General features: G+C 47.0%; 1 protein-coding gene across 1 annotated transcript; it reads right to left on the bottom strand.

Moving 5' to 3' along the window:
* Positions 1 to 14,007: 14,007 nt before the first annotated feature.
* On the bottom strand, positions 14,008 to 71,875 carry LOC138641610 (gastrula zinc finger protein XlCGF57.1-like). The gene is made up of 3 exons (XM_069729126.1): positions 71,736 to 71,875; positions 52,549 to 52,643; positions 14,008 to 15,690 (listed from the first exon to the last, which is right to left on the bottom strand). Exons 2-3 carry the CDS (start codon positions 52,595 to 52,597, stop codon positions 14,603 to 14,605), a joined length of 1,137 nt encoding a protein of 378 aa, XP_069585227.1. The 5' UTR covers positions 52,598 to 52,643; positions 71,736 to 71,875; the 3' UTR covers positions 14,008 to 14,602.
* Positions 71,876 to 72,089: the final 214 nt, after the last annotated feature.

The following is a 72,089-nucleotide window of genomic DNA, read 5'->3' as shown; positions in this document are numbered from 1 at the left end:
CAGTATGGGCCTCCTGTCCTGGCAGTTCTGTCTGAGACTCATCCTCTAATCTCTGGGCCTGAGTCTGAGCCGCAGCCTGACTCCGGGTCACAGCTGCCACATAATTACAGTCCTGTGCATTGGGACATTTTCCTTCCTCGCACGGGATCTCAGGTGGGTCTCTTTCTTCCACCTTCTCTGCATCTTTTACTTGCAAGGGAGGAACATAGTTGGACACCATCCTCCCCAGGTCCGTGCCTAGCAACACATTGGTGGGAATAGCCTCTGATACTCCCACTTCTCTCAGTCCTTTCCCTGCTCCCCAGTCCAGGTACACACGGGCCATGGGACCGGCAGGGCTGACCCCTCCAATCCCGGTTATAGACATAGTCTTTCCTGGTATGATATCGGCAGGGGTTATCATGGCTGGACGCACCAGGGTCACCTCTGCCCCAGTGTCTCGGAGACCAATGGTGACTTTATTGCCAACAGTGACAGATTGACAGTTCTCATTTGCCCTCGCATCAGAGCCGGCTACAAAGAGGACAGACGGTGGGGGCCCAGTTGGCTTTGTGATGGTAGTTGGGCATTTTTCTCTATCAGGGCAGACAGCGCTAACATGTCCCACTTTGTTGCAGGAGAAGCACCGGCGTGCATCACCTAGAGAATGTCTATTCCCTGGGGCCCCATAGAAGGTGGGCTTGGACAGCACTGGTGATCGGCTGGCAGGGGGAGAAGGGTCCCCGTTTGGCTTACCTCCCCTCCAGCTGAATCCCGATGGCTTCCGCACCTCAGGCATCCTGTTAGCCACATAGCAGTCCGCAATCCTTGCAGCCTGATCCGCAGTTTGTGGCTTCCGATCACACACAAATTGCCGTACATCCGTGGGGCACATGTCAATTGATCCTTGACCATAAGATCCGTTAAGTCCTCAAAACTGTTAACAGAAAGTCCCCTAATCCATTGGTGGAACGTGGTCCTCAAGGTGCTCACAACATCCACATAGCTGTCAGTGGATCCACGTTGTAGGATCCGGAACGTTCTACGATACACTTCTGGTGTCAGGTTGTATTTCCTGATCAGGGCCTCATTTATGGCCTCATAGTTCGCATCTAGCTCTGGTGGGAGGCCAGCAAAAACTTCCAGGGCTTTGCTTTTCAACCCTGGGGTTAGATACTGTGCCCACTGCTCACGTGGTAGATGGTACTGCCTGCAGGTTTTTTCAAATCCCCGCAGGAAAGTATCTAAGTCCGTATCCTTCTCCATCACAGGGAAGTTTTCAAGACGTGGCCTCCTTGGATTTATGTCCTGGGAGAGGGTTATCTGAGGACTGATACCCCGCTCTAGTTGAGCCATCTGAAGCTGGAAAGCTCTCTCCTCCCGGCGTTCTGCAGCAGCAGCCTGTCGGTACTGTAGAATTAGCTGCATGCGCAGATTGGGATCACTTGTTCCCAGCCGTTGTAAGTCCATTTGCAAAGTACAGTCCATAGGCTCCTCAGCACTGGCATTGCTGACATTTCCAACAGGCATCTCCGGTGCAAGAGCTGGCATTGCTGGGTCTCTCTGAGGTGGGCTCTCTCCTTGCCCAGATGTTCCAGCACTTTTTTTTTTTTAAATCAGATATTTTTATTAAACCATAAATATTGTACATAGACAATAAAAAGGAATACTTTGTTATCAGCAATATACAGATGTACAATACTTTTTTTTAATAAAACTTATTTAATCCCAAACCAAACTCCCACCCCCCTTCCCCCCACCCTCTAGAGACCTGTCAAGAGTCGCCCCCCCTACTACATCATATATAAAAGTACAAGAAAAGGAAGATGAGTTGTCAATAATACTCCCAGTGGGGCAAAAGGCCTTTAGATCACATTGATTCAAGCCACGGGTTCCACAACCTGTCAAAGAGGTCCATCTTGTTCCTCCTAGCGTAGATACTCCTCTCCAAAGCAATAATATGGTTCACTTGCTTCATAAAGTCTCTCCTTGTTGGTGGCTCTTCCCTAATCCAGAATTTGGCAATCAACTTTCGCACAATAAATAACAGTCTAGCAATAACCATTTTATACAACTTATCAGTTATAATCTCCTCCACATAGCCCAAAACACATACCAAAGGATCCCGCGGCACAGTGCAACTGTATGCCAGTCCCACTTTACTCAGCACCACCACCCAGAAGGAGGACAACCTGGGGCACTGCCACAACATATGAAGGATGCCCGCCTCGGACTGCGAGCATCTAGGGCATTCTGAATTAGGTCTCAATCCGGCTTTGAATAACATGTCCGGGGTTCTATAAGCCCTATGAATAACAAATAATTGTGACAGCCTCCCAGGCTCGCTCATTGATATCTTGGGCACATAGTCTAGTACTGATTCCCAGTGGTCATTATCAATCGCCCCCAGGTCAGCCTCCCATTTCGCCCTTGCTCTAATAGGGTGCTCCTCCAAAAAAGAGAATAGAAGGAATTCATATATTCCCCTTCGTGCCTCCCCCTACAAGGATAAAATCCAGCATAAGATCCACCTGGATCTCCACGGGTCCTCTCCTACACTGTGCTCGGTATGCGTGAGAAAGACGGCGGTATTGAAACATCTCAGAGTTCGGGAGTAAAAACTCTTCCTGCAAGGTCTCAAAGTTTCTAATTCTGCCCTGGTGTAAAATCTGGCCCATCCGCGAGATGCCTGCCTCCTTCCAAATATGAAATCCCTCCATCAGTCTAAACTCTTGTAGGAAACAGTTATTCCAAATGGGTGAGAATCTAGTAAGTGCCCGCACTCCCCTAATTCCCTTAACCTTGTCCCAAACCTTGTGAATAAGCCTAATAGTAAAAAATTTAGAACCTTTCTCACGGAAGTGCCCCCCTCCAGGCCGTCACTGAGTACCTTCATCCCAATCAATGATCTCAGGCTACAGGGTGCCCGCATCCCACCTGACACATCACCCCATCCCTTGAAATGCTGACACTGTGAAGCCAAAAAATACAACCACGGATTAGGCAATGCCACCCCTCCCTCCGTCTTTGGCCTTTGTAGAGTTTCCTGTTTAAATCTGGGGCTCTTTCCACCCAAATCAACTCGCCAAACAAAGATCTAATCCTCCGAAATCTATTCTGCGATATCCATATAGGGGAGTTGTGCAGCACATAAAGTAGCTGCGGCATCACAATCATCTTTATCAGGTTTATCCTGCCGATTACTGATAAATGTAACTTTTTCCACGCCTGGACCTTAGTACGTATCTTACGCAGAAGAGGTGCCAAATTCAGTTCCTCAAAACTAGTCAAAGGGAGAGCGATCTGGATCCCCAAGTATTTAAATTTATCAACTAACCTCAACCTTGTGAAAGAGTCCCCACCTCCATCGACACCGCAACTCCCATCTATCAACATCATATTCGATTTGTCCCAATTGATCCTTAGGCCCGAGTAACTCCCGAATTCCTCAATAATGGCTTCCGTCTTAACCAGGGTCCCCTCAGAATCCTCCAAGAAAAGCAGAATATCATCAGCGTATAACGCTACTTTTTCTTCTGCCTCCCCATACATAAAACCCCTCACCTCTCGGGACACTCTGATCTTCGCAGCAAGGGGTTCCACCGCCAAGGCAAAGAGCAGCGGGGACAGAGGGCAGCCCTGTCTAGTACCCCTAGACAAAGAAAAGGTCTCAGAGAGAGCGTCGTTCACTCTAATTTTGGCCACTGGAGAAGAGTACAACAGCCGCACCCAGGAAATAAATTTAGGTCCAAACCCCATTCGTTCCAGTACTGACCACAGATAACTCCACTCCACGCAATCAAAAGCCTTATGGGCGTCTAAGGATACCACAACCCTTTTACCGACATTGTCAGAAGGGATTTGCAAATTTAAAAACAACCTCAGATTGAGTGCCGTTGATTTGTTGGGCATAAAGCCTGATTGATCCGGGTGAACCAGTCTGTCAATCACCCTGGACAACCTATTTGCCAAAGCTTTTGCCAGTATCTTAATGTCGGCCGACAAAATTGAGATTGGTCTATAGGATTCTGGTAATTGTGGGTCCTTGTCGGCCTTAGGGATAACCACAATAGCCTCTCTCATTGATAAAGGTAGCTCCCCTCTTTCCAATGATCTATTATACATCTCCGACAATTTGGCCAACAAAGTTTCTTTCAGTACCTTATAAACCTCGGCTGGAATACCATCCGCCCCCGGAGCCTTACCCCCAGCAACACACGCCAATGCGGCCCCCAATTCTTCTTCCCCAATCGGCTCCTCCAACACCTCACATTCTTCTCTGCTCAACCTAGGCAGGTCAATCCCCTCCAAGTAGCCCGTCATGTCCTCAGCCCCCCTCCACACTAGAAGTATATAATTTATCGTAGAATTTCGTAAACACTTCCAGAATTTGCTCCCCCAGAGTAACCAATGTTCCATCCTCCGTCTTAATGGAGTAGACATGTGAGGAGTCCCTCTGTGCGGACGCCACTACCGAAAGTAAATGCCCCACCTTTTCCCCCTCCGAATAGAAAGATGCTCTTTGAAAAGCCCGCGATCTCTCCGCCTTTCTCAAATATAGTTGGTTGACCTCCTGTTGAGCCTTCCTCATCCGACTCTGAGACTCCCTAGTGCCATGGGCCCCCAATGCCGCCTCAGCTGCCTTCAGTTCCTCCAGGACAGTTTGATCCTGTAGTCTAGTCCTTGTCTTGTGTCGTGAAATGTCCCGAAACAAAATGCCCCTTAAATACGCCTTCATAGTGTCCATACTACATGACATTCTGCACTACCATCGTTAATCTTAAAAAACTCCTCTATCTCAGCCCCCACCCTTTCCATGTCCAAGAGCTGTAGCCAGGAGGGGTGAACCTTCCATCCCATCTTCCGTGACCCAACCTGTTCTAGTAGCTTTAATGAGACCTGAACTGGACTATGATCTGATAGAATCCTGGGATTATATTCCACCCCACTTATCAGTTCGTTCATCCCATCATTACCCAAGGCGACATCGATTCGAGACATAGAACCATACGTGGTCGAGTAACAGGAGTAAGAGTATGTATTAACATTGCGAACCCGCCATAAGTCAATCCAGCCTATTTCTCTAAGATAGTTCCCAAAAGGAGTGCCGTTACCGTCCCTGCGTGGCGGAGCGTGATTACTCTTATCCCAATGGTCGTCAGCAATGTTGTTCACATCTCCCACCACCAGAAGGGGAACCCCGACCCACCCTCTCATATGCTCCAAAATCTCTTGAATTTTCTTACCAGAATACGGCGGGGGTATATATAGTGAAACAATGCAAATCAAACGGTTAAAAATTTTACACACTAAAAGGACATATTGACCATCTTTATCAGTTTTTACCTTAATTTCCTCAAATGGAGTACTTGTATGGATCAAAACAGACACCCCCCTTGCATAATTAGAGAACGTCGAGTGATACGCCCTGCGCACCCATTTCTTCTGTAACATATCAACTTTTTCCTCCACTAAATGAGTTTCTTGCAGGCATATCACCGAGGGCCTCTGTTTCAATAGGTACTGGAATATTGCCGCCCGCTTAGTAGCATCCGCTAGCCCCCTGACATTCCAACTTATAATATTAACGTTCCCTCCCAATTCCTTAAAGAAAGATAAAAGATGAGAATCGTCTCTCCCAGGTCTCCACCAATGCCCTCCTCCCCCCCCCTCCCCAACAACTAAACCAACCTCCCTCATCTGAAACTCAAAATAACTCAGATACTCCAAACTTTCTTTCTCTATATGAGAACTGAGAGCACTTGATATACCCTAGAACTAGGTCCTTTACCGTCCATCTCTCCCTCTCCCACCGCGAACTATTCATTGCGCCGCCGAACACAATACTGTAACCGTTAGGTGCAATTAGACCAACTACACCAATCACATTCAAAAAGAACCCCTCCCCCAAAGAGAGGCAGAACCAGTAGAGTTATAAATCTTCAGAATCAGTCTCAACGGTTCCGATCAGTGCCAATTTTCTTGGTGTTAGTGTCCAGCCATTGCATCGCCTCCTCCGGACTTTGAAAAAATTGAACACGGTCCAGCGCCACCACCCTGAGCTTGGCTGGGTAGAGCATTGAGTATTTTAGGTCCAGTTCACGGAGCCGTCGCTTGACTTCCCCAAACTTCATTCTGAGTTTCTGCACCGATGCCGAGTAGTCTGGATAAATGGAGATCCGATTTCCGTTTATGCTCAGGCCATCACTGAGCCTAGCCTTCCTCAGTAGGGTTTCCCGATCCCGGTAGTCCAAAATTTTTGCCAATATAGCTTGAGGGGCAGAGCCGGGCGGCAGAGGACGAGTGGGGACTCGATGAGCCCTCTCCACCGAAAAGTGGTTGGTAAGGTCTGCTCCTCCCACCGAGTTTTTAAGCCATGCCTCAATATATTCAGTGGGGTTGTTTCCCTCCACCTTCTCCGGCACCCCAATTATTCTTAAATTGTTTCTCCGAGATCGATTTTCCAAATCGTCTGTCTTGAATTCTAACTCTGCGATTCGTTGAATATATTTCTTTTCTCTTTTTAACAGTTCGTTTGTCTGATCCTCCACACTGCCCACACGCTCCTCCACCACCTCCACTCTTTTTTCCACTTTGCGCATAGCAGAGTTAAGGGACTTCATTTCAACTGTCAGATCATCCACCCTTAGATTCAGCGCGGCCAAAGCAGATTTGCAGTGTATAACGACAGAGAAAATGTCCTGCAGCGTTGGTTCCCCCATACTTGGCTTCTGCACTACATCAGAATCATTGGTCTGCACAGGGCTAGCAGCAGGTGTCACATTTTCTGCACTGTGCACTCCCTGCACCCTCCCTGGGGAACGTTGCAGCTCCACTTCACTGGGGTTAACTTCCCCTCCACTTTTCAGCCTCATCAGGTCTTCCTCCTCTCCAAGCCCCTCTGGATCTAGCAGCAGGGCTCCCCCCTCCTCCGTGCGGGCAAATCGCTCCAGCCGGGCTATTACCTCCAGCCTTCGGCGGTATGAAGCGCTGGCTCTGGCCGCCTCCTCCTCTGCCACGGCGCCATCTTGGGTTTTCGCGCCGGCCGCAGGCGCCGACTGCTTTCGGCGTGGCATCTCCGCTCCTCACCGCACACTGTCTCCGGTGCTTTCTCCCTCACGCCGGGGACTTGCGGGGCCTCTCTGCCCGGTTTTCGGCGTTCGGCGGCGCCTTCAAAGGTGAGTTTTAGGAGCGGTGCGGGGAGAGAGATCCGTCACACGTCTGCTCACATTCCTCGCTAGGCCACGCCCCCCTAGACCTGTCATATTCCAGCACTTTGCTCTATGTCCTGCTCGACCAGGGCGCGTATCAGCAGCTCCCTGGATCTGTCGGCTGTCTCTATTCCTCTCTGCTCACAGGGGTCGGTCAGAGCTTCCTTGCTCTGCTTCTTGTACTGGGCTGCCATATCGATGAACAGCCTTTGCCAAATAAAAGATAGAAAAGAAAAACAGGGAGGGGAAACTGTTTGCAAGTATGTCTAAGTAAGCACTGAGTTGAACCTTGAAGAACTGGTGCACTCCTCGCAAGGATACCAATTCTTTAGTACAGGGAATAATTGCTTAAACCATGCACTAATGCTCTAATAGAAATAATTCTATCCCACTGCTGCCACCAATTGTCACGGATCCCTTCTCCATGGAGTCACTTATTCTTCCTGTGCCTGCTCTCACACGTGACTTGGGGTTGTGCCTGCAAGGGTTAATCTATCTCCCCACTCTCAGTCCAGCATTCAGCCTCTGTCCTATGCTGTAGTGGGAGCATAAATCACACACCGACCCAGGCCACACACCCGCTCATACACGCTGCCACCACTCATCGAATACACGGGCGATGAGTCCCAGAAATAACTAATAAAAATATGTTTATCACTCAAAAGGCTTGCACACCTCTAGGCTATGGATTCTTTAGAACATTCAAGGTTCAACTTATTAAAGTTTTATATTTTAATAGCAAAGGTTCAATGCTTACAATAAGAAAAAGGTATAAAAATATGATAATAAAAAGACATACAACTTATGCAAACAATGTCAAATAAACAGGATACACTTACATAAATCCTCTAACTGGTAGTCTGCCTTCTGCTCCCTGGGGGGGGGGGGGTGAATGGAATTGTGCTCACATGTGAGGGCAGCCTGAGAAGCTGATGTGTTCCACAATTCCATTCACCCCCCCTCAGGGAGCAGAAAGCAGACTACCAGTTAGATGATTTATGTAAGTTTATCCTGTTTATTTTGACATTGTTTGCATAAGTTGTATGTCTTTTTATTATCATATTTTTATACCTTTTTCTTATTGTAAGCATTGAACCTTTGCTATTAAAGTATAAAACTTTAATAAGTTGAACCTTGAATGTTCTAAAGAATCCATAGCCTAGAGGTGTGCGAGCCTTATGAGTGATAAACATATTTTTATTAGTTATTTCTGGGACTCATCGCCCGTGTATTTGATGAATGGTGGCAGCGTGTATGAGCGGGTGTGTGGCCTGGGTCGGTGTGTGGTTTATACTCCCATTACAGCATAGGACAGAGGTTGAATGCTGGACTGAGAGTGGGGAGATAGATTAACCCTAGCAGGCATAACCCCAAGTCACATGTGAGAGCAGGCACGTGACAAATAAGTGATTCCACGGAGAAGGGATCCGTGACACACGTGAAAAGTCTTGGAGACGGGAGTGGGAGGTTCTGATTATTGAGGATGCTAACCTCAGGTCATTAGCAGAGCGAAGGGCACGGGTAGGGTGGAAGGCTGAGACCAGAGAGATGTAGGGTGGAGCTGAGCCATGGAGAGCTTTGTGGATCAGGGTAATAGTTTTGTACTGGATTCTGGAGTGGATGGGTAACCAGTGTAATGACTGGCACAGGGTAGAGGCATCGGTGTAACGGTTGGTGAGGAATATAATCCTGGCAGCAGCATTCAGGACAGATTGGAGAGTTTGGTAATAGGGAGGCCGATGAGTAGAGAGATACAATAGTCCAGACAAGAGTGAATGAGTGAAACAGTAAGAGTGGCTGTCGTTTCTTGTTGTATATTTCCTTGCATTAAACGGATGGTCACTAAGAGCATGGACAGCCTGACCCCTACCCTGGCTTTCCAAGAACATGGTGATCGCCATGATTTTACTATAAAACCCCTAAAGACCAATTCGATTTATTAGTTAGGGTTAAATACATTTGACTTCCACATGTATAGAGATTGCACCAAGGGGATAAAAGCCTCAATATTGCCCATCTAATGGACAGCTCAGATGTCATGATCCATGTACTGTGTTTTCTCCTTGTCCTTTTTGTGTTTGTTACTGTCCCCTGTGTGTATTATCTGCAGTGGTGAGGATAGCATCCTTGCCGGCTAGTGCACTAGTAAGGGCAGTATTAGGTGACAGAGAGGGACGAGGTTCCTAATGGCGGTGGGGGAAGTACCCACTTAGGGCATTAGGGCAGTGCAGGGACAGGCTCAGGTTAAATTCAGGTGGTTACCATCCTTCATTTCCCTATCGGTAGGGCCTTCTTTTCCCCATTTTCCATCCCTTTGTGTGTGTTGTGCCATTCGTTGACCGACTACATGTTGGGTCATATTACATTGTGAAATCAGGTTAATAATTGATTTAGGGGGGACTGTAAAGGAGAGAATGGCTAGTGAAATCAATTATTAAACCTTATATGTTAGTTCAGATATTGTGTAGCAAGATGGTGATTGTGTCCTTGAAACATCCTGGAAGGAATATTTGGAATGCAGGAGTGATAACAGTGAAATACAACAAGACACCATATTTGGAAATGAAGTTGGAATGGACAAATCATAAAGTGACACTAGCTGTTCAGAAGTTGTGCGACCCCCATTTCCTGCCTGTAGCATGTTCTTTTGTCCTGAAAATAAAGTTTCTGTTGTGTGTCTCTCCTATAATACACAGGATGAAGACCTCTCCTATATTACACAGGATGGAGGCCTCTCCCATATTACACATGATGGAGACCTCTCCTATATTACACAGCATTGAGAACTCTCCTATATTACACAGGATGGAGGCCTCTCCTAAATTACACGGGATGGAGACCTCTTCTATGTTACACAGCATTGTGACATCTTCTATATTACACAGGATGGAGACCTTTCCTATGTTACATCGGATGGAGGCCTCGCCTATATCTCACAGGATGGAGACCTTTCCTATATTACACAGCATTGAGACCTCTTCTTTATTACACAGGATGGAGGCCTCTCCTATATTAGATGGGAAGGAGGCCTCTCCCATATTTCACAGGATGGAGGCCTCTCCTATATATTACACAGGATGGAGGACTCTCCTAAATTACTCGGGATGGAGACCTCACCTATATCTCACAGGATGGAGACCTTTCCTATGTTACACAGCATTGAGGCCTCTCAAATTACACGGGATGGAGGCCTCTCCAATATTACACAGGATGGAGAACTCTCCTATATTACACAGCATTGAGACCTCTTCTATATTACACAGGATGGAGGCCTCTCCAATTTTACAGGGGATGGAGGCCTCTCCTATATTACACAGCATTGAGACCTCTTTTTTATTACACAGGATGGATGCCTCTCCTATATTACACAGGATGGAGACCTCTCCTATGTTACATCGGATAGAGGCCTCTCCTAAATTATACTGGAGACCTGTCATATAGTACACAGGATGGAGGCCTCTCCTATTTTAGATGGGAAGGAGGCCTCTCCCATATTACACAGGGTGGAGACCTCTTCTATATTACACAGGATGGAGGCCTCTTCTATATTACACCGGATGGAGGCCTCTCCCATATTACACAGCATTGAGAACTCTCCTATATTACACAGGATGGAGGCCTCTCCTATGTTACATCGGATGAAGGCCTCTCCTAAATTACACGAGATGGAGACCTCTCCTATATTACACAGGATGGAGACTTCTATATTACACAGGATGAAAGCCTCTTCTAAATTACACAGGATGGAGGCCTCTCCTATATTACACAGGATGGAGGCCTCTCCTATATTACACAGGATGGAGACCTCTCCTATATTACACAGGATGGATGCCTCTCCTATATTACACAGGATGGAGACCTCTCCAATATTACACAGAATGGAGGCCTCTCCTATATTAGACAGGATGAATGCCTCTCCTATATTACACAGGATGGATGCCTCTCCTATATTACACAGAATGGAGGCCTCTCCTATATTTCACAGGAAGACCTCTCCTATGTTACACAGCATTGAAACCTCGCCTAAATTATACAGGATAGATGCCTCTCCTATATTACACAGGATGGAGACCTCTCCAATATTACACAGAATTGAGGCCTCTCCTATATTACACAGGATGAATGCCTCTCCTATATTACACAGGATGGAGGCCTCTCCCATATTACACAGCATTGAGAACTCTCCTATTATACACAGGATGGAGGCCTCTCCTAAATTACAGGGGGTGGAGACCTCTCCTATATTACACAGGATGGAGACCTCTCCTATGTTACATCGGATGAAGGCCTCTCCTATATTACACAGGATGGAGACTTCTATATTACACAGGATGAAAGCCTCTTCTAAATTACACGGGATGGAGACCTCTTCTATATTACACAGGATGGAGGCCTCTCCTATATTACACAGGATGGAGGCCTCTCCTATATTACACAGGATGGATGCCTCTCCTATATTACACAGGATGGATGCCTCTCCTATATTACACAGGATGGAGACCTCTCCAATATTACACAGAATGGAGGCCTCTCCTATATTACACAGGATGAATGCCTCTCCTATATTACACAGGATGGATGCCTCTCCTATATTTCACAGGAGACCTCTCCTATGTTACACAGCATTGAAACCTCGCCTAAATTATACAGGATGGATGCCTCTCCTATATTACACAGGATGGAGACCTCTCCAATATTACACAGAATGGAGGCCTCTCCAATATTACACAGAATGGAGGCCTCTCCTATATTTCACAGGAAGGAGACCTCTCCTATGTTACACAGCATTGAAACCTCTCCTATATTACACAGGATGGAGGCCTCTCCTATATTACACAGGATGGATGCCTCTCCTATATTACACAGAATGGAGGCCTCTCCTATATTACACAGGATGAATGCCTCTCCTATATTTCACAGGATGGATGCCTCTCCTATATTTCACAGGAAGGAGACCTCTCCTATATTACACAGGATGGAGGCCTCTCCTATATTACACAGGATGGATGCCTCTCCTATATTACACAGGATGGAGGCCTCTCCTATATTACACAGAATGGAGGCCTCTCCTATATTTCACAGGAAGGAGACCTCTCCTATGTTACATGGCATTGAAACCTCTCCTATATTACACAGAATGGATGCCTCTCCTATATTACACAGAATGGAGGCCTCTCCTATATTACACAGGATGAATGCCTCTCCTATATTACACAGAATGGAGGCCTCTCCTATATTTCACAGGAAGGAGACCTCTCCTATGTTACACAGCATTGAAACCTCTCCTATATTACACAGGATGGAGGCCTCTCCTATATTACACAGAATGGATGCCTCTCCTATATTACAGAATGGAGGCCTCTCCTATATTACACAGGATGAATGCCTCTCCTGTATTACACAGAATGGAGGCCTCTCCTATATTACACAGGATGGAGGCCTCTCCTATATTACACAGGATGGAGGCCTCTCCTATATTACACGGGATGGAGGCCTCTCCTATATTACACAGAATGGAGGCCTCTCCTATATTACACAGGATGGAGGCCTCTCCCATATTACACAGGATGAATGCCTCTCCTGTATTACACAGAATGGAGGCCTCTCCTATATTTCACAGGATGAATGCCTCTCCTATATTACACAGGATGGAGGCCTCTCCTATATTACACAGAATGGATGCCTCTCCTATATTACACAGAATGGAGGCCTCTCCTATGTTACACAGGATGAATGCCTCTCCTATATTACACAGGATGGAGGCCTCTCCTATATTTCACAGGATGAATGCCTCTCCTATATTACACAGGATGGAGGCCTCTCCTAAGTTACACAGCATTGAAACCTCTCCTATATTTACACAGAATGGAGGCCTCTCCTATATTACACAGGATGAGGACCTCTCCTATGTTACATGGGATGGAGGCCTCTCATTTATATGTATAAATATATGTGTGATCAGTACAGAGGACAGCACTACTTATTCTTGCCAAGGACCAGGGGGCACTCATTACGGGTGGAAGAAAGGCGATTCCGACAGCTATATAGGAAAGGGTTCTCCAGAGAGAGCAGTTAGACCGTGAAATGCCGACCACAAGAGGTAGTAATGGCCGACACTATAACAGCTCTTAGGCCGGGATCACACATGCAAGAAACACGGCCGAGACTTGCATGGTAATACCCGGCACCGCCGCCGGCACTCTCTGATCCTGAGTGCCTGGTATTAACATGAGAGACTTGGCCGTGTTTCTTGCATGTGTGATCCCGGCCTTATATAAGGGTCGGATGATTTCCTCATTACACATAACATTGCGGGTTAATTTACTGACAAAAAAAAACAATAGGTGGAGAAAGGAGAACATGATGGACCGGGGGCTTTTTCCAACCTGTGTAACTGCACACAATGTTCTGAAAACTATCATTTACAGCACAGACATCGTCTGTAACTGGGAGACAAATGCCGACTTGTTATCAGTATGAGAACAGTGCGTTGGTGTTTTGGACATGAAATAATAAAATTGCTTATGTGCAGAGATGTTGAGGCCACTTTGATAATATATGGGGGCTGGAGGCGCATGCCTTGCTCAGGGCTCCTGTGTAGTATGTGTCCTCCCATGATCCAGACGCTGACAGCCCGCTCTGTGGCACATCGACAACCCACACAATGTTATACATGGCATGTAGGGGCCGGATCCAAGGGAACATCCCAAGGACATGAGCTTCACCAACTAGAAGGGACATCCTATTCCGGTCATACCATTAACTCCAACAGAAAGTCCAGGATGTGGGTGCGTCTGATAAGGACTATCCAAACCACTGTGAGACAGCAAAGCTTCCTTTATTGGCAGTAAGTGGCTACAAGATTCAATATATATCGTATTTGTATCTTCCCCGAGCCACAAAGAGTAATAAATAGGAAAAAAGGGCGTCAGGAAGAGAATCCTATCTAATGTGCACATAATCAATAATGTTGAAGGCAGAAGAGCAGAACACAGAAAAGCAAACACAAATTGTAAGTTCTAAGTAACATGAACGAGATTTCACAAGAAGAACAATTATCAATTGTGAGAAAGTAAAATGTGAGTAATGTATCTGCTGCCTGGAGGGTTACATGGGATGGACGGGACTTCTGTACATGAGGAGCCATCACCCTCTTGCTTGTGGTAGATTACTGCCAGTGTGGAGCCGCGACCAAAGAGATATTCAAACTACAAGAGGAAAACAGAATAATGAAAATATAGGCACGTTCCTCATATTATATGTTATCATAGTGACCACCGCTTGTGTAACTATGATGAGCAGCTTGTCGTCAAAGGGTTGAAGAGCAGGAGCAGGAAGGAAGGTAATAGAAGCATAAAAGCCAAAGATCTCAAGACGTCATGTTTGTGTGTTATAACGTGACTATAAAATGGCTACTTCTCTGTGTGAATTTTCATATGCGAGTTAAGAGATGATCTCTGATTAAAACATTTATTACATTCTAAACATGAATATGGCTTCTCTCCTGTATGGATTCTCTTGTGACGACTAAGATTTGATTTCTTTGAAAAACATTTCCCACATTCTGAACATGAATATGGACTCTCTCCTGTGTGAACTGTCTCATGTTCCATAAGACTTTGTTTACTTGTAAAGCATTTCCCACATTCTGAACATGAATTCTCTCCTATATGAATTTTCTCATGACATTGAAGCAGTGATTTACGTGTAAAACATTTCCCACATTCTGAACATGAATATGGCTTCTCTCCTGTGTGAATTTTCTCATGATTACTAAGATGTGATTTCTGTGCAAAACATTTCCCACATTCTGAACATGAATATGGCTTCTCTCCTGTATGAATTTTCTCATGACATTTAAGCCGTGATTTAAGTGCAAAACATTTCCCACATTCTGAACATGAAAATGGGTTCTCTCCTGTGTGAATTTTCACATGCAGAAGAAGATATAATTTATTTGGAAAACATTTCCCACATTCTGAACATGAATATGGCTTCTCTCCTGTGTGAATTATCTCATGCATAAGAAGATGTGATTTATTTGTAAAACATCTCCCACATTCTGAACATGAATATGGCTTCTCTCCTGTGTGAATTCTTTCATGCATAAGAAGACTTGATTTCTGAGCAAAACATTTCCCACATTCTGAACATGAATATGGCTTCTCTCCTGTGTGAATTCTCTCATGCATAAGAACATTTGATTTAAATGGAAAACATTTCCCACATTCTGAACATGAATATGAATATGGCTTCTTCCTTGTAGGAGGGTTTTTATCTTCAGCATTTCTTCTGTGACTTTTATTTTGTTTAACAATCTGTGATGGAGTAGGAGATATTTCATCATTAAAATCATCAGATGATCGGTCTCTGCTGTGAAAGGCTGGAGAAATATCAGAGATATCAGCATGCTGTTTACATGCATCTTGTGTGATATTACAATTCTCTGCTTTAAATTCTAAAGATATCCGATGTTCCTCGGAGCTCCCGGTACAGTCATCTGCCAAGAATAAATTGAATGTTATTTTTGAATACTATAACCTTAAAAATTAAACATATCTTAATATAATAAGTTTGAAAAAAAATCCCATGCAAATTGCAAAATAAGGAGCAGAACTATTATGAACTGACAAAAGTGTCATTTACTTGGGGGTGAAGACAGAATAAACAATCAATTCTACTAATGTTCATTATTGTGCAGTGTGTAATTCTGCTACTCGTTGTACTACTGCTGAGTGAAATGGTTGCCGTATAGCAGTAGATCTGCTCCATTGTGCCAGAATTATTGTGGGCGCTGTGAGTCAGGAGATGTATAATGCAGTGTATGTGCGCACACTGCGGACTGATTAATGTGAATTGTACACTTTGCTGCCATCTACTGGCTGATGTCTATATGAACGTTATATATTCAGTCTCCCCCCAGAAGATGCCACAGAAACAGTGGGAGACGCCTCTGCGCTCAGTGCGGACACTTCCTGTAAGGAGGTACAACCTAGTTCTGCCCTGTCTAGTCCAGGGAGCGGTGGGTAGCACTACTACTCTCAGAATCTACTCTAGTCCATGCTGAGGGGACATCTTTCTCCATATAGTCACCTCTACAAAGGCGTGAAGCTTCTTACAGTCGGGAGACATAAATCTGCACCAGTGCGCTCCTCCTTGCACTGTGGTTATATCTAGTGATGAGCGAATTTGTTAGGAAATCGATCGCCAAACATAAATTCGGCAGGAATATGGCACATTCGGATTCGTGAACGGAAACACGAGCAAAATTTTATAAAAAATAGGTAAAGATCAGTAACATTAGGTAAAAGTGCGGGAAAATATTTGCGTTGCCACAAAAGTATTTTCAGCACTTTAGCAGCAATAATGGTGGTGTATGATGAGCGTCTGGCAATATTTGATGAGGGGAGGGGGTTGCAGAGCTCAGAGGCGCCGCCTTCTTGGAAGCACAACAGTTATTTTTTGCCTAACTTTACGTGTGCACATTACTGCTAGCCAATCAGGACGCAGGAAACACCCACAATATCCTGACACTACGGCTTGTGTTATTGGCTGCTGAAATCACATGTCCCTCACCATATAAATAGCGGACATCTTGTTTTAGCGCCATTTTGACACTGATACAGCGCAGAGAGGCTGCTCCTGACACTGCCAAAGTTAACAGCAAGATTTTAGCTAGTTAGTTAGGCGGCTGTATATCGGTCAGATAGTGCAGCTAGAGAGTGTCCAGTGTGGCTGTAAAATTTACCTTCTGGAATTTTTTTTGTGTGGCATTACTGAGGTTCACAAAGCCAGCAGGCACATGTCCTACAAGTGTGTTGTGCACTGCTTCTATAGTGCTGCATGCACGAGTATAGAATTCTAAGGCTATGTGCACACGTTCAGGAATTCATGCAGAAAATTCCTGAGAATTCCGGACATTTTCTGCATGAAATCCGCAAGAAAACCGCATGCGTTTTTGCCGCGGTTTTGACGCGTTTTTGCCGCGGTTTTTTCCGGACACTTCCCAATGCATTTTGGAGTGGGAAATCCGCAAAAAAAACGCAAAAAGATAGAGCATGTCCGGATTTTGTGCGGTATGCGTTTTTTTTTTGCGGAAAAAAACGCATCATGTGCACAAAACATCCGGAATTCATTCTAAATGATGGGATGCTTATTGTATGCGGTTTTTTTGCGGTTTTTATCGGGAAAAACCGTGAAAAAAACGCGAAAAAAACGCAACGTGTGAACACAGCCTAAATAATATAATTTCACTAGCTAAATGTGGAAAAGCCGGCTGTGTCCCGCATGTTAGCTAGTTAGATAGGTGGTTGTATGTATATCAGATAGTGTAGCGAGCTACTATCCAGTGTGGCTACTAAATTTACCTTCTAGCTTTTTTTTTTCTTTTTTGGACATTACTGAGCTCCACAAAGAAAGCCAGCAGGGCACGTTTTGTGCACTGCTTCTATAGTGATTCATGCAGAAGTATAGCCTTCTTATTCACATGTATCTAGCGAAAAAAATATTAACCCCTTAACCCCCAAGGGTGGTTTGCATGTTAATGACCGGGCCAATTTTTACAGTTCTGACCACTGTCCCTTTATGAGGTTATAACTCTGGAACGCTTGCATGGATCCCGCCGATTCTGACACTGTTTTCTCGTGACATATTGTACTTCATGACAGTGGACAAAGTTCTTTGACATGACTTGCGTTTATTTGTGAAAAAACGGAAATTTGGCAAATTTTGCAATGAAAATTGAGGCTCAGCTTTGTTTAGTGGAGGACAACAGTAATGGGAGGCAGACACAGCTAGTAGGCCTTAATGAGTAAGTAGGCAAAATGCAGTTATAATAATCTTAATAATCTTTATTTTTATGTAGCGCTAACATATTCCGCAGCGCTTTACAGGTTGCACACATTATCATCGCTGTCCCCGTTGGGGCTCACAATGTAAATAGTTCAAAACAGTTCAAAATAGGTAAGTGGAGTACACAGGCGGCATAGCTTTGTAAAGCGGAGGACAGTTGTAATGTGTGGCACGGAGACAGGCAGACAGAGGCTTAAAATAAAAAAAGTAGGCTAATGTCTGTTCAAAATTTGTTTGAGTAGTACACAGGTGGCATAGCTTTGTAAAGCGGAGGACAGTTGTAATGTGTGGCACGGACAGACAGGCAGACAGAGGCCTAAAATTAAAAAATGTGGCAAAATGCAGTTCAAAACAACTAGCAGAACTAACCAGGCGGCCTAGCTTGTTTCAGAAGGGGAGAGTTGTAATGTGTGGCGCAGACAGACAGACAGAGGCCTAAAATTAAAAAAGGTGGCAGAATGCAGCTCTAAACTGCAACCAGGACTAACCAGGCGGCCTAGCGTGTTTCAGGAGGGGGGGGGGGGGGGAGGGAAGAGGTGCAATGTGTGGCACAGACAGACAGACAGTGGCCTAGAATAAAAAAAGGTGGCTAAATGCAGTTCACAATTGGTAACAGGAGTACACAGGTGGCATAGCTTTGTTCAGCGGAGGACAACTGTTATAAGTGGCTGACACAGTTAGTAGGCCAAAATACAAAAGATGGCTAAATGTCAGCCAATGAATTGGTCATAAATAAACTGGTGGCATAGCGAGGTACAGGGGTGGGCTCCTCTGCAGAGTTGCAGACAGTGGTAGTTGGCGCAAAGCATTAAGGGTTCAAAAAGGAAGAAAGGGCCCCTGTATATTTAACTATCATCTATCATTGCAACAAATTTGTAATGGCAGTGCCATTTAAGGATTTAACAGCACAGACTACACAGTGGTGGGGCAGGTAAGTTTTGCAAGTGGTAGAGCACAGTTCGAGCTGGGGGGAACACTCTCTCGTGGGCGGCGGTACTGGCACAGGGCCCCTCATATTACGACGGTGTGTCTGGCGTTGGTTGTGCACCACCACCGTCAGAGACACTTCATTGTACTATGAGGGACCATGTGCCAGTGCCGTCCCCCAAGAGTGGGCGCACCCACCTGTCCAGGCAAACGGCACTCGCACGGGTGCTTGCGCCAAGTTGTGACCACGGACCTGTGGGGGAGTCAGCCCATTTAGGGAGGTATAAAAATGGCCTATGGTGGACATTCGGCACCTGCAAATGGCGGAATTGGAGCAGTCAGTAAGAGGAGGCCAAATACAAGCAATTATTCAGGCAAGCTACGTGTCTGCAGGTGAAGGTGGGGCAAAATAATTCCATGCTTGGTTCATTTTAATGAAGGTTAGATCATCAACATATCGGGGAGCCAGACGTGTCCTTTTTTTCGGTCAGTATTGAACCAGCAGCACTGAAGACTCTTTCTGATAGCACACTAGCAGCTGGGCAAGCAAGCTCCTGTAATGCATATTCTGCCAATTCAGGCCAGGTGTCTAGTTTAGATGCCCAGTAATCAAAGGGGAATGACCTGTGAGGGAGAACATCAATAATGGCAGAAAAATAGTTGGTAGCCATACTGGACAAATGCTGTCTCCTGTCACTTTGCATCGATGCAGCAGTACATGTCGTGTCTCCGGTCATTGAGAAATCACTCCACAACCTGGTCATAAATCCCCTCTGTCCAACGCCACTTCGGCTTTGTGCACCTCTAACACCTCTGCCATGTTGCCCCCTATAGCTCGTGTGAGAACCATCAGCGTCGCTGTGTGCTGGGAATGCCAGAACCAAACGGTCTACAAGAGTTGCTTGTTTGGTAGCCAATATCTTGGAGCTTCGACCACTGCACACCAGACAACTCCATGTCTGCCATCCAACTACCTGCCCGTGTATGTGTATCCTCCCACAAATACATAACAGCACGCCTCTGTTCGCACAGTCTCTGAAGCATGTGCAGTTTGGAGTTCCACCTTGTTGCAACGTCGATGATTAGGCGGTGCTGGGGAAGATTCAGCAATCACTGATGGTTAAGCATACGGCTGGAATGTACGGGTGACGGCGGATGTGCGAGCAAAGTCTGCGCACCTTCAGGAGCAGGGCTGGTAAATCTGGGTAATTCTTGAGGAAGCACTGCACCACCAGGTTCAAAGTGTGAGCCAGGCAAGGTATATGTTTCAGTTCTGAAAGGGCTATGGCAGCCATAAAATTCCTTCCGTTATCACTGACTACCTTGCCTGCCTCAAGATGTACACTGCACAGCCATAACTGAGTTTCTTGCTGCAAGTACTCGGCCAGTACTTCCGCGGTGTGTCTGTTGTCGCCCAAACACTTCATTTCCAACACAGCCTGTTGACGCTTCCCAATAGCTGTTCCATAATGGGACACCACGGGTGCAAGACTGACAGCTGCGGATGGAGTGGTCGTGCGACTGCGCTCTGTGGATGCGCTTTTGCTTCTGGAGGAGGAGAAAACGCCTATAGCAAACTGTTTCCTAGACCGTGGGCTAGGCAGAACTGTGCCAGTATGGTGGTCCCCTGTGGACCCTGCATCCACCAAATTAACCCGGTGTGCGGTAATGGACACGTAACGTCCCTGGCCATGCCTACTGGTCCATGCATCTGTTGTGAGGTGCGCCTTTCTACTGACCGATTGCCTCAGTGCATGGACAATGCAGTCTCTGACATGATGGTGGAGTGCTCGGATGGCTTTTCTCGCAAAGAAGTGTTGTGGTTTTTGACACACGTTTTGGGCCTGATGCGGGCCTGCCAGATGACAACTTTTGCGATGTAGATGGCTGCTGCAGATCATCCTCCTACACTTCTGAGCTACATGCTGCGGCACCCTCTTCCCCCAATGGCTGCCAATCAGGGTCAACAACTGGGTCATCTATCATCTCCTCTTCAATGTCATGTGCACCTTCCTCTGTGTCACCGTGTAAGGTGCTATAGCGTTCGGGACTGGGCACCATAGTCTCATCAGGGTCAGATTTGGGCTCAGTACACTGCGAGGGCAAAGTTATGATCTGAGTCAATGGAACAGCATAATTATCAAGCTGTGGCTGTGCATCTGTGCACTCCATGTCCAATTCTTCCTGTAATGGGCTTTTAACAATTTCCCTCTCTAACCCAGGCATGGTATGTGTAAAGAGCTCCATGGAGTATGATGTAGTGTTGCATGCCGCATCCTTCACTTTTGTTTTGGGTGAAGGACACAAGGAAGCAACTTTTTCCGGACATGGAACATCCACTGACGACTCGCTGGTTTTAGATTTCGAAGCTTCTGAAGAGGAGGTGAAAGAGCTGGAGGCTGAGTCAGCAAGGAAAGCCAAAACTTGTTCCTGTTGCTCCGGCTTTAAAAGCGGTTTTCCTACTCCCAGATAAGAGAGCCTATGAGGCCTTGTGTAGCCAAACAACGACGCTGCCTCTACACCTCGAGCCCTTCGTGCTATCTTGCTTTTCCCAGTACCACCAGATGCTCCACTACCACCCCCATTATCATTACCAGTTGGCAACGACCGCCTACGGCCTCTTCCACCAGACTTCCTCATTTTTGCTGAAATGTTACCAAAATAACAACCGTTATATGCTACTGTTAAACAAGGTAGAAGGTGTATATTAACTCAGACCAAGAAAGAAAAGCGGCAGCACTCACCAATCTTCAGTGCATATTAACTATTGGAGAATTTATATCTCCCTTTTTTGGCGGGAAGACAGCAGGAAAAAACAGGCCCTGTGTATTACACAACACAATGTACAAGGCAGAACGTGGCTGGCAGATATACGCCAAACAGAACTCACGTAGATCCACTTAGTGGCTATTTAAAGCTCCCTTTTATTTTTGTTGGGTGGAGACTGCAGGAAAAAACAGGCCCTGTGTATTACACCACACAATGGACAAGGCAGAACGTGGCTGGCAGATATACGCCAAACAGAACTCACGTTAATCCACTTAGTGGCAATTTAAAGCACCCTTTTTTGGGGGGAGGTGGCAGACTGCAGGAAAAAAACAGGCCCTGTGTGTTAAACTACACACAATGTACAAAGCAGAACGTGGGTGGCAGATATACGCCAAACAGAACTCACGTTAATCCACTTAGTGGCGATTTTAAGCCCCCTTTGTTTTTGTTTTTTGTGGGAGACTGCAGGAAAAAACAGGCCCTGTGTGTTAAACTACACACAATGTACAAAGCAGAACGTGGGTGGCAGATATACGCCAAACAGAACTCACGTTAATCCACTTAGTGGTAATTTAAAGCTCCCTTTTTTTTTTTTGGGGGGGGGGGGGAGGCTGCAGGGAAAAAAAGGCCCTGTGTTTTAAACTACACACAATGTACAAGGCAGAACGTGGGTGGCAGATATACGCCAAACAGAACTCACGTTAATCCACTTAGTGGCAATTTAAAGCACCTTTTTTTTTATGACAACACACAATGTACAAGGCAGAACGTGGCTGCCAGATATATCAAAAAATACAAGGGCTGAAGTAGAATTTCAATCTCCCTACAATGATCAAAGGACAAGTATGGCAGCAATAAAAAGGACTGCTGCACAGTGCACACAAAACAGTGTGGACAAAGAAACAACAAAACTGTGCAGAAAGAAGCAACAGGATATTTGCTTTGAAAAAAGCAGTTGGTTTGCACAGCGGCGGACACACAGCAATGCAGCTATCAGGAAGCTTTAGAATGCAGCCTAATAAGCTACAGAGCTGATGCACCCCCAAAAAAAAAACACTGTCCCTGCAAAGAAAAGATGGTGGTGGACAGTGGAAATCGCTACAGCACAAGCAGTTTGGGGGTTAATATTCCCTCCCTAGGTATATCCCTGCTTCTGACGAAGCTGCAGCAACCTCTCCCTATGCTCAGATCGGCAGAAGATGGCGGTCGGCATGCAGGCCCCTTTATAGCCCCTGTGACGCCGCAGAAAGCAAGCCAATCACTGCCATGCCCTTCTCTAAGATGGTGGGGCCCGAGACCTATGTCATCACGCTGCCCACACTCTGCGTGCACCTTCATTGGCTGAGAAATGGCGCTTAAAGCGTCATACGAAACGCAACTTTGGCGCGAAGATTGCCGACCTCATGGCTGATCCCACAGTGGGATCGGGTCGGGTTTCACGAAACCCGACTTTGCCAAAAGTTGGCGATTTATGAAAATGTCCCATCCATTTCACTCAACCCTATTAGGGAGTTATAAGGGTTAAAAGTTGACCAGCGATTTCTCATTTTTACAACACCATTTTTTTTTTAGGGACCACATCACATTTGAAGTCACTTTGAGGGGTCTATATGATAGAAAATACCCAAGTGTGACACCATTCTAAAAACTGCACCCCTGAAGGTGCTCAAAACCACATTCAAGTTTATTAACCCTTCAGGTGCTTCACAGGAATTTTTGGAATGTTAAAAGAAAAAAAAATGAACATTTAACTTTTTTCTGCAAAAAGTTAATTCAGATTCAATTTGTTTTATTTTACCAAAGGTAACAGGAAATAATGGACCCCAAAAGTAGTTGTGCAATTTGTCTTGAGTACGCCGATACCCCATATGTGTGGGGGTAAACCACTGTTTGGGCGCATGACAGGGCTCGGAAGGGAAGGAGCGCCGTTTGACTTTTCAATGCAAAATTGGCTGGAATTGAGATAGGAAGCCATGTCGCGTTTGCAGAGCCCCTGATGTGCCTAAACAGTGGAAATCCCCCACAAGGAACATCATTTTGGAAACTAGACCCCCTAAGGAACATATCTAGATGTGTGGTGAGCACTTTGAACTCCCAAGTGCTTCACATAAGTTTATAATGGACAGCCGTAAAAATAAAAAATCATTTTTTCACAAAAATGATCTTTTTGCCCCCAATTTTTTACTTTCCCAAGGGTAACAGGAGAAATTGGACCCCAATAGTTGTTGTCCAGTTTGTCCAGAGTACGCCGATACCCCATATGTGGGAGAAGACTACTGTTTGGGCGCATGGCAGAGCTTGGAAGGGAAGTAGTGATGTTTTGGAATGCAGACTTTGATGAAATGGTCTGCAGGCGTCACGTTGCGTTTGCAGAGCCCCTGACATGCCTTAACAGTAGAAACCCCCACAAGTGACCCCATTTTGCAATCTAAACCCCCCCCCCCAAGGAACTTATCTAGATGTGTTGTGAGAACTTTGAACCCCCAAGTGTTTCACTAAAGTTTATAACTCAGAGCCGTGAAAATAAATCATTTTTTCCCACAAAAATGATTTTTAAGCCCCTAAATTTTTATTTTCCCAAGAGTAACAGGAGAAATTGAACCCCAAAAGTTGTTGTACAATTTGTCCAAAGTAAGGTGATCCCATATCCCCTATGAGGGGGAGAACCACCGTTTGGGCGCACGGCAGAGCTCGGGAGGGAAGGACCACCGTTTGACTTTTTCAATGCAGAATTGGCTGGAATTGAGATCGGACGCCACGTCATGTTTGGAGAGCCCCTGATGTGCCTAAACAGTGGAAACCCCCCAATTCTAACGCCAACCTTAACTAGAACACACCCCTAACCCAAATCTCAACCCTAACCACACCCAATTCTAATCCCAACCCAAACCACACCCCTAACCCCAACACACCCCTAACGCCAACACACCCCTAATCCCTACCATAACCCTAACCACACCCCTATCCCCTGACACCCCTAACCCCAACCGTAGATGTAATCCAAACCCTAACCCCATCTTTAGCCCCACCCTAACCCTAACGGGAAAATGGAAATACATACATTGATTTTTATTTTATTATTTTTCCCTATAACTAAGGGGGTGATAAAGGGGGGTTTGATTTACTATTTATGGCGGGTTTTGTTTGGCAGCTGTCACACTAATAGATGCTTTTTATTGCAAAAAATAGTTTTTGCATCACATTTTGAGAGCTATAATTTGTCCATATTTTGACCCACAGAGTCATGGGAGGTTTTGTTTTTTTGCGGGACGAGTTGTCGTTTTTATTGGTAACATTTTCGGGCACATGACATTTTTTGATCGCTTTTTATTATGATTTTTGGAAGGCAGAATGAACAGAAAACAGCAATTTATGAATTTCTTTTTTTAGGGGGCGTTTATACCGTTCCGCGTTTGGTAAAATTGATAAAGCAGTTTTATTCTTCGGGTCAGTACGATTACAGGTCCTTCTCAAAAAATTAGCATATAGTGTTAAATTTCATTATTTACCATAATGTAATGATTACAATTAAACTTTCATATATTATAGATTCATTATCCACCAACTGAAATTTGTCAGGTCTTTTATTGTTTTAATACTGATGATTTTGGCATACAACTCCTGATAACCCAAAAAACCTGTCTCAATAAATTAGCATATCAAGAAAAGGTTCTCTAAACGACCTATTACCCTAATCTTCTGAATCAACTAATTAACTCTAAACACATGCAAAAGATACCTGAGGCTTTTATAAACTCCCTGCCTGGTTCATTACTCAAAACCCCCATCATGGGTAAGACTAGCGACCTGACAGATGTCAAGAAGGCCATCATTGACACCCTCAAGCAAGAGGGTAAGACCCAGAAAGAAATTTCTCAACAAATAGGCTGTTCCCAGAGTGCTGTATCAAGGCACCTCAATGGTAAGTCTGTTGGAAGGAAACAATGTGGCAGAAAACGCTGAACAACGAGAAGAGGAGACCGGACCCTGAGGAAGATTGTGGAGAAGGACCGATTCCAGACCTTGGGGAACCTGAGGAAGCAGTGGACTGAGTCTGGTGTGGAAACATCCAGAGCCACCGTGCACAGGCGTGTGCAGGAAATGGGCTACAGGTGCCGCATTCCCCAGGTAAAGCCACTTTTGAACCATAAACAGCGGCAGAGGCGCCTGACCTGGGCTACAGAGAAGCAGCACTGGACTGTTGCTAAGTGGTCCCAAGTACTTTTTTCTGATGAAAGCAAATTTTGCATGTCATTTGGAAATCAAGGTGCCAGAGTCTGGAGGAAGACTGGGGAGAAGGAAATGCCAAAATGCCTGAAGTCCAGTGTCAAGTACCCACAGTCAGTGATGGTGTGGGGTGCCATGTCAGCTGCTGGTGTTGGTCCACTGTGTTTCATCAAGGGCAGGGTCAATGCTTTACGGTGATGAAGATTTCATTTTTTCAGCACGACCTGGCACCTGCTCACAGTGCCAAAACCACTGGTAAATGGTTTACTGACCATGGTATTACTGTGCTCAATTGGCCTGCCAACTCTCCTGACCTGAACCCCATAGAGAATCTGTGGGATATTGTGAAGAGAAAGTTGAGAGACGCAAGACCCAACACTCTGGATGAGCTTAAGGCCGCTATTGAAGCATCCTGGGCCTCCATAACATCTCAGCAGTGTCACAGGCTGATTGCCTCCATGCCACGCCGCATTGAAGCAGTCATTTCTGCCAAAGGATTCCCGACCAAGTATTGAGTGCATAACTGAACATTATTATTTGATGGTTTTTTTGTTTGTTATTAAAAAAGACTTTTATTTGATTGGATGGGTGAAATATGCTAATTTATTGAGACAGGTTTTTTGGGTTATCAGGAGTTGTATGCCAAAATCATCAGTATTAAAACAATAAAAGACCTGACAAATTTCAGTTGGTGGATAATGAATCTATAATATATGAAAGTTTAATTGTAATCATTACATTATGGTAAATAATGAAATTTAACACTATATGCAAATTTTTTGAGAAGGACCTGTATAGCGATACCTCATTTATATCTTTTTTTATGTTTTGGCGCTTTTATACAATAAAAACTATTTTATATAAAAAATAAATTATTTTTGCATCGCTTTATTCTGAGGGCTATAACTAGTGATAATAATAATAATTTTTATTTTTATAGCGCCAACATATTCCGCAGCGCTTTACAAATTATAGAGGGGACTTGTACAGACAATAGACATTACAGCATAACAGAAATACAGTTCAAAACAGATACCAGGAGGAGTGAGGGCCCTGCTCGCAAGCTTACAAACTATGGGGAAAAGGGGAGACACGAGAGGTGGATGGTAACAATTGCTTTAGTTATTCGGACCGGCTATAGTGTAAGGCTCGGGTGTTCATGTAAAGCTGCATGAACCAGTTAACTGTCTAAGTAACTGCCTAGTGATGAGCGAGTATACCCATTGCTCGAGATTTCCCGAGCACGCTCGGGTGACCTCCAAGTATTTATGACTGCTCGGAGATTTAGTTTTCATCGCGGTAGCTGAATGATTTACAGCTACTAGCCAGGCTGATTACATGTAGGGGTTGCCTGGTTGCTAGGGAATCCCCAGATGTACTTAGGCTGGCTACCAGATAAATCAAGCAGCTGAGTCAACAAAAACTAAATCTCCGAGCAGTCATAAATACTCGGAGGTCACCCGAGCGTGCAACGAGTACACTCGCTCATCACTAGCTATAACTTTTTTATTTTTTTGGTGATGACGCTGTATGGCAACTCGTTTTTTGCGGGAGAAGATGACTATTTCATCGGTACCATGTTTATTTATATCTGTCTTTTTGAACGCGTGTTATTCCACTTTTTGTTTGGCGGTATGAAGTTAAAGCATTGTTTTTTGCCTACTTTTTTTTTATTTTTTTTTACGGTGTTCACTGAAGGGGTTAAGCAGTGGGACAGTTTTAGACGTCTGGCCATTCCGGATGCGGCGATACTAAATATGTGTACTTTTATTGCTTTTTTTTATTATTATTATTATTAATATTTTTACATGTTAATTTTATTTTTTTTAACTTTTTTACATTGTCCCAGGGGGGACATCACTGTAAAAAGTCAAATCGCTGATCTGACACTTTGCAGAGAACTGTGTCAGATCAGCGATCTGACAGGCAGTGCAGGAGGCTTCTCAGCGCCTGCTCTCCGCAGGAACTGAGAAGCCACCTCCCTGCAGGACCCATAAGGACCCCGCGGCCATCTTGGATCCGGGGGCCTGCAAGGAGAACGGATAAGACCCTTGGAACAACGCAATCACATCGCGTTGTTCTGAGGGTCTCAGGGAAGCACGCAGGGAGCCCCATCCCTGCGCGATGCTTCCTTATGCCACCGGAATGCTGCAATCTTGTTTGATCGCAAGTGTTCCGGGGGTTAAAGTTCCATGACCGCTCTTGGCACATAGTACCGGGTGTCAGCTGTGATAATCACCTGACACCCGGCCACAATCCCCCGCAAGCGCGGCTGATCGGTGATGACGTACTATCCTGTCCATGGAAATTAAGTCCCAGGTTACATGGATGGGATAGTACGTTGGATGGCAGAAAGGGGTTAAACAGCCTGCTGCATCCCACCTTGTCATTTAGTGTTGTGGAGACATAAAACTATCTGCAGACCTAAGGCACATTAAAAAAAGTTATATTTTTTTCTGTTGCTAAATGTGAAACAGCCTGCTGTATCCCACGTTGTCATTTTGTGGCGGTGATATGAACTTGTCTGCAGACCTAAGGCACATTAAAAAAAATTATAATTTTTCAGTTGCAAAAAGTTAGAAAACCCGACGTATCACACTTTTAGGTGGGTTGAAATTAAGCTGTAGAGACCTGATTCGGAGGCCATAAAAAATTTTTCTGTTCCTAGTATCATACAGTAGAGGACTTGACTTTAAAATAGTTTTTAGCATCTAATGTGTTATAGAGGCCTAATCCATAGGCCACAAAAATGCTTCTGTTATTAACGTCATACAGTAAGGGACCTGACTTTAAAATTGTTTGTAGCATTACTTCTTTGTCATACAGGCCTAAACCACACTCAAACATTTCTTTTTCTGTGGCTAACACAATACAGCATGCCATATTTCAACTTTGAATTTACTGTCACTGAAATTCAGCTGTATGCAGAGGTGATGCAGAGTTTAAAATCTAATTTTTTTGTTGCCAATACTGTGCTCCTACCACACTATCTGTGCAACATGACTGGGAAAAAGCGAGGCTGTGGTAGAAGCAGAATTAGGCTTGGTGTTCAAGGTGTACGTGGGGTAGGTGGTAATATTTGTGAAAGTGCTACTGAAGCAATGTCACGTCCTGTGCAAAGACAGATGACAACTTATGTTACTGGACAGGCTACAGCACTACCTTTCTTTGGTAGACTCACAGCGGCACGCTTTATCGATGATTCCCAGAAAGAGCATGTACTCGGGTGGATGGCAAGTGCAACTTCAAGTGGCCTCTCCTCCTCTTCCACCACCTCAACATCACACCCAGTACAGTCCACAGATGTGGCAACAAAATTCCCCTTGCTTCCCCCCACATCCCAACTATCCAACCGTTCAACTGACTGTTTGGAACCACAGATGGGTGCGTCTGAAGAACTGTTCACACATTCTATGCCACGTTCATCAGAAGAGTACTCAAAAGCTTTGCAGAGTCAAGAGGAGGAAATCTGCACCGATGCCCCCAATTTTTTTTTTAGCTTGGATCCGGGGCAGGATGAAGTACGATCCGAACAGCATCTTGACCCTCATCATCAGTTGTTAATCCCGGGATGGTGGGGAAGGGAGGTGATCCTGATGAGACTTGGATACCTGAGGCCTACCCTGACAGTACTGTGCTGTCAGGGCAAGAAGAGAAGGAGGGTGACTCCAATGGTGAGGAATGTGACAACAGAGGATTATGATGATGAGGTGTTAGATCCCAGTTGGCGTGACCAGGAGGCACACAGATGAGTTGGTTAACTGAGGAGGAAGACGAGGAGGTTACTTTGCGCCGTTTGTCACAGACACATAGTGAAGCAGCCACGACGAGCGATGCATCCTCAGCCACAACTGTGCCTCTGACCAGCAACATCCGCGGGTGTGCAGCTCACAGGGGTGGCAAGGGGTGCCTAGCTTGGGCCTGTTTTGACACTGCAACGGATGAGCCAACTCACGTAATCTGCCAACTTTGCCACAAAAAACTGAGTCAAGGTAAAAAGTGCAATAAGTTGACTACTACATATATAAACCTTCACAAACACAATCAACATGCTTTACTGTGGGAATCACATTGTGCAAAAGCAGAGCAGCGGACCTCAATCATCAGTGGCCCATCAATCGCATCTGCTGCTTTTTCCACCTCCTCTGTTACCATGCCAACTATTGAGACGCAGGTCTTCGACCGCAGAACCTCGGGTTCTTTATCCGCTCCAGTCACTCTCACTGACAGGCCACTTTCAGCTGTAACGGAAGCAGACATGCCTGCTGTTTTTGACTCATCTGAGACAATAATCACACCACAAGTTTCTCAATTCACAGTAACATCTCCGCTGGCACCTCTCTCACGGTCCAGCAGTTTGTCCGGTTCACCATACTCCGCACTCTCACAGCACTGCAGCCAGCCCACGGTTCCGCAGTTGTGGTCACATAAAATATTGCTTCCTCCTACACATGACAAAGCTAAGAGGTTGAACTCCACCATCTCCAATTTGTTGGCCAGAGAAATGCTGCCTTTCCGCCTGTAGATATAGACAGTTTCCGAAAGCTGATGGCTGTTGCAGTCCCCCAGTACCAATTACCCAGTCGCTATTACTTTAAGAAAACTGTGGCGGCACTACACCAGCATGTCGCAGACATCACCCATTCCTTGTCAAAATCTCTGTCTGCCAGGGTGCATTTCACCACAGACACTTGGACAAGTTAGCATGGCCATCTCGCTGATTGGGCACTGGGTGACTGTGGGGACAGGCTCTGCTCCACAAGTCTTGGGATCCCCAAGGCTTTCAAGGCAAACCTTTACAGTTAACACTTCCTCCACTGCTTCTGCCTCCTCTCTCTCATCTAGGGCCCCCATCTGTGCCCTCAACCTCTGCCTTAACGAGACATGTGTTTCAACAGTGCAGAGCGAACATCCACCACCTCCGTACTGTGCAGCCAGGGCTCCCCACAATAAGGCAGTCTTAAAATTGATATGCCTTGGAGACTGCAGTCATACAGCTGAAGAGTTGTGGACAGCTCTCCAGGCTGAGTTTGATCAAAGGCTGTCTACGCCGAACTTGCATCCAGGGAAGGCTGTGTCTGATAACTGTGCGAACGTCGTGGCGGCCCTACGGCGAGGCAAGCTCACACGTGCCTTGCATGGCTCACGTCCTCAACCTGGTGGCACAGCATTTTCTCAGCCACTATCCTGGCCTGGGTGAGCTGCTCCAGAAAGCACATAAGCTGTGTGCTCATTTCCGCCAGTAGCCCCTCTGCTCATTGACGTGCATCGATACAGAGGTCTTTGTCCATGCCAGTTAACAAGTTGATATGCGATGTGCCGACACGGTGGAATTCCACTCTGCACATGTTGCAGCGACTGTGGCAGCAGCAACGAGCCCTGACGCAGGATGTCATGTCGTATAGCCTGGGCCAAAGCAGTATGGACATGGCGCATATCATGTTTACAGAGTGGGCACAGATTAAGGACCTCTGCACCCTTCCTCAGTTTCAAAATGGCTACTAAGATGGTTAACACTGACGACACCATCCACATCACTATTCCGGTCATATGCTGGAGCAGACTTTGAATAGCCTGCGGGAAGAGATGGTGGTCACAGAAGAAGAGGAGGAAGCAGAGGAGGATGCGGAAGGGATAACAATGTCGCTTACATCAAGACGGTCGTCACACCGGTGGGTGCCAAGGGAGGGTGGATTACTGCGATTGAGGGAGGTTGGTGATAACAGACAAACTGTTATCGAAGGTGGAAGATCTGAAGAACAAATGAAGGAGGAAGCGGTGATGGGCGAAAAACTGTCAGATGAAAAGGATAATCCTCCAGTCTCTGTTGTTCGTGGTTGGTGGGAGGGGACGGAGGACACGAGCCTCATTGTTAACATGATCCCCGTATAGTTATGATTAGGAATAATGCTGACTACTGGGTTGCCACTCTGTTAGATCCATGTTAAAAAAACGAATTTTGCTAATTGATTCCCACCCTAGAAAGGGACCCGCGAATGCTGGAGTATCGAAACACGCTTTTACACAAGCTTAACAGAGCCCTTCCCCAAGATAGCAGTGAAGCACACAGTTCACATTGCAGCTCTAGACTTCCAACCTAAGGCACGTCAATTCGTCAGCGACAAAACATTAGCAGCAGCAGTGGTGGAAGAAGCAATTTCTGTGAGTCCTTTGACACTTTTTTTAGACCAACTCGTGCACCAGCACAACAGAGTCCAAGTCTTACACGTGGTGAACCAATGGAGAGGATGGTGCAGGATTATCTAGAACTACATATCAATACCATCAGGGAGGGTTTGGACCCTTTCACATTTTTGTCTTCCAAAACTGATGAGTGGTCTGAGCTCGCCACACACAGCTTGGAGGTTTTATCGTGCCTGGCAGTCAACGTTCTCTCAGAAGGTGTCTTCAGCGCTGCTGGTGGTGGTGTCCTGTCAGATAAGCACAGCCGGCTGTCCCCTTAAAGTGTAGAACGTCTAACTTTCATTAAGCTGAACAAGTCATGGATCTCCAAGGACTTTTGCACCCAAATCTCAGACTGTACAGACTAAGTGACATTGCATTTTTTAGTGTGATGCATTAATGTCGTGTAACTGCACTCTATGATATCTTTAGTGTGGCTTCTATGCCTGCTGTGGCTGTTTATGTGAACACAAATTTGTGGAAATGTGAACAATCACTCGTGGTCTACATCTGCTGAGTTAGCTGTACTGATAGACGTCTTGGTCCCAACTATACTATTTCTATTCTCGTAGCAGTTAGCTATGTGCATGTGGCACCCCTAGGGGTATTTGCCACAAAAATAGTTACTGACACTAAATACAAGTACTAAGATAGCAAAACTGCACTACCACCGCCGGCCAGAAGGGGGAGCTCCAGAGACTCCCCTTGATCCATTCTGGTCTGAGAGAAGAACTGGCAGTTGGGCTAAGGAGCTGAAAGTGAGAGGTCATACAGCTGAATTTCTAACAGCCCTGTGACTGTTTCCAGGCCTAAATCACCGGCCTGAGGAGAAGAGGGACAGAGAAAAAGGACATTGTGAGAACCGGGTAGCATTAATCACTACCCAGAACAGGCGCAAAGACGGATACCGGATCCGTGGCTGTATTCATTATATATAATACAGCAACCGGAAAAACGTGAGGTGATATCAGCTTCACTAGGGCCGGACGCAGCAACAGACACAGAGTTCAGCGGTACTCCCGGAGGGGGTAAGTCGATAAAAGGACTCGGGTTGCCCGTCGAACCAGGACCCAGAGGGGATAGATTGGGCCGGCAGCCAGTTCACATACAGCAGCAGGGCCACACAGAAATTGCATACAATAAGAGGCGAAGACCCCGGCACGGTAAAAGTAATTCAGAGTTCCCATACAGACTCCGGTGACAGGACTGGTTGTAAATCCCTTTATGTTAAAGTAAACTGGTTAAACGTTTCAATGCCTCAGTCTTTCATTTGGACAATAGCCATCTATCCAGGATCGGGATCGTCACCGCTGGGAGAACCTGCTGCTGATCAATTAAGTGCCTGTCCCCTCACGATACCCCTTACACTGTGCATTGCCTGAGGCCACAGCACCGGGTCAAGCCACCCGTGACATCCCCCTCAAGAGACAGACTCCATTGGTCCGGTGCTGGGTATCCCGGTCTCTTGGGCGTCACAATTGGCGTCACGAACAGGATCTAGCCAGCCCGTATACCGGGTATTGTGTGCCGTGATTGGAGCCCAAAACTGTGAAAATTTGGATGAAAAATGTTGAAAATTGACTTTATTAAAGAAAATTCCATTTCCCATTTAAAACTATTGAAAGTGACTTTTCCCCATTGGTTATAATGGAGTAAAGATGGCCGCCATCCCCTGAGGTAATCACCTCATAACCGTTAGGCACGAGACTGTTAATTGAGCTACGCCATTACCTGAGCCCCAGTCTGACTGAAAAACTTCAGAATCCGCCATTAGAGCGCGCGGCAGGCGGGAGCAGCAGGGGGCGTGTCATTGTGGGCTGCACCAAGCTGAGCGCTCTGACGTCAGAGCAAAGGGAAAACCAATCCTGCTGCGCAGCGGAACGAATCTACACTATCCCGACGGAAGCGGAGGACCGAAAGGGTCCAGATTAACTAAGGGGGCACAGTATGTCGCAGCACGGAGACGCCGCAGCACCCGGCGACGCTAATGCAGCTGAAAGACAGAGTGTCGATAGAGAGTCCGGTAGCGCAGCGGTGCAAGGAGTGGTGCCCATCATGCCGGTGCTGATGCCATATACCCCGGGTGGCCCATGGCTTCCAATGTATGAAGGTGAGCCTAATACCCTTGACGATTTCAGAGAAAAGATGCTGGCCCATTTTAACATGTTCCCCGTGGGTGAAGTTCAGCGTGTTAGTCTCCTGATGATGCAGTTAAGTGGCCATGCTAAGCGAGAAGTCACAGCATGGGCAGCTGATCTAAAAGGCACTGTTGAACGCATATTTGCTGGATTAAAAGCTACATTTGAAACCACTGCCAGCAGCAAAGCTAAAGTACGATGATTTAATTGCAAACAAAAAGTTAATGAGGGCGTGAGAGACTTTGCCTTAAACCTGCAGGAAGCCCTTAAATCACTTACACTGGCTGAACCCATTTTTAACACCGGAGCGGATAAACTGCTAAGAGATCAATTTATTGAGGGACTCTACACCCCTTGTCACCGGGGGCATGTGAGCATGCTTGTTTTTAAGAACCCTGAATTGACATTTGCCCAATTAAAGGAGAGCGCTATACGTCTCCAGCTGGCAGAGGCACCTCAGGATCAGGAGCCTGCGCAACCCATGGCAGAGGCTCCTCAACAACAGGGAGTGCCGGTGACATCAGCTATGTCCAGGGCCATTGCTAAGCCCCTGGAGCCCAGTACTAATGAAGCTCTTCCAACAAAAGCTTGACTCTTTAACTGATGTTGTTGCTTCAATGGCTAAAACCATGCAGGAGATGAGAGGACCCAAGATGGAAGATGGATTTGGCAAACCGTAGAGAAGGTGTTCCATGGATGAGACCCCGGAGATACCCGACATGGAGAGGACGACCCCGCGACCGCTACCAACCGGATGGACAGCCCATTTGCCGCCGTTGCCAGCAGCAAGGCCACTTTGCACGAGATTGTGATTTAAACGGGAATCCCCTGGGAATGCGGGCCGCTTCGCAGGAATGAACTTTCAAGGCCCAACACCCTGGCACGACAGGTACATCTGAGGACGACCCATTATCCCTATCGTGCTGGACGGAATTCCCCTCAACGCTTTGCTGGACACAGGTTCCCAGATTTCATCTATACCGTATATTCTTTATAAGAGGTACTGGGCTGATGCAGATATTGATAAAGGGCCCTCTGATGTTGAACTAGATATATGGGCCAGTAATGGTAAGTTGGTACCGAAACTAGGATTCAGGGAGATGACCATAAAGATTGGTAAAGTAGAATTGAAGAAACAGGGTATAATTGTTGTTGATGTTGACTGGCGGAACTGTGAACCAACTGTATCGATAGGAATGAATGTGTTACAGAACTGCTTTTCCGAAGTTATTTCTGTCTTACAGCAAATTGCTGAAACTGCCCAATCCTGCCAACAGAGAGTTCTCCGGAGGGAAATAAAAGTATTGATGTTAAGGCAACAGGTAGAAGTTGCAGGTGGAGAAATCGGCAGTGTGAGGGTAAGTGATCCAACATCTATTGTAATCCCACCAAAAACAGAAATGCTGGTATGGTGTAGAGCAGCCATTGGTACTAAGGGACAAGATTATCAAGCCTTAATAGAACCAGTGTACACCGACAGCAGGCCCACTATACTCACAGCACGAGGGGTAGTCGAAGTACACCGGGGACGAGTGCCGGTACGACTTTTGAACTGTGGAGAGGAAGAGGTCACTTTGCCAAGGTATGCTACAGTGGCAAAGCTATATACTGTTGACAACAATGCCATCACAACCATTGAGCCCTTAGAACCAACCTGTCAGGTGGAAGGCAATGGCTCAGATGGAGAATTGGAGGATTGGTGCCAACAGCTACACGTGGGCATAAATTCAACACCTACCCATCAAAAACAAGGGGTGTATAGGCTAGTGACGGAATATGAACAAGTCTTCAGTAAACACCCATTGGACTTCGGACAGATAGAAGGGGTAGAACACACAATCCCCACCGGTGACCATCCCCCAATAAAAGAAAGATATAGACCCATACCGCCCGCTCACTATCAATGTGCAAAAGATATGCTGAGGGAGATGAAACAGGCCGGGGTAATAAGAGACAGTTGTAGCCCCTGGGCGGCCCCTCTAGTGATTGTCAAAAAAAAAAGACGGAACCATGAGAATGTGCGTAGACTACCGGCAGATTAATAACATCACCCATAAAGACGCCTACCCCTTGCCTAGGATAGAAGAGTCCTTGACCGCTTTGAAATCTGCTGATTATTTTTCCACCTTAGACTTAACAAGCGGGTATTGGCAAGTCCCTGTGGCTGAGAGAGATAAGGAAAAGACGGCATTCACTACACCAATGGGTCTAAGTGAATTTAATCGCATGCCGTTCGGACTCTGCAATGCATCCGGTACCTTCCAGCGGCTGATGGAATGCTGCCTCGGACACAAGAACTTCGAGACCGTCCTCCTGTACCTAGATGATGTGATCGTCTACTCAAAGACTTATGAACAACACTTAAAAGACCTGGCAGAAGTGTTTGAAGCCTTATCCAGGTATGGCATGAAAATCAAGCCATCCAAATGTCACCTTCTCAAGCCAAAGGTACAGTACCTGGGACACATCTTGAGTTCGGAGGGAGTAGCACCGGATCCCGAGAAAATAACCGCCATAAGGGATTGGCCGAGACCTACCAGCGCAAAAGAAGTGAGGCAATTCCTGGGATTGGTGGGTTACTATCGCAGATTTATAAAAGGATTTACCAAGTTGGCAGCACCCTTGCAAGACGCCTTGGTAGGGCAGACGAAGAAACCTTCAAACCGAAACCCTCCTTTCCAGTGGAACGACGAAAGGGAAGACTCCTTTGAACAACTAAAGAAGGCACTAACCGGTGAAGAGGTTCTGGCATACCCAGATTACCATCAACCTTTCATCCTCTACACCGATGCCAGTAATGTGGGACTAGGAGCGGTGCTGTCACAAAAGCAAGAATGTCGGGAGAAAGTCATCGCCTTTGCAAGTAGAAAGCTCCGGCCTACTGAAAGAAATCCAGAAAATTATAGCTCCTTCAAATTGGAACTACTGGCAGTAGTTTGGGCTGTGACTGAACGTTTCAAACACTATCTGGCCGCTGCAGAATTTATTGTCCATACTGACAACAATCCGTTGACCCACCTGGACACAGCCAAATTAGGTGCGTTAGAACAGCGATGTATAGCCCGGTTATCTAATTACAACTTCAAGATCAAGTATCGAGCAGGTCGCAAGAATGGAAATGCCGATGCCCTATCCCGGATGCCACACTTGAGAGATGTAGAAGAAGAAACGGGGGAGCTTGAAGAAATTGAACTACCAGCCTTCCATCATCCCAAGGCAAAACATCATCAGTCAAGTACCTATCAGAAACATCAAGAGGTGAATTTTAATCCGTTAGCACACCATAGATGGGCTGACACCCAAGACAGCAATCCGGCTGTAAAGTTGGTGAAGGAACTGTTAACTGAGCAAAGTGCATATCCCGATGAGGATGCCCCAGAAGAGACGCATCAACTCTGGAAAGAGAGAGGCAAAATGTTCCTGTATCAAGGGAAGCTCTGTAGAAGGTACACCAATCCGAAAACACATGAATTGGTTTGGCAGATTATCATGCCTAAACAAGATGTCAAGATGGTCCTCGAAGCTTACCATAATGGTGCTGGTCACTTCGGTTGGAAAAAGTTAGAAGTACTTCTAAGAGAAAGATTTTATTGGGTCGGGATGAGAAAATCAATCGAACAGTGGTGCAGAAATTGTGGCCCGTGCAACCTCAGAAGAAACGATCAAAAGAACCAAAGAGCACCACTGCAGCCCATAATCACCAAACAACCACTTGAACTTGTAGCCATGGACCACGTGAAGTTGACACCAAGCCGGTCCGGCTATGTCTATGCCTTGACCATCGTGGACCATTATTCACGCTTCTTGGTAGTAGTACCCGTAAAAGATCTGACAGCAAAAACAGCAGCCAAAGCGTTCCAAACATACTTTTGTAGACCCCATGGATATCCGGAACAGGTTCTCACCGACCAAGGTACAGCCTTTGAATCAGAGATCTTCAGAGAATTCTGTAATATGTATGGTTGCAAAAAGATCCGGACGACGGCCTATCATCCACAAACAAACGGCTTATGAGAGAAGATGAACCATATTGTAATAGACCTACTAAAGACTTTACCTGAGACAGAAAGGAATCAATGGCCAGAGAAATTGCCTGACTTGGTGGATCTGTATAATCATGTCCCGGTGAGCTCCACCAACTGCACCCCAGCTTACCTTATGCGTGCAAGACCCGGCCAATTACCAATCGATCTAGAAATGGGAATTCTGAAACCAGACGCAGAAGTTCAAGACTCCAATTGGGATATCATACGACAAAAGCAGTATCGCCAAGTGCAAGAGAGTGTAGAAAGAAGCCTTCAGCAAACTAGAGAAAGACAAGAGCGTACTTTCAACCAGAATGCTCTAGCGACCCCATTAAGACCGGGTGACCAAGTGCTCAAGAGAAACCGTCGAACCAATAAACTAGACAATCAGTGGGAAGCCGTACCCTACACAGTTTTACCAACAAGAATGGATAATCCTAAAATGTGTCTCATTAGCAAAAACGGAGGCTTAACATCTGTATTAGTGTCAAGAGACAATCTTAAATTGTGTCCGGAAGCATTGAAAGAGCCAGAAGTTGTCCAGCCAGAACCAGAAGTTATTCAACCCATACAGGTTCAACCAGTAAAGGAAAAAGAAGAGGAAATGTATCACACCTGTATAGGGGACTTTCCCAAAACCCTACTAACATACCATGGTGCAGTAGTGGTTCCCATGGTGGCCTTTTACCCAACACCGAACCCAATACCAGAAGTCCCAAGACAGGAAGAGGCTGACCCCGTACTACAGGAGGTTCCAGGCCAGGAAGAACAGATTCCTGATCAGAGTAATCCCATTCACGGTGGACTTGCCAACTCCATAGTCATGGAATTATCTTTAGCAGAGTGGGCAGATACTACATCCGCGGTAGACAGTAGTACACCACAGGGAGAGATACCGCTATTACGTAGATCACAACGTAGTACCCAGGGTCAATTACCGGCCAGGTATGCAGATTACCAACTATAAAACTATAGTCATTGTTATCATTCTGCAACGTTTAAGCCCAGTGCCTACAGAGACTTGTCTGTATGAACTTCTTGCATATTCTTGAACTTGTTATCAACCCGGAGGCACTAAATCAAAGCTCCGGAAAGACTGCTTTTTGAACTTTGCTTTTTGCTCTTTTTGAACTTTCTTTAGACTTTATATTGACAACTCTGTTGGAAAAATGGAACTAAATTCCTGGACACAAAGTGCAGTGTCTTTCCTAGTACCTTCAAGGATAGAACTGTATTAATGGACGCTATTTGAAGTGACTTTTTACAGAACTCTATTTTTGTGTCCTTGAGTGGTTTTTGTAACTTTTCATTTTTAAGACTCTGTACATATTAATTGTTATTTCAAAATGTTATCGTCCCACAGTACTGTTCTTAACTAAGGGGGAATGTGGCACCCCTAGGGGTATTTGCCACAAAAATAGTTACTGACACTAAATACAAGTACTAAGATAGCAAAACTGCACTACCACCTCCAGCCAGAAGGGGGAGCTCCAGAGACTCCCCTTGATCCATTCTGGTCTGAGAGAAGAACTGGCAGTTGGGCTAAGGACCTGAAAGTGAGAGGTCATACAGCTGAATTTCTAACAGCCCTGTGACTGTTTCCAGGCCTAAATCACCGGCCTGAGGAGAAGAGGGACAGAGAAAAAGGACATTGTGAGAACCGGGTAGCATTAATCACTACCCAGAACAGGCGCAAAGACGGATACCGGATCCGTGGCTGTATTCATTATATATAATACAGCAACCGGAAAAACGTGAGGTGATATCAGCTTCACTAGGGCCGGACGCAGCAACAGACACAGAGTTCAGCGGTACTCCCGGAGGGGGTAAGTCGATAAAAGGACTCGGGTTGCCCGTCGAACCAGGACCCAGAGGGGACAGATTGGGCCAGCAGCCAGTTCACATACAGCAGCAGGGCCACACAGAAATTGCGCACAATAAGAGGCGAAGACCCCGGCAGGGTCAAAGTAATTCAGAGTTCCCATACAGACTCCGGTGACAGGACTGGTTGTAAATCCCTTTATGTTAAACTAAACTGGTTAAACGTTTCAGTGCCTCAGTCTTTCATTTGGACAATAGCCATCTATCCAGGATCGGGATCATCACCGCTGGGAGAACCTGCTGCTGATCAAGTAAGTACCTGTCCCCTCACGATACTCCTTACACTGTGCATTGCCTGAGGCCACAGCACCGGGTCAAGCCACCCGTGACATCCCGCTTAAGAGACAGACCCCATTGGTCCGGTGCTGGGTATCCCGGTCTCTTGGGCGTCACATGCACATGTTGCAGATTTGGCTCCGGATCCGCAGCCGTTTTCCATGCGTTGTACAGTAGCATGTAAACCTATGGAAAACCAAATCTGCAGTGCACATGCTGCGGACAATTCCGCGCGGAAACACAACATGTCAATTATTTGTGCGGATTCCGCAGCGTTTTACACCTGTTCCATAATTGGAATCCACAGGTGTAAAAATTCAGGAGAAATCCGCACAAAAATTCGCAAACGCAGGGCGTGTTACCTGCAGATTTTTCAGAATCCACGCGGAAAAATCTGCAATGGAATCCGCAACGTGTGCACATACCCTCATTCCTTGTCGGTGGTGTCAGGCACTCCGTTTTTAAAATGTGAACACTCCTGGTTAGGTGTCCATCTGCTGGATTGGGTGTAGTGGAAGAATTGTCGGTCCCTATGTATTTCTACTGTGGTGAAATTGATGCCACTTCTCTGGTGTAAGGCCCTCATTTCTTTAAAGGGAAGGTGCCGCATTTTTACATTAAAAAAAATATAAAAATGTTAAATTCCTTATTTTTATAACGTATTTTCAATTTAACAGTATATAAATACTGTTAAATTGAAAATTAATACATTTTTTTGCAGCCACTGGGGGCTGCCATTTTGCTTTGCAGGAGTGTAAGAGTCGCTGCATGACACTTACACCCTGCAAATACGGCAGCACTGGGCATATACATCAGCGGTCGGATGCCGACACTAACACTGGAGCCGCATTAGCTGTGACCTGGGCACGCCCTCCTGGGCTGTGGGAGGATTACCTCCTGTCAGTGTATCGCTGGCTGTCTTTGAGAGCAGACACATCACTGATGAGACTGCTCTCAAAGTGATTGGGATCGTTGTGGGACATTATGGATTATCATATGATTATGGCTCTATCCTCGCCTACTGTATCCTCACCCATCCCTTGTAGACTGTGAGCCCTCGCGGGCAGGGTCCTCTCTCCTCCTGTAGACTGTGAGCCCTCGGGGGCAGGGTCCTCTCTCCTCCTGTAGACTGTGAGCCCTCGGGGGCAGGGTCCTCTCTCCTCCTGTAGATTGTGAGCCCTCGCGGGCAGGGTCCTCTCTCCTACTGTAGATTGTGAGCCCTCGCGGGCAGGGTCCTCTCTCCTCCTGTAGATTGTGAGCCCTCGGGGGCAGGGTCCTCTCTCCTCCTGTAGATTGTGAGCCCTCGGGGGCAGGGTCCTCTCTCCTCCTGTAGATTGTGAGCCCTCGTGGGCAGGGTCCTCTCTCCTACTGTAGACTGTGAGCCCTCGCGGGCAGGGTCCTCTCTCCTCCTGTAGATTGTGAGCCCTCGGGGGCAGGGTCCTCTCTCCTCCTGTAGATTGTGAGCCCTCGTGGGCAGGGTCCTCTCTCCTACTGTAGACTGTGAGCCCTCGCGGGCAGGGTCCTCTCTCCTCCTGTAGACTGTGAGCCCTCGGGGGCAGGGTCCTCTCTCCTCCTGTAGATTGTGAGCCCTCGTGGGCAGGGTCCTCTCTCCTACTGTAGATTGTGAGCCCTCGCGGGCAGGGTCCTCTCTCCTACTGTAGATTGTGAGCCCTCGCGGGCAGGGTCCTCTCTCCTCCTGTAGATTGTGAGCCCTCGCGGGCAGGGTCCTCTCTCCTCCTGTAGATTGTGAGCCCTCGTGGGCAGGGTCCTCTCTCCTCCTGTAGATTGTGAGCCCTCGCGGGCAGGGTCCTCTCTCCTACTGTAGATTGTGAGCCCTCGCGGGCAGGGTCCTCTCTCCTACTGTAGATTGTGAGCCCTCGCGGGCAGGGTCCTCTCTCCTACTGTAGATTGTGAGCCTTCGCAGGCAGGGTCCTCTCTCCTACTGTACCAGTTGTGACTTGTATTGTTCAAGATTATTGTACTTGTTTTTATTATGTATACCCCTCCTCACATGTAAAGCGCCATGGAATAAATGGCGCTATAATAAATAATAATAATAATCTTCTCGTTGGACAGGAGAGGAATATTTGTGGTTTATTTTATTTTTGTTGCAGGAGACGAGGGAGTGGGGGATTAGGTGTTTGGTAAGTATGGTTTAATTAAGATTAATAAAGGACTTTATTCTGGCTGTGTCTTTAATTAATTAATGGATAGGTGTCTTATAGACATCTCTCTATTAGTAAGCCGTGGGCTTGATGTCACGTGCATGTGCAATCACGTGCATGGGCGTACCACGTGATTAGACAAGATGACGCGGTGATCACGTGGTCTATACGTCATTTCCACCACTATGAACAGGAAGTTAGAGTACGGTAAGCGCGCATTCGTAATTAATCAACAGAGACTGATTTGTCTCTGTCTCATTGGCCAATGATGGTTTAAACAGCCTGTCAACCAGTTGCCCATCACCCCAGGACGAAGCTTTCAGAGCGAAACGTGCGTGGGGTGTGGTGGGCACCTGAATACCCACCACGTGGAGGTAAATATGCATTGACTTATTTGATTTTTTGATATACTGCCTGAACCTGGTATTATCACTGGGATTTATAGTATGTAATTTATGATACTTTTTTTGTCAATTAGTTGTCTCTGTTATTTGCAGGGATTTATCATATGTTTTGTCCACTTGGATATTGTGTTATGTTTACAGCACATTCACTTTAATTATTTATCTACTACTGTATGGATAAATTATTTGTATACTTTACTCTTGCAGGGATTTAGGCATTTGATACACTCATAATTCTAGTATGTTGCTTTGCTAGATCCAGATGTTCCCACCTTTTTTCTGTCCTTGTGTTTCATGTATCCCCTCTTGTGCTTTATCTGGGGAGATTTATTTATGATTATGATTGTATATTTTAATATGCTGAAATAAAAATATATGTTTTTTAGTCCATCTTGCAAGTGCTGTTTTATTTGGTGTGTATTTTAGGTTTTTCCCTTCCGTGAGCTTCTATGTTATAGGATTGGAGGTCTCGTTAGGTGTTATAATGGATTGGGAGTAGTGAAAGATCTCTCGGACCCTGATATACTATTTCTACTGTGGTGAAATTGATGCCACTTCGGTGGTGTCAGGCCCTCATTTCTTTAAATGTGAATCCTGCTTGTTGGGTGTTCATCTGATGGAATGGGTGTCGTGGAAGACCTGTCGGTCTACTGTGGTGAAATTGATGCCACTTTGTTGGTGTCTGCCAGTAATTTTTGGAAATGTGAGCACTCTTGGTTGGGTTTCCTTCATGCGTATTGCCTGTAGCAGTAGCCTCCGACACAGTCAGGCCTCTACTTCCTTGGACTTAACTACCCGTGTTACCCTCCTTAAATTTTTCTGACAATGGTAGTCTATGAAACTGAGATTTGTGCCACCTGAGTGTGGCTCAGCATGAAACCAGGTAGAGGTGTTGCATGTGGTATCACGGCTCCCAGCATAGGAGGTCTACACCGATCCCTCACCCAGCACAGGAGACCTACACCAATCCCTCACCCAGCACAGGAGGTCTACGCCGATCCCTCACCCACGTCTTCCTGTGACATTCATTGGACAGCTGTAAATGCTATCCCCAACCCCGATACCTCATGCCTGGCTGATGGCTGCAGTACCATGCTACAATCTCTACTGTGGGTGGATTGAGGCCACTTTCCTGGTGTCTTCCCCTCATTTGATGTTTTTTTTGCTGAATTTTGGGCCATTGTAAGATGTTTTTCATGCGTTTGTGTTTGCTTCCCATTGACATGAATGGCATTTGGTTATGTTTGGCAAATATTCAACAAATTATATCAGCGAATATTGCAAATTTGGCGATCGTAATCCGAACCGAACATTAAAATAATCACTCATCTCTAGTTAGATCCTGATGAAGAAGTCAGTGGAGTTTGAATCACATAGATAATAAGAAAAGCATATAATTTATTGAGGCTCCTGGATCATTACTGTGAATTTTCACCAACAGCACAGAGGAACCACTTTATATTTCCCTTTAGCATTTCTGAGAACTTATTCTTAGTAAAAGTCATCAATATCAGATCACTGGGGATCCAACACTCAGCACTACCATTAATCTCCTATTATCAGCTCTGGCAGCAGCCAGATGTAAACAGTATACAGAGCAAAACAGCACAGATCTGAAACTTTCCATCCATAATTCTAAAAGGTTTGTTTTGTGCCATGGCTCACCGTGCATCACTAAATAATCACCATCCCCACAGTGAGGCATGGTGGAGGAAGCATGTGCTTTGGAGCTTCTCTCCTGCAGCTGGAACTGGGGTTTAAGTCAAGGTGGAGGGAATTATGCCAGTAAAAACAAGAGAGTTCCAGCATCCGCTTGTTATAGTGCAATTAAAACATGACTTAATTGGAAATTTTAAAAATTAGGAAATTTTAAAAATTAAGAAAACAAATATCAAAATTGAAGAGAGAAGGAGAGGTAGACATAAGAAGGGGGATAGTATAAAAGTACACGGGTTATACGTTTCAAGCTATAGCACTCTTAGTCCTGACAATAAAGGTGTCCGAATGAGATGCATATATAGCAAACAGGAAAAGGAAAGGACAAATAGAACATGTGGTGCAATTAGACATATGCTCACATGTAAAGCGCCATGGAATAAATGGCGCTATAAAAATGTATAATAATAATAATGTTGTCTTCCAAATTGTATTTCAATCAGTCTGTATATAGGGCGATACTCAGAGGAGAAAATTCCATGGAACAGAGAAAAGGGGGTGGGTGTGGACAATGCACGTAGGATACTATATCCAAACAGTACATGCGGTGCAAAAATGTCTGTGAAGTGCATAATGTTCATAACTGAATTGGTAACAATATGGCCCCAATGGAAAAATGTAGAAAATATCTCAAGAAACTGTATTTACAACAAAACCCATATATCATCAGGTAAAAATAAAATCACGATGTTTGGGTATTGTCTGAACAGGGCTTTTATTTGTGTCAAAAAGAAGGGGCTGTCCAGTAACCATCCCCTAATGATTAACACGAACCAAAGAGACAAATCTCATTAGGAGAGAAGCTAGTGGTAACATTTTATGTACAGAGGGGAAAAAAATATTTAGTCAGCCACCAATTGTGCAAGTTCTCCCACTTATAAAGATGAGAGGCCTGTAACTGACATCATAGATAGACCACAACTGTGAGAGTCACAGTGAGAAAACAAATCCAGAAAATCACCTTGTGATTTGGGAAGATTTATTTTGCAAATTTTGGTGGAAAATAAGTATTTGGTCATTAACAAAAGTTCATCTCAATATTTTGTTCTATATCCTTTGTTTTCAATGATAGAGGTCAGACGTTTTCTGTAAGTCTTCACAAGGTTGCCACACACTGTTGTTGGTATGTTGGCCCAATCCTCCATGCAGATCTCCTCTAGAGCAGTGATGTTTTGGGTCCGTCGATGGGCAACACAGACTTTCAAATCCCTCCAAAGGTTTTCTATGGGGTTGAGATCTGGAGACTGGCTAGGCCACTCCAGGACCTTCATATGCTTCTTACGAAGCCACTCCTTCGTTGCCCTGGCGGAGTGATTGGGATCATTATCATGCTGAAAGACCCATCCATGTTTCATCTTCAATGCCCTTGCAGATGGAAGGAGGATTGCAGTCAAAATCTCACGATACCTGGCCCCATTCATTCTTTCATGTACACGGATCAGTCGTTCTGGTCCCTTTGCAGAGAAACAGCCCCAAAGCATGATGTTGCCACCCCCATGCTTCACAGTAGGTATGGTGTTCTTTGGATGCAACTCAGCATTCTGTCTCCTCCAAACACAACGAGTTTTATTTCTACCAAACAGTTCTACTTTGGTTTCATCAGACCTTATAACATTCTTCCAATACTCTTCTGGATAATCCAAATACTCTCTAGCAAACTTCATAAGGGCCCGGACATGTGTTGGCTAAAACAGGGGGACACGTCAGGCACTGCAGGATCTGAGTCCCTGGCGGTGTAGTGTGTTAGTGATGGTAGCCTTTGTTACGATGGTCCCAGTTATGTGCAGGTCATTCACTAGGTCCCCACGTGTGGTTCTGGGATTTTTGCTCACCATTCTTGTGATCATTTTGACCCCACGGGGTGAGATCTTGTGTGGAGCTGCAGATCGAGGGAGATTATCAGTGGTCTTGTATGTCTTCCATTTTCTTATTATTGCTCCCACAGTTGATTTCATCACACCAAGCTGCTTGCCTATTGCAGATTCAGTCTTCTCAGCCTGGTGCAGGGCTACAATTTTATTTCTGGTGTCCTTCGACAGCTCTTTGGTCTTCACCATAGTGGAGTTTGGAGTGTGACTGTTTCTCTGAGGTTGTGGACAGGTGTCTTTTATACTGATAACAAGGTCACACAGGTGCCATTACTATAGATAATGAGTGGAGGACAGAGGAGCCTCTTAAAGAAGAAGTTACAGGTCTGTGAGAGACAGAAATCTTGCATGTTTTTAGGTGACCAAATACTTATCTTCCACCATAATTTGCTAAATAAATCTTGCCAAATCAGACAAGGTGATTTTCTGGATTTGTTTTCTCATTTTGACTCTCATAGTTGTGGTCTACCTATGATGTAAATTACAGGCCTCTCTCATCTTTATAAGGGGGGAAAACATGCACAATTGGTGGCTGACTAAATACTTTTTACCCCAGTGTATATTAATGATTATGGCACTATTAGTGGCATTGGTCATAAACCATATTAGAATTGATGGCAATATTCACTAAGTACATAGAAACAGCAGTGCCGCAATGTATGAAAGTCACCAGATTATATTCGGGAGGATTGTGTCTCACCTGCTGTAGCAAGTTTATTTCATGATTGAAAGGGTCTTGCTATAAATCAGTCAGGTATAATAAATCATTAGATGTAATACCTTTGTAAAAATAATAATAAGCAGAAGATATGCAAGGGTGGATGCTTAGGAGCAGGGCAAAAACTAAAGGAAAAAGAAAAAATAAGGAAGAAAAATTATAAAAAGAGTTTTTTTGTTTATGTGTGGATGGAAATCGATGCTTGTCAATGTAAATATAGCAGATCCGGTTTATAATTTAACCCTTTGGGAAATCTGGTTTCACCTTTTAGGATCCAGTGTGATTCACATTAGAGAAGCGCTTTTCTTCAATGACCTCCTCGTGAGGGACAATGGACCCTTTCAGCTAAGTAAACCACTTGTGTGATGATACATTTGATGAAGGAATCATTCTCTAGTTGTAAGATGAAAGACTGAGTCTGACCAGAAGTTTGCATATTGCACATTTGGATGAGCCACATCTAAAGTTACCTATGAAAGGTAACCAGGATTTGTGAGCGGGAGAGGGACAACTGAATAAACCTGGAGATAACGTATCTCCTAATGAGCAGAATGTCTGGCTCCTGAAGACGGTACGTTAGCCAATGTTTCATCTTCATACAATATTGGTAAATTTTTATTACAGATAGATGTAATAGCCTGGTAGTCAGTGCTATGTGTCGCCACAAATGTGAGAGCTTCAAGTCTTTTATTTTTTGTACATGTATAGGAGGGAATTAGGAACAATACCAAATATCAGTTAAGTTTACATCCAAACCTTCAGGCCTGGGCTAAGAAGCTGAAGACGTAGAGGAATTCCACCTTTCAGCACAACAAGGACCCTAAGCGACCTCCAAATCACCATAAGAAAGGCTTCACCAGAAGAAGACGGAAGTTCTGGATTGGCCCAGTCACTTTCTTAGTCGGATTTTTTTCCTGTCATTTTAATAGGGGTGTGAAGACTTTTTATATCCTCTGTATAGCGCAAGGATTCCACCTCAACAGGTGAGCCCAATACAGTCATTACACAGAAGCGACCTAACACCATTTATTCCACACTGATCAATACTGTCCCACTACTGGCCCTACAACTTCAATGACATCAGGTGAGAAAGATCTTATGTCCAAAATAGACAACATTTCAGACAATTGGAGACAAGAAAGTGATTTCCAGACTCCCCTGGAGAACTGAAGGGTCAGGTGATTAAATGCCCCCTGCCCAACAGATGTCCAGATTGTCAGCGGAGTGTGATATGTACAGAGGTGTGAACTGTCACCTGTATATTGACTGCATTGCCTTCTATATAGTTTAATGAGCTTTGTGTAAAATTGCGGTGGTTTAACATTTTTCTTTTTAAATATTTTTATTGAAATTTTGCATAAGAAATGGTAGGGGATAAAGGGAAGTACATTTTTAAAAACCTCTTGGCCTGCTACAGTTCACATGTTTTGTTTCAAAACTTGACTATTGTCATCCATACAGTTTAATCTGCTTTATGTGAAGTTACAGTGGTTTGAAATTAAAAAAAAAAAAACTCTTTGCCTGGTACAGGTGACCAAATTTTATTTGATTAAAATGTAGTTTCAATTAATTAAGGAAACTTGGTTTCCAGAGACCTAGCAATTAAAAAATGCATAAGGTGTGCGGTAAGGGACGGGAAGTGAAGATGATGGTGCACATAGACGGCGAGGACGTGGGTAAGGAACACAAGCAACATGCCCATCCACGACACATAAGTTCCTGTCCCACTTTGCAGGGAGGCAAGAGACACCACTTATGTAGCCACACCAATGTGAACAAGTGGTCGGTTGGATACCAGATAATGCTTCCAGCATGCTTGCCAGCTCCACCCAGTCTTCCACACGGTCCAGTCTCACCACACTAGAGTCTGGATCACTTAATCCTCACCCTGATCCTCCTTCCTCCCACCATGTCGAGTCCCAGGAGACGTGTGATCACACACTAGGACACGCCAAGGAGCAATTACATCATCATTTCTTGATTGTGGCTTCTCACCCGGCATGCTCCGAGAGAGACAGGAGGACATGCTGTTTAATGATGCACAAAACTTAGAGCAGCCAAGGCCACAAGACCATGATGGTGGGGAATGGCAAATTTTGTCTAGGGAGGAACAGTACATGATGATAAGACACAGTTGCCGATAAGTAAGGTTGTTGCTAAGTTACGAATTCAGGAGGACCAGGGCAGGGCACGGCGGTGGAAGACGAGGTGGTGGATGACAAAGTCACTGACCCAACCTGGGAAGCTGGCATGCAGGGCAAGGCCAGCAGAACTGAAGGGGACAGATCGGCAGTAACGAAACAGTCAGGAATAGGCAGTAGGATGACCAGGGGGAGAAGGTGGGAAATTATTCCGCCGACACTCGGGAACTTCTTAAAAGAATTAGAAGATCCCCAGTCTGGTTCTCTTTTACAGAGAGTTCTAAGACAAAAAAAGGATAATTTAAAACCTGTGCAAGGCCAAAATGAGCAAGGGCCTGACCACTAAGAGCCTAACCACCACCTGCATGATCAGGTACACATCATCTAAGCACCTGACTCGGTGGGACGAACGATTGGGTCTACAATTGGTGCCTCTTCCCCTATTCTAGGTGATGGCCAATCCCCTGTCCATGACAGTGTTACAGATGCCTCCCACCCTACGCATTATTGCACATTCTGAGGCACCATTATCGGGTGTTATAAAATCGTTGTCCAAGCACAGCATTCAACTGTCCCTACCCCAGGCATTGAAACGAAAAAGAAAATTCTCAGCCCCCCACCTATGGGCCCAAACGCTAAAAGTGCACATTTTCAGGCTGCTTGCCATGGAAATGTTGCCTTTTTAAGCTTGTAGACACAAAGGATTTCCGCCGACTCATGGCAGCAGCTTTCCCTTGTATCACCCATGATCTTACCAATGCGCTTACTGGGATTGTCCACTTAACGACCGAGATGTAGAAATGTGTTATGTCCCCTGGTCCTTGTGTGGCTGAGCCCTGAACCCAAACCTGGCCGAACCTGCTTCCCTGGTCCATGTGTTGCTAGTTCCTAAACATGTTTTCCCTAATTCATGTTTGGCCAGTGCCTGAACCTGAAAACCCTGGTTCTTGTGCAGCCAGTGCCTGAACCTGCTCCCCTTGTAGGTTTGCGGTCAGTGCCTGAACTCGAACCCCTGGTCCTTGTGCAGCAAGAGCCATGAAGCGGCTTCCCATCAACGTACTGAGGCCAGTGCGTGAACCTGAAACCCTGGTCCTTGTGCGTCCAGTGCCTCAACCTGCTCCCTTAATCCTTCTGCAGTCAGTTCCTCAACATGCTCCACTGGTCTGTGTGTGGCCAGGTCCTGAACCTGCTCCCCTGGTCGGTGTGTGGTCAGTGCCAGAACCTACTCCAAAGTCCGTGTGTGTCCAGGGCCTGAACCTATTCCTGAGATCCATGAGTCTGGACAGCTATACCAGTCTCCAAATTCAGTCCCGTCAGTGACTCCTTGTCAGTGTCGTTCTTCCTGAGTGTCCAGAACCGGTGTAGTCTGAGCAGAGCCAGAGACTGTCAGTGTGTGTGTGTGTGACCCTTGGGGTGAGCAGATGCAGTACCAGGGACTGCCCTGGAGTGATACCCGGCCGCTATCAGCAGCTCAAGCATGACTCCACCATCAGGAGCTCCAATGAAGACCAGGAACTTGATTAGCTACGCCTCTCTAAGGTAAAGCCCGGACCCTGCTCCTATTTCACCTCCATGTTCCCACTGTATCTTACACCCATATTATAGATGCACAGCGGTGTTATCACATATAGCGCTATCACATTATCTCCAGATATCACCTGTATTTATGTGAACGGGGGAATCAATAGCTGAGAAAACACAAAACATAAAACCTCTGTCCCAGAACTGTCCGGTCCAGAGAATGAGGAGAACGTGACTCGTCTCTGCTTTTTTTTTTAACCCTTTTCAGACCTCGGACGGGATAGTACGTTCGAGGTCAGATCCCCTGCTTTGATATAGGCGGTGAGTCCACATAAAAGCCGGGACATCAGCTGTTTTGTACAGCTGACATGTGCCCACAATAGCGGCAGGTGGAATCGCGATCTGCCTGCCGCTATTAACTAGTTAAATGCAGCTGTCAAACGCTGACAGCGGCATTTAACCAGCACATCCGGCTGGAAATGCGCTCGTCGTTGACCCCAGTCACGTGATCGGGGGGGTCAGCGATGCGTTGGCATGGCAACCAGAGGTCTCCTTGAGGCCTCTATGGTTGTTGATGTCGAATTGCTGTGAGCGTCACCCTGTGGTCGGCATTTATAGCAATGGAGCAATTCTACTACATAGAGGTGATCTGTGCATCACCTCTATGTAGCAGAGGCGATCGTGCTGTGCCTGCTTCTAACCCCCCATGGAGGATATTGAAGCATGGCAAAGGTAAAAAAATGTTTTAAAAAATATGAAAAAAAATATATATAAAAGTTTCAGTCACCCCCTTTTGCCCCATTCAAAATAAAACAATAAAAAAATCAAATATACACATAATTGGTATCGCGGCATTCAGAATCGCCCGATCTATCAATTAAAAAAAATTATGAACCTGATCGCTAAATGGCGTAGCGAGAAAAAGTTTGAAACGCCAGAATTATGTTTTCTTTGGTCGCCGCGACATTGCATTAAAATGCAATAACTGGCGATCAAAAGAACGTATCTGCACCAAAATGCTATCATTAAAAACGTCAGCTCGGCACGCAAAAAATAAGCCCTCACCCGACCTCAGATCATGAAAAATGGAGACGCTATGGGTATCGGAAAATGGCGCAATTTTTTTTTTTTAATAGCAAAGTTTGGAATTTTTTTCACCACTTAGATAAAAAAGAACAGAGACATGTTTGGTGTCTATGAACTCGCAATGACCTGGAGAATCACAATGGCAGGTCAGTTTTAGCATTTAGTGAACCTAGCAAAAAAGCCAAACAAAAAAACAAGTGTGGGATTGCACTTTTTTTTTTGCAATTTCACCGCACCTGGAATTTTTCCCCGTTTTCTAGTACACGACATGGTAAAACCAATGGTGTCGTTCAAAAGTACAACTCATTTCGCAAAAAATAAGCCCTCACATGGCTATATTGATGGAAAAATAAAAAAAAGTTATGGCTCTGGGAAGGAGGGGAGCGAGAAATGAAAACGAAAAAAATGAAAATACCGAGGGTCGTGAAGGGGTTAATGGTGGCTCTCCACCGGGGTGGTTACCTGTAGGATCGTCCTCTGTGCACCACTCATCACGCTTTTCTATCTTCATTATGGCTGTAGTATTTATTTTCAAATTTTCCACCCAGATATCAGATCTGTGAAAGAAATAATGGAAAAATCACATAAGGAAAAGTAACACAAGAAAAAGACCAAAAGAAAAGTCACGTGGAAAGTTCTAGATGACCAGAGAAGATCAGTAAAGAGGCGCCGTCAGCTCTCCGGACACGACGGCTCTAGTAGATCCTCATAGTCTCCATTATATGATTCTGGAGCATCTCGCTTTGTATCTCGGCGTTGTACCGTTCCTCTGTTATTCCTACTGATAATGTATGAATATATTGACAGCTGGGTGTTACCAGGAGAGGGTGTCTCTGCACAGTCCAATCAGTTCACAGGGTCCGTGTATGGACATGCCCCTTTAGTAAATACACTGCTCTACAGGGGTCCACCCGCACCCATGGGCACTTCTGTTATCAGGCAGCAGTGAGGGAGAGTACGGCAAATTGCCTGTTCTATCTTCCCGAGACGCTGCACGCTCGCTGGCACATGTTAAATATTAATTGTTGATTATTGACTTATTCTTATTCTCAATTCTGTACTGAGCACATTGCCTTTCGCTGATACGTTATTTCTGACTCATACTAAATGTAAACCCCATATAGAGAGAACACGTGCTCAATGGGACATATATACACTGCTCAAAAAAAGAACATTACACAACGGAATCTAACTCCAAGTAAATGAAACTTCTGTGAAATCAGACTGTCCACTTAGGAACAACACTGATTGACAATCAATTTCACATGCTGTTGTGCAAATGGAATAGGGAACAGATGGAAATTATTGGCAATTATCAAGACCCCCTCAATAAAGGAGCGGTTCTGCAGGTGGGGACCACAGACCACATCTCAGTACCAATGCTTTATGGCTGATGTTTTGGTCACTTTTGAATGTTAGGCTATTTTCACACATCAGGTTTTTTGTTTCAGGCACAATCCGGCACTTTTTGTAAAAAACGGATCCGGCGTAAAGTGTGGAAAACTGATGCGCCGGATCCGTTTTTTTTTAGCTTTTCTAATGCGCATGTTTTATTTTACTTCCTGGTTCTGGGGGAGAGAGAGAGAGAAAGAGAGAAGGAAAGAGAGGGAGAGAAACACAGACCAGAATCAGAGAGAGACAGACCAGAATCGAAAACAAAGCTTCTGGGCATGCTCAATGTGTAAAAAACGGATTCGGTAGCCGGAAACGTTAATTCACACACCCGTTACATGCGTTTACTGCCGGAAACGTCCCTTCAGGCTCTTTCGCCGCACAGAAAAAACGTTGCAGTGAACGTTTTTTGTGTCCGGCAAAAAAGCCTGAAGGGACGGATCCGGCACAAAACAGATGAAACGCATGTTCAGGCACAATCCGGTGCTGATACAACTCTATAGGAAAAAAACGGATCCGGCGTAAAAAAAAAAAAAGGATCCATTTTTTTTACAAAAAGTGCCGTATTGTGCCTGAAACAAAAAGCCTGATGTGTCAAAGCAGCCTTAGTTATGCTTTCACACTCGTGGTAGCATGAGACGGACTCTACAACCCACACAAGTGGCTCAGGTAGTGCAGCTCATCCAGGATGGCACATCAATGCGAGCTGTGGCAAAAAGGTTTGCTGTGCCTGTCAGCGTAGTGTCCAGAAGCTGGAGGCGCTACCAGGAACCAGGCCAATACACCTCCAGCAGGCCACAAATGTGCTCTGCACGGTTAGAAACCGACTCCATGAGGATGTTCTGAGTGCCCGACGTCCACAGATGGGGGTTGTGCTCACAGCCTAACACCATGCAGGACTCTTGGCATTTGCCACAGAACACCAGGATTGGCAAATTCGTCACTGGCACCCTGTGCACTTCACAGATGAAAGCAGGTTGACACTGAGCACATTTGACAGATGTGACAGTCTGGAGACGCTGTGAAGAGCGATCTGCTGCCTGCAACATCCTTCAGCATGACCGGTTTGGCAGTGGGTCAGTAATGGAGTGGGGTGGCATTTCTTTGGAGGGCCGCACAGCCCTCCATGTGCTCGCCAGAGGTAGCCTGACTGCCAATAGGTATCGAGATGAGATCCTCAGACCCCTTGTGAGACCATATACTGGTGCAGTTGGCCCTGGGTTCCTCCTAATGCAGACCTCATGTGGCTGGAGTGTGTCAGCAGTTCCTGCAAGATGAAGGCATTGAAGCTATGGACTGGCCCGCCCATTCCCCAGACCTGGATTCGATTGAACACATCTGGGACATCATGTCTCGCTCCATCCACCAACGTCACGTTGCACCACAGACTGTCCAGGAGTTGGCGGATGCTTTAGTCCAGGTCTGGGAGGAGATCCCTCAGGAGACCATCTGCCGCCTCATCAGGAGCATGCCCAGGAGTTGTAGGGAGGTTATACAGGAACGTGAGGCCACACACACTACTGAGCATCATTTCCTTGTATTGAGGCATTTCCACTGAAGTTGGATCAGCCTGTAACTTGATTTTCCACTTTGATTTTGAGCATCATTCCAACTCCAGACCTCCGTGGGATATTAGCCGTGTTTTATGCTTTTCATTGTTAGGTTTTATTGTTCTTAACTAGTGATGAGCGAGTACACTCTCTGGTTTTTCCCAGCACGCTCGGGTGGTCTCCGATTATTTGTTAGTGTTCGGAGATTTAGTTTTCATCCCCTCAGCTGCATGATTTATGGCTACTAGACAGCTTTATTACATGTGGGGATTCCCTAGCAACCAGGCAACCCCCACATGTACTCAGCCTGGCTAGTAGCTGTAAATCATTCAGCTGCGGCGATGAAAACTAAATCTCCGAACGCTAACAAATACTCGGAGACCACCCGAGCGTGCTGGGGAAAACCCGAGCAACGAGTATACTCGCTCATCACTACTCTTAACACATTTCACTATGTAAAGAATAAAGATTTACAACTGGAATATTTCATTCAGTGATATCTAGGATGCGGGATTTTAGTGTTCCCTTTATTTTTTTGAGCAGTGTATAATGTAAACACCCAGTTGTCAATTTATTCATGGCTGAGGACCCCCGTGCCAAAAGCATCTAGAAAGTTTTTTTACTCAGGATCAAAGAAACCAGGATCTGGTGACTCCGTCGGCGTTTCCTTCCATGTAATGTGACTCCACGCCGGGAGGTCAGACGTGGATATTGCTATGCGATAACCAGAAGAGGATCCTGTGGTCAGAGGATCCTTCAGATCTAGATCTGATGTGAGAATAGTCCAGGGCCTATTTAACACTTCAAGGACCAGGAATTTTTTGCTTTTGTGCTTTTATTTTTTTCCTCGCAGGTGAGGAATATGGTTGTTTTTCATTTTTGTTTCTTTACAGGACACCAGGGATTCAATCAGCATTATGTGAGCATTACTTATAGTGCCACGGTAGCACGCTGTGCAGTGATGAGGAAAGTGACCTAAAAAGTTCCAACACAAAGTCTCTTTAATGCGGTTACTTCACAGCATTAATGTCCAATTCACAGCACTACATAGTACCCAGTATCCTCAGGATTGCAGCCAGGAACCATGCCCTCAAGTTTGCAGCCGATAAACTCGCTAGTCCTCCTTCGGGCATAGGACAGTTCACCTCCGATACCAGTTGCCGTGGGCGACTGCACCGCTGTGTACGCTGTGGGTGCCAGGCCCCTGAGCTGCCTTGGCTGCTTGGCTCCGCTTGTCTGTGTTGCCTCACGTAGAGGGAGCACAGAGCCGACTGCTCTGCCCTCTAGCACACACCAGACTGACACTCAGCCTGACACTGGACCTGACACACCTAAACCCTTTACTGCAGGGATATTAACTGGGATCTGTGACCTTCAGCCACATGGAAAACCAGGCGTAAAAGGCCAGATTAACCCCCCCTGCCCAGAATATACCCGGGGTTAAAGTGACCTAGGCCAGATTATGCCCCGGGTATGTCTAAGAATAACCCGGCACTCAAAAGGTTTGTGAAAAACAGAAAATACAGTTTATTCTTATCCAGACACGGAACCAGTTTGTTGTTGAACGTTTTCGGTCCCAGGTGGACCTTCTTCAGAACAGTTCAATTTATCTGGAATGTTAGGATAATACGTATGGCCAGTAGGGGAGTCCCTCTGATAATATATAAGCTATCACCAACACTAAATGCAGTGTATAGACCTGGGATAAGTAGTGCACTAAGGCGCTTAGGGGATCCGGTGGTCAGCACGTAGTGGAGCTCCAGCGCTGTTGGCGTTCTGTGTCGCCGGGGAAAGCGCGCTCACATTTATTTACTTTACTTATACTCCAGGTATATTCTGGCCTAGCCCAAACTATACCCCGGGGTACAAATTGGACTAGTCCAGATTATACCCCTCCAGGTCACGTTATGTGTGGTGATGTGGTGGGGGGCGGGATTATGTGTGGTAATGTGGTGGGGGACGGGATTATGTGTGATGTGGTGGGGGACGGGATTATGTGTGGTAATGTGGTGGGGGGGCAGGATTGTGTGTGGTAATGGGGTGGGGGGCAGGATTATGTGTGGTAATGTGGTGGGGGCGGGATTATGAGTGGTAATGTGGTGGGGGGTGGGATTATGTGTGGTAATGTGGTGGGGGGCGGGATTATGTGTGGTAATGTGGTAGGGTGCGGGATTATGCATGGTGATGGGGTGGGGGCGGGATTATGCATGGTGATGGGGTGGGGGGCGGGATTATGCATGGTGATGGGGTGGGGGGCGGGATTATGGTTGGTGATGGGGTGGGGCGCGGGATTATGGGTGGTGATGGGGAGGCGGGATTATGGGTGGTGATAGGGTGGGGAGGCGGGATTATGGGTGGTGATAGGGTGGGGAGGCGGGATTATGGGTGGTGATAGGGTGGGGAGGCGGGATTATGGGTAGTGATAGGGTGGGGAGGCGGGATTATGGGTGGTGATGTGATGGGGGGACGAGATTATGGGTGGTGATGGGGCCGGGATTATGGGTGGTGATGGGGCCAGGGGGCGGGATTATGGGTGGTGATGGGGTGGGGGGGACGAAATTTAGGGTGGTGATGGGGCGGGATTATGGGTGGTAATGGGGCGGGGGGGACGAGATTATGGGTGGTGATGGGGCCGGGATTATAGGTGGTGATGGGGCCAGGATTATGGGTGGTGATGGGGCGGGATTATGGGTGCTGATAGGGCGGGGGGGGGTGGAAATTTAGGGTGGTGATGGGGCGGGATTATGGGTGGTGATGGCGCGGGGGAGCGGGATTATGGGTGGTAATGGGGTGGGATTATGGGTTTTGATGGGGTGGGGGGGCAAGATTATGGGTGGTGATGGGGTGCGGGGGCCGAGATTATGGGTGGTGATGGGGCCGAGATTATGGGTGGTGATGGGGCCGGGATTATGGGTGGTGATGGGGCCGGGATTATGGGTGGTGATGGGGCCAGGGGGCGAGATTATCGGTGGTGATAGGGCGGGATTATGGGTGGTAATGGGGTGGGGGGCGGGATTATGGGTGGTGATGGGGCGGGGGGAGACAAGATTATGGGTGGTGATGGGGCCAGGGGGCGGGATTATGGGTGGTCATGGGGCGGGATTATGGGTGCTGATGGGGCGGGGGGCGAAATTTAGGGTGGTGATGGGGCGGGATTATGGGTGGTGATGGGGCGAAGGGCGGGATTATGGGTGGTGATGGGGTGGGATTATGGGTTTTGATGGGGTGGGGGGGCAAGATTATGGGTGGTGATGGGGTGGGAGGGCAGGATTATGGGTTTTGATGGGGTGGGGAGGCCGGATTATGGGTGGTGATGGAGCTGAGGGGCGGGATTATAAATGCTGATGTGGCCGGGGGGCGGGATTATGGGTTGCGATGGGGCGGAATTATGGGTGGTGATGGGGCGGGATTATGGGTGGTGATGGGGCGGGATTATGGGTGGTGATGGGGTGGGATTATGGGTGGTGATGGGGTGGGATAATGGGTGGTGATGGGGTGGGGGGGTGGGATAATGGGTGGTGATGGGGTGGGGGGGTGGGATAATGGGTGGTGATGGGGTGGGGGGGTGGGATAATGGGTGGTGATGGGGTGGGCTAATGGGTGGTGGGGGGGGTGGGATTATGGGTGGTGATGGGGTGGGATTATGGGTGGTGATGGGGTGTGGGATTATGGGTGGTGATGGGGTGGGGGGGTGGGATTATGGGTGGTGATGGGGTGGGGGGATTATGGGTGGTGATGGGGTGGGGGGGTGGGATTATGGGTGGTGATGGGGTGGGATAATGGGTGGTGATGGGGTGGGGGGGTGGGATTATGGGTGGTGATGGGGTGGGGGGGTGGGATTATGTGTGGTAATGGGGTGGGGGGCGGTATGTGTGGTGAGGGGGCGGGATTATGTGTGTTGATGTGGTGGGAGGCAGAGCTTCTGTGCAGGGGCGGGATTAGCGTGTAATCACGATGCCTCATATATACAGATAAGAGGCATCGTGATTACCCGCTAATCCCGCCCCCTGCACAGTAGCTCCGCCCCCAACCACATCACCACATATAATCCCGCCCCCCACCCCATCACCACACACAATCCCGCCCCCCACCCCATCACCACACACAATCCCGCCCCCCACCCCATCACCACACACAATCCCGCCCCCCACCCCATCACCACACACAATCCCGCCCCCCACCCCATCACCACACACAATCCCGCCCCCACCCCATCCCCACACACAATCCCGCCACCACCCCATCACCACACACAATCCCGCCCCCACCCCATTACCACACATAATCCCGCCCGCCCGCCCACCACATCACCACACAATCCTGCCCCCCACCACATCACCACACACGATCCCACCGGCCTACATTACAACACATGATCCCGCCCCCCACATATAATTCCACCCCCCACCACATCACCACACATAATCCAGCCCCCACACCAGATTACCACACATAATCCCACCTCCCCAACATTACCACACATAATCCCGCCCCCCAACACATCACCACACATAATCCCGCCCCCCAACACATAATCCCACCCCCCACCCCATCACCACACATAATCCTGGCCCCACCACATATAATCCCGCCCCCCACCACATCACCACACATAATCCCCCCCACATTACCACACGAGGCTCCGTCCCCACATATTACCACACGAGGCTCCGTCCTCACACATTACCACACGAGGCTCCGTCCCCACACATTACTACATGAGGCTCCGTCCCCCACATTACCACACGAGGCTCCGTCTCCGCACATTACCACACGAGGCTCCGTCCTCACACATTACCACACGAGGCTCCGTCCTCACACATTACCACACGAGGCTCCGTCCCCAGACATTACCACACGAGGCTCCGTCCCCAGACATTACTACACGAGACTCCGCCCCCCACATTACCACACGAGGCTCCGTCCCCAGACATTACTACACGAGACTCCGCCCCCCACATTACCACACGAGGCTCCGTCCCCACACATTACCACACGAGGCTCCGTCCCCACACATTACCACACGAGTCTCCGTCCCCACACATTACTACACGAGGCTCCGTCCCCCACATTACCACACGAGGCTCCGTCCCCGCACATTACCACACAAGGCTCCGTCCCCAAACATTACTACACGAGGCTCCGTCCCCACACATTACCACACGAGGCTCCGTCCCCACACATTACCACACGAGGCTCCGTCCACACACATTACCACACGAGGCTCCGTCCCCACACATTACCACACGAGGCTCCGTCCACACACATTACCACACGAGGCTCCGTCCCCACACATTACCACACGAGGCTCCGTCCACACACATTACTACACGAGGCTCCGTCCCCACACATTACCACACGAGGCTCCGTCCCCACACATTACCACACGAGGCTCCGTCCACACACATTACCACACGAGGCTCCGTCCTCACACATTACCACACGAGGCTCCGTCCACACACATTACCACACGAGGCTGCGTCCTCACACATTACCACACGAAGCTGCGTCCTCACACATTACCACACGAGGCTTCGTCCTCACACATTACCACACGAGGCTGCGTCCCCACACATGTGAGAAATTTTAACTTAATTTATGTTTCGTTATGAAATTTGTTTAGATGCTGGAATGAATAAAAAACATCTTACTGAATCCAGTTTGTTTTTGATTTTACACTGTGAATAAAATGTATTAGTATTATTCAGATTTTTAATGGTTATTATTGTTATTTACTTCATTTTAAGTTAATTTGCCACCTGCGTAAGCGCTATTGAATGTTGTCATTATTTACTTTAGTTTAATCCCTTCCCGACCTGTGACGCCACGTATGCGTCATGAAAGTCGGTGCCAATCCGACCTGTGACGCCTATGTGGCATCATGGAGGGATCGCGTCTCTGCAGATCGGGTGAAAGGGTTAACTCCAATTTCACCCGACCTGCAGGGACAGTGGTACTTCAGCCCGGGGGGGGGGCTAATCGCTCTGATTGGCTGTTGAAAGTGAAACTGCCAATCAGAGCGATTTGTAATATTTCACCTATAAAAACTGGTGAAATATCACAATCCAGCCATGGCCGATGCTGCAATATCATCGGCCATGGCTGGAAACCCTGATGTGCCCCCCCCAACCCCACCGATCTCATCCCCGGTCCTCCGTCCTGTGCTCCGCTCCCCTCAGTCGTCCTTTCTGCTCCCCCGGCCTCCTGCCCGCTCCCCCTGTGCTCCGATCCCACCCCCCCCCCCTCATACTTACCGAGCCTCCCGGTGTCCGTCCGTCTTCTCCATGGGAGCCGCCATCTTCCAAAATGGCGGGCGCATGCGCAGTGTGCCCGCCGAATCTGCCGGCCGGCACATTCGTTCCAGGTATATTTTGATCACTGTGATATAACCTATCACAGTGATCAAAATTAAAAAAAAATAGCAAATGACCCCTCCCCCTTTATCACCCCCATAGGTAGGGACAATAATAAAATAAAGAAAATAAATATAGTTCTTACCGATAACGGTATTTCTCTGAGCCCATGACGGCACCACGGAGAGAGGGGATCCGCCCACCAAGGACAGGAAACCTACGGATAAAAAGGCGGTACCACTCTCCTGCATCAGTTGTTTTACATAGAGAACGATGGGAGACTACTAAACATTTGTTAAATTTTAACTGTTTATCATAACGAGATACCGCGTGTTTAAAGACTATAAATAGACTATGGCACTAATTTGATGTGCGCACCCATAAGTGAAGGGAGGGAATGTACGGGTGCCGTCATGGGCTCAGAGAAATACCGTTATCGGTAAGAACTATATTTTTCTCTGATCGCCCATGACGGCACCACGGAGAGAATTGCATAGATAGTACATTCAGGGAGGGACAACCGCCTCCAGAACCCTTTTACCGAAAGTAAGGTCTGAAGAGGAGATTAGGTCCAATCTATAGTGCCTATAGAATGTGGATGGTGAGGACCAGGTAGCAGCTCTACATATCTGGTCTATGGAAGCTCCTGCCTTCTCCGCCCAGGAAGTCGCTACTGCTCTTGTTGAGTGAGCCTTAATCTCCCCGGGAACAGAGATCCCACTTGCTGAGTATGATAGACTGATGGCGTCCGTGATCCATCTTGCTATGGTGGCTTTAGATGCTTTTTTCCCCTTCCGGGGACCCTGGAAACACACAGAGAGGAATCCTCCCTACTCTCTCTAGTGACTTCTAGGTAGTGTAAGAGACATCTTCTTACATCTAGTGTATGTAATGTTTGTTCCTCATTTTTAGGATTGGGACAGAAGGAGGGGAGAGATATCTCTTGAGACCTGTGAAATTTTGAAGCCACTTTTGGGAGATATGCTGGGTCTGTTTTTAAAATGACCCTATCCTCTAGGAATTGTGTGTAGGGAGGGTTAGCTGAGAGAGCCTGTAAATCGCTAACCCTGCGGGCCGAAGTGAGGGCGACTAATAGAGCTGTTTTGAGGGATAGATTTTTTATTGTAGATTCGTGTAATGGCTCAAATGGAGAATTAGTCAGGGCTTTAAGGACCAAGTTTAAGTCCCATTGAGGAACAACTTTTACTGGAAGAGGCCTTGATCTTCCTGCCGCCCTGATGAATCTAGCGACCCACCTATTTGAGGCTAAATCAAAATTGAATAGGGCTCCCAAAGCTGCCACGTGAACTTTTAGGGTGTTAGTGGCTAAACCCATCTCCAACCCGTTTTGTAGGAACTCTAATATGGAATTAAGGGGAATTTCTTTCCCTATTTTTGCACCTGATGATGACAGAAACTTTTTCCATATCTTGCCATACTGTCTTGTTGTAACAGGCTTCCTACTTTGTAACAGAGTTGAGATCAAGCCCGGAGAGAACCCCCTGCTTTCTAGTAATTTCCTTTCAAGAGCCAAGCTGTCAAGTGCAAGTTCTTGACCTGCGGATGACAGACTGGGCCCTGTGACAACAGATCTTGGAGGTCTGGTAATACCCAAGGGTCTGATATTGATAACTTCCTCATCCATGAGAACCAAGGCCTCTTCGGCCAGAACGGGGCAATTAAGATGACCAGCGCCCCGTCCTCCCGAATCTTCCTCAGCACTGCTGGAATCAGAATAAGAGGAGGGAAGGCATAGACCAGATGGTGACCCCAAGATATCAGGAAGGCGTCCACAGCTACTGGGTTCCCCAGGGGAGATAGGGAGCAAAAGGAGGTTACTTTTTTGTTTAGATGACTCGCAAAGAGATCTATTTTGGGAACGCCCCATCTTTCTGTGATCTGGGTGAATATCGCCTGATTTAGTTCCCATTCCCCCTGTTTTAGACTGGACCGGCTGGGGAAGTCTGCTTTGTAGTAGTCCACTCCCCTTATGTGTAAGCTTGTTAGGGATAAGAGGTTGCTCTCAGCTATTTGCAGGATTGAATTGGTCACCTCCATTAGATTTTTGGAACGGGTGCCCCCCTGGTGATTTAGGTAAGATACTACCACCCGATTGTCCGACATTACTCTTACATGGTGAGAGTGAAGGACCCCCAAGAATTCCTGAAGGGCAAATTTTACTGCAAGGAGCTCCTTCATGTTGGAGGATTTGTAGACTGTGGATGGAGACCAAGTGCCCTGGGTTACTAGGTCGCCCAGATGAGCCCCCCACCCTGAAGGGCTTGCATCCGTAGTCAGGACTTTCGAGATCTGAATTACCCACGGGACTCCCTGGGAAAGATTTTCCTGCAATTTCCACCATGTTAGAGAGTGATTGGTGCGAGGAGATAAAGTCAACTGCCCGTCTAAATGCCCTCCTAGATGGATTTGCTCCGATAATATCTGCCATTGAAGTTCTCTTGAATGTAATTGGGCCCACTGGACTGCAGGGATGCAAGAGGTCATAGAGCCTAAGAGGGACATGGCCTGACGGAGTGTTATGGAGGGGAGAGATTGGGTTCTCGATACTAAACTTTTTAGTTTTTGTATCTTGTACTCCGGGAGACGACATTCCATCTTTTTGGAGTCTAGAGTGAGACCCAGGTACTCCTGGACCTGAGAAGGCATTAGTCTGGACTTTCCCATGTTTATTAGCCAGCCCAATTCCTTCAAAGAATGCATCACTATTGCCAGTTGATCCTCGCAATGTTGCGGGGAGGAGCCTATCACCAAGAAATCGTCCAGATATGGAACGATTAGGGTATTTTCTTCTCTGAGGTGAGCCATTACCTCCGCTATCAGCTTTGTGAAAATCCTCGGAGCTATGGCAAGACCAAATGGTAGAGCTGAAAACTGGAAGTGTTTTAGGACTCCCCTGATGTGAACTGCCATCCTGAGGAATCTCTGGTGATCTTTGTGTATTGGGACGTGATAATATGCGTCCTTTAAGTCCAGGACCACCATGAAGCATTGGGGAAACAACATCTTGATAGATGACTTAATCGTTTCCATTTTGAATGCTTGAATCTCCAGGAAATCGTTTAATTTCTTTAGATTTATAATAGTCCTGAAGGAACCGTCTGGTTTCTTCCTCAGGAATAGAGGGGAATAGTACCCTTGCCCTCTTTCTTGTGGGGGAACCTCCAGGAGTACACCCTTTTTTACTAACTCGATGACCTCGTTTTCCAGAGCCAGCTGTTCTTCTGTCGAAGATCTTATAGATGTCATCATAAAAGAGGGACGGGGGCATCTTTTGAATGTCAGCCTCAGGCCTGATTCTATAATGTTCAGAATCCATTGACTGGAGGTAATCTTTTTCCAGGCTGGAAGAAAGAGAGATAACCTCCCTCCCACCTGGGGCGAACCTTCATTGAGAAGGTTTCTTGTTATCAGTGGGGTTTTTGTTAAAGATGAACCCCTTGTTTTTGTTCCTCTTATCCTCCCACTTTCCCTGGCCTCTCCCAGGGTTCTTGCGGAAAAACCTCTTGTTCCGAAAGGGCTTCCGGTAAGAGGGGGGACCAAGGGAGGGAAAGGACTTTTTCTTGTCCCCGGCTTTTTCCAGGATGTCATCTAAAGTGGAACCGAACAAAAACTCCCCTTCGCAGGGGATAGTACATAGTTTTGTTTTTGTTTGCAGATCGCCAGGCCAATTTTTAAGCCATAGGGCACGCCTGGCCGCATTGGCGAACATTGCTGACCTGGCGGCTAACCTGATAGAGTCTGCTGAGGCGTCAGCCAGAAAAGCCGCCGCTCCCCTTATTACAGGTTATGTTTTCAGCATCGAGTCTCGGGAGGTTTTCCCTTTTAATTGACCCTCTAGTTGATTTAACCAGATCATTAGGGAGCGGGATGTGCAAGCTGCTGCCACTGCTGGTTTCAGGCCTCCTCCCGCTGACTCCCAAGAGCCCTTGAGGAAGGCGTCCGCCTTCTTGTCCATAGGGTCTTTTAGGACCCCCATGTCCTCAAACGGGAGAGCGAATTTCTTTGATGCTTTGGCTATTGCTACATCTAATTTGGGGGCTTTTTCCCAGAAGGAACAGGATTCATCCTCGAAGGGGTATTTCCTTTTCGGGGTTAGGAGAGTCTTTTTCATGGGTTTTTTCCATTCCTTTTTAATTAACGCTGCAATTGCTTCGTTAAGCGGAAAAGCTCTCCTCTTTTTTTGTTCTAATCCCCCAAACATGATGTCTTGTGCTGACTTTTTGGGGTGGGAGTCTACTAGTCCCATAGTACTCCTCACTGCCTTTATGAGGCCATCAGTGTCCTCTAGCGGGAAACAATTGTGACCTCCTGAGGAAGAAGTGGATGATGAGGATAAGGAGGAGGAGTCGGAGGATGCTGAACTCGCACTATCGCTGTCAGATTTAGAGACTGGGGACGGGGACCTGTGTCTGGTCCTTCTCCGTTTTTTTCCCCTTTTAAGGGATCTAAAGGTGTCTTCCACCTGTTCTTTAATCAGGTTTTTAAGATCTGTTGCAAACCCAGGCAGGCTTTCAGATACTGTTTGCTGTATGCAGGAATTGCATAGCTGCTTCTCCCATGCAGGTGGAAGATCCTCTTTACAGATGGCACAGGCTTTGTGCTTTGTTTTACCTACGCTTTTCCTCCCCTAAAAGAGACAAATAACAATCTTACTGTCTCTAACTTTCACGAAGATCAACTTACCACCTCCAGGACCCATAAATACCGGTTGGGGATTCTCAGCCTCTGGCTTTTTCCCCGACGCCGTGCTGGACTCCTTGCTGTGTTGAGACCTTTGGCGTTCTTTGCCGGTGTCCTGGTAACTTTTCTGCTGTCGCCTTTTTTGCTGCTGCTGAGGCGATGCTGTAGGTGGAGGTGATCCAGGCAGGGGAGACGCCGGGTCGCTCATACTGCTGCTGGTCTGCTGCTAATAACGCTGGCTGCGCCTGTGCTGCGACGATTAGTAGCTCCTAAGGCTCTTGCTGATAAACTGCAGAGCCGCTGAGAGGAAGTAAATCCCCCATTTTTAAAGCTCCCGCCGCTTTCCCCGGCGCCTGCGCAGTAGCGCTTAACCGACGGCGAGGAGCGCCGAACGCCGCGCTTCTGCGGCGCCTTTGGAACGCCCAAGCGACCTATCCTTTGGCGACGCCTGCGCAGACGCTTCTGCGGCGCCTTTGGAACGCCCAAGCGACCTATCTTTTGGCGACGCCTGCGCAGACGCTATCGGCGACGCCTGCGCAGTAGCGCTCAGCCGACGGCGAGGAGCGCCGAACGCCGACGCCTGCGCAGATCCAGCCCAGCGTCTCGCGAGACCAGCGCAACTCCTGGCATGCGCCGTACTCACAAGATGGCCGCCCGGAGTGCAGATATGGCGCTGCTGACCGGCACCCCCGGTCCTATGCAGACCCTACTGCGTGGCTCTGCATACCCGATGGCGTGCAGTGTGCAGGCTGACGCGTGCTAGGGGAGGGCCACGCCGCACCTCCCGCAACCACAGAGGGACCCCCCTGGATGTTGCCGCTGCTGCATCTTACCTGGGGAGGTGACCGCGAACTCCTTGTCACCTCCCCCGCACACCCTGTCGGCCCACTGGCTCCCAGCGGTGGCGCTTCGGGTCACCACCCTAGCCGAGGCAGAGGGACCCCAGCTGCCTGAATCGGACTGGTTGGCCCCGGAATTCCAACGACGACTGGTAAGTCCGTAGGTCTCCCATCAAGGACAGGAAACCAACTGATGCAGGAGAGTGGTACCGCCTTTTTATCCGTAGGTTTCCTGTCCTTGGTGGGCGGATCCCCTCTCTCCGTGGTGCCGTCATGGGCGATCAGAGAAATATATATATTTTTTCCACTAGGGTTAGAACTAGGATTAGGGCTAGGGTTAGGCTATGTGCACACGGTGCGGATTTGGCTGCGGATCTGCAGCGGATTGGCCGCTGCAAATTCGTAGCAGTTTTCCATCAGGTTTACAGTACCATGTAAACCTATGGAAAACCAAATCCGCTGTGCCCATGGTGCGGAAAATACCGTGCGGAAACGCTGCGTTGTATTTTCTGCAGCATGTCGATTTTGTGCGGATTCCGCAGCGTTTTACACCTGTTCCTCAATAGAACAGGAATCCGCAGGTGAAATCCGCACAAAAAAAACACTGTAAATCCGCAGGTAAAACGCAGTGCCTTTTAAGGCCATGTTCACACGTTCCTGATTTCCCTGCTGTTTTTTTCTGCACTAAAAACCGCAGCTCTTGGCAGAAAACGCAGGTGCGTTTTTGGTGCGTTTTTTGATGCGGCTTTTTATGCAGTTTTCTCTGCAGAGTCTGTGTGTTTTCTAGGAAGTTTTTTTAGGGTTAAAATGGCTGAAAATACCCTAACCCTACCCCTAACCCTACTTCTAACTGTAGTGGGGGAAAAAAAATAAAAAAATTCTTTATTTTATTATTGTTACTACCTATGGAGGTGATAAAGGGGGGTGGGTCATTTACTTTCTTTTTATATTTTGATCACTGTGAGGTTATCACAGTGATCAAAATGTGCCTGGAACGAATCTGCCGGCCGATTCGGCGGGCGCACTGCGCATGCCCCCGCCATTTTGGAAGATGGCGGCGCCCAGGGAGAAGACGGACGGACACCGGGAGGCCCGGTAAGTATAAGGGGGGGAGATGAGGGCACGGGGGGGGGGGGGAACGTCGAAGCACGGGGGGGTGGCATCAGAGCATGGGGGGGTGGGATTGGGGCACGGGGGGACAGCCACACTCCGCCCACGCACGTCCTCCAGCTTCCCCGCACTTCCTGCTGCAGCGGTTCTGCACCACAAACCGCAGAAAACCCGCAGATATTTTTTTCGTCTGCGGGTTTGACCCTCACAATGGAGGTCAATGGGTGCAGAAATGCTGCAGTTCCGCACAAAGAAGTGACATGGTCCTTCTTTTTTACCGCAGCTATTCAGCGCGGCTTTTTTAGTGAATTTCCGCAATGTGGGCACAGCGGTTCCTGTTTTCCATAGGGTACATTGTACTGTACCCTGCATGGAAAACAGCTGCTGACCCACTGCGGCAAAATCGCGGTGGTTCCGCAGTAAAAAACGCATTGTGTGAACATGGCCTAACTGCAGATTTTTCAAAAATCGTGCGGAAAAATCTCACACGAATCCGCAACGTGGGCACATAGCCTTAGGGTTAGGGTTGGAATTAGGGCTAGGGTTGGAAATAGGGTTAAGATTAGGCTTGTGGTTAGGGTTATGGGTGTGTTGGGGTTAGGGTTGTGATTAGGGTTAGGATTAGGGTTACGGGTGTGTTGGGGTTAGGGTTGTGGTTAGGGGTGTGTTGGGGTTAGGGTTGTGATTAGGGTTATGGCTACAGTTGGGATTAGGGTTAGGGGTGTGTTGGGGTTAGGGTTGTGGTTAGGGGTGTGTTGGGGTTAGGGTTGTGATTAGGGTTATGGCTACAGTTGGGATTAGGGTTAGGGGTGTGTTGGGGTTAGGGTTGTGGTTAGGGGTGTGTTGGGGTTAGTGTTGGATTTAGAATTGAGGGGTTACCACTGTTTAGGCACATCAGGGGTCTCCAAACGCAACATGGCGCCACCATTGATTCTAGCAAATCTTGCATTCAAAAAGTCAAATGGTGCTCCCTCCCTTCCGAGCCCCGACGTGCGCCCAAACAGTGGTTTACCCCCACATATGGGGTACCAGCATACTCAGTACAAACTGGGCAACAACTATTGGGGTCCAATTTCTCCTGGTATCCTTCCGAAAATAAAAAATTGCTTGCTAAAACATAATTTTTGAGGAAAGAAAAATTATTTTTTATTTTCACGGCTCTGCGTTGTAAACTTCTGTGAAGCACTCGGGGGTTAAAAGTGCTCACCGCACATCTAGATAAGTTCCTTGGGGGTCTAGTTTCCAAAATGGGGTCACTTGTGGGGGGTTTCTACTGTTTAGGCACACCAGGGGCTCTGCAAACACAACGTGACGCCCGCAGACCATTCCATCAAAGTCTGCATTTCAAAAGTCACTACTTCCCTTCTGAGCCCCCACGTGTGCCCAAACAGTGGTTTACCCCCACACATGGGGTATCAGCGTACTCAGGACAACAGCTTTTGGGGTCCAATTTCTCCTGTTACTCTTGTGAAAATAAAATATTACAGGCTAAAAAATAATTTTTTGAGGAAAGAAAAATGATTTTTTTATTTTCACAGCTCTGCGTTATAAACTTCTATGAAGCACTTGGGGGTTTAAAGTGCTCACCGCACATCTAGATTAGTTCCATGGGAAGTCTAGTTTCCAAAATGGGGGTCACATGTGGGGGATCTCCAATGTTTAGGCACACAGGGGCTTTCCAAACGCGACATGGTGTCCGCTAACGATTGGAGCTAATTTTTCATTCAAAAGTCAAATGGCGCTCCTTCCCTTCCGAGCGCCCAAACAGTGGTTTGTGACCACATATGAGGTATCGGTGTACTCAGGACAAATTGTACAATAACTTTTACAACACACACGTTTTTTCAAGATGAGCTAAAAATAGCGTTAAATAGGGGCAGAGCTGATCTCCATCTGCGCACGCGCGGCATCCCGCAGCCATTTTCCTGAAGCCCCCGGGAAGCCAAGAAGTACCATCTGTGCACGCGCGGCCTCACAAAGATGGCCGCGCCCACCGATAAACCGCGGAATAGCGCAGATCGCGCTCTTTTCCTTCACCTGTGCACTGGATTCGCCTGTTGGGCATGCGCACACCACTACGCCACCAAAGGAGATCTGGAGGAGAAACAGCGCTGTCATCACGCCCATATGACCAGACCAGCGTGAGTGACAGCCCAAAACGGCGACTTTACAAAGGTATTTCAGCAGCATAGGTGGGGAATAAAGGCTCCAAAATTCACTAATGTAAAGCACAGCTCTGCCCCATTTAACGCTATTTTTATATCATCTTGAAAAAAACAGGGTGACAGGTTCCCTTTAAGTTATTTGCGTCTGACGTCCCTGGTTTATATCAGAGGAAATTCTGTGTGTGATCGGCGCCGTCACCGTCCAGACCCAAATCCAGAGAATCTGAGACGGAAAACCACTAATGACAGACGTCTCCATCCAATGTCACCGAGAGAGACCCCAAAAGACTGCAGAGAAATGAGGAGAGACAGACCCCAAAAGACCGCAGAGAAAGGAGGAGAGACAGACCCCAAAAGACCGCAGAGAAAGGGGGAGAGACAGACCCCAAAAGACCGCAGAGAAAGGGGGAGAGACAGACCCCAAAAGAGTGCAGAGAAAGGAGAGACACCCCAAAAGACTGCAGAGAAAGGAGGAGAGACAGACCGCAAAAGACTGCAGAGAAAGGAGGAGAGACAGACCCCAAAAGACTGCAGAGAAAGGAGGAGAGAGAGACCCCAAAAGACTGCAGAGAAAGGAGGAGAGACAGACCCCAAAAGACTGCAGAGAAAGGAGACAGACCCCAAAAGACCGCAGAGAAAGGGGGAGAGACAGACCCCAAAAGACTGCAGAGAAAGGAGAAGAGACAGACCACAAAAGACTGCAGAGAAAGGTGGAGAGACAGACCCCATAGACTGCAGAGAAAGGAGGGAGAGACAGACCCCAAAAGACTGCAGAGAAAGGAGGGAGAGACAGACCCCAAAAGACTGCGAGAACGGAGGAGAGACAGACCCCATAGACTGCAGAGAAAGGAGGGAGAGACAGACCCCATAGACTGCAGAGAAAGGAGAGACAGACCCCAAAAGACTGCAGAGAAAGGAGGAGAGACAGACCCCAAAAGACTGCAGAGAAAGGAGAGACAGACCCCAAAAGACTGCAGAGAAAGGAGGAGAGACAGACCCCAAAAGACTGCAGAGAAAGGAGGAGAGACAGACCCCAAAAGACTGCAGAGAAAGGAGGAGAGACACCCCAAAAGACTGCAGAGAAAGGAGGAGAGACAGACCCCAAAAGACTGCAGAGAAAGGAGGAGAGACAGACCTCAAAAGACTGCAGAAAAAGGAGGAGACAGACCCCAAAAGACTGCAGAAAAAGGAGGAGACAGACCCCAAAAGACTGCAGAAAAAGGAGGAGACAGACCCCAAAAGACTGCAGAAAAAGGAGGAGACAGACCCCAAAAGACTGCAGAGAAAGGAGGAGAGACAGACCCCATAGACTGCAGAGAAAGGAGGAGAGACAGACCCCAAAAGACTGCAGAGAAAGGAGGAGAGACAGACCCCAAAAGACTGCAGAGAAAAGAGGAGAGATAGACCCCAAAAGACTGCAGAGAAAGGAGAGACAGACCCCCATAGACTGCAGAGTTAGGGGGAGAGACCCCCATAGACTGCAGAGTTAGGAGGAGACACAGACCCCCATAGACTGCAGAGTTAGGGGGAGAGAATTACCTGCTCCACCGGACACAGGGAGAAGCCGCACAGTGAGAACACTGCCCGAGACCGGACGGCGGAGCACAAGTGGTGAGAGAGGCCCGGACGGAGGAACACGTGGCCACACTGAGGGGGCGGAGCCCGGGAGACCCCCGGCCATGACGTCACCACCCGTCATATCCGTCACCTCAGGACCCGGGAGTGCGCGCTCATAGGCGACTGACCCCGCGGCGGCCATGTTGGATGAGGGAAAACTGCCCTAAACCTGCAGCAGAGCTGAGGTAATATGATCACATAGAGGCGGCAGCAAAGGAAGAAAACCGCGTCCACAGTGATCTGGAGGAACAGGAAAGACCCCAGTAACAGGAGCCG

The sequence above is a fragment of the Ranitomeya imitator genome, chromosome 6 (genome assembly GCF_032444005.1).
Source record: "Ranitomeya imitator isolate aRanImi1 chromosome 6, aRanImi1.pri, whole genome shotgun sequence".
Taxonomy (NCBI): domain Eukaryota; kingdom Metazoa; phylum Chordata; class Amphibia; order Anura; family Dendrobatidae; genus Ranitomeya; species Ranitomeya imitator.
Note: the sequence above shows the minus strand (reverse complement) of the source record. Positions and strands in the feature narration are given on the sequence as shown.

Bases quoted from the DNA above. Each gene is read 5' to 3' on its own strand.
- LOC138641610 (XM_069729126.1), bottom strand. From the start codon at position 52,597: ATGAAGATAGAAAAGCGTGATGAGTGGTGCACAGAGGACGATCCTACA. The intron at 15,691-52,548 runs GTAACCACCCCG...TATTCTTGGCAG, and splicing joins CACAGAGGACGATCCTACAG to ATGACTGTACCGGGAGCTCC.